Below are 57,439 nucleotides of genomic sequence, written 5' to 3'. Positions count from 1 at the left end.
TTCTTGTTAATTTGTATTGATTGATTAACTAGGGTTTCTGATCCATGTACCTTCAATTATGTATTTTCAAAGGAGCATTGACATTTCTAAGTGTAGAAACATGAAATAATAATTGGTGGCATGATTTTGATTGCTTGAGTGAACAGGTAATCTGATGGAAACATCTTCACATGCACATGGGACGACTCTATCTAAACAAAAAAAGAAAAAGAAAAATAGGTCTCCTTCTTCTTCTTATGGTAGTTGTCCACATCTAAATACACATCAAGCTACATATATATACACACACACATATATCTACTTATGTATATAAGTATAGTAACATTACATCTTGTTTGAGCATTTTTCTCAAATGTCACAAAAGTGAGTCCTTCCAAGGAGACTCTTTTAACTTGCACATTTCATACTCTCTAGATTCTAACTCTCAAGCTCTACTTGGAGTGAAAATTGAAGAGTTAATGTAGGGAGAGGGACTAGCTTTACTCACGCTTACTTGAATAGAAGATAAAGTTAATGAGATTTAAGTGATAAGAGTTACAAAAATATCTTTATAAAAGTTGGAACGAGTGAATTTTTTTTTTTGGATTATTTAAGAAATAATGAACAAACTTTTCACTCTGCGAACAAACTCTCCAAATTGGGGTTTAGAAAATGTTGAGTTGGAGTTGGAGAGTTAATGATGGAGAACTTCCACTCTCCTTCACCCCACTTAATTCCCCCTCATACAATCCAAACAAGATGAAATTACTCATTCCTTAGTATAATTTTTCACACTTAACTCTCTAAAAATCAATCCAAACAGACGCAGATTGGACAAGATGACAATTGGGGGTCACCATCTCTTAAGGTCACCAACTAATGGGCTCAGCTTCTATGGCCCAGTCGGTTGGACTCAAGACATCTAAGTTTTGGTCCCACCACCTTTCATATCATAGTTGGGCCCCAGCCCATCCTGTAACCAATTAAGATTTTGTCAATTACCCCAACATGAGCTAATGATCTTATTTAGTTTCACTGCTTAATGTTTTTCTAAACAGAGAATGTTTGGTGTCATTATTTGTGGTGATTGAGAAAGTGTGATATTGTTTTCGTATGCTTCGTTTAAAAGAAATGCTGTGGCCTACAAAGACTCCAAGAGCCGCTTCCACAAGTTATTGGTTCGACCACTTTTGAGATTCTGTTATGAACATAGTTCTACATCGGTTGGGACTCCATCAACCAAGTGGTTTGTATGGGCGAAACTCACTCTTAACATGTAACAACAAGACATTTCTTAACCCAAGTGAGTTGGACTATGACTCAGGCTTCGACCTATAGTAGTTGGACTAAGGAGGAATGTTGGTGCAAATTCGCAAGTATACGAAATTGCGCAAGTAATAAAGAGAGAGTAGAGTATCATCCCACAAAGATTTTGACAATTTAATTCAATATCCATCAAAGCTACAATTATGCTAAAATGGAGAAGCGAATTGGTTTGGATTTGGTTTGTTCTAAACTAAAGCAAGTATTAAAAAGTGATTAACAACTAAATTAAGCGAGTAAGTAAGAACAAGATTGAACTCAAGAATGAAAAGTATTAAAGTACCTAATTTCACCGTCCCTTATCCGATTCAACTCCATTGGCTCCTTAATTTCCCAAATAACTACCTTATTGTTGACAATCGGTTTCTCTATCCTATCCGATGCTCCATTCCTGGCTACACCAAAAGTGCCTCTATCGCTAACCCTTGTTATTCCTAACAATTGGGTTCAAGAGACAAAGACACATTAAGATTTGTAGATTAACAATGTAGCGATTGCATAGGTCATGCCCCTATATTCCTATGGTTCATGCAACCTATGATGTCCATGGTAAGAGGCAAATCCTAGATGTCTCCTTTCGGTCTCAATCTAGGCAAGGAATCAATTGAATGATGGCCAAACATTTAAAATTATTAAGTACACCCATAAACAATCAACAATAGATAGAAATCAAAACCAAGTTTATTGAATCATCAAAGTTAGGTTACATTAGGTCTCTAGCAAGAGAATCTAGCCACTCATGTACTCATGATACATCATCAAGCAATGAAAATCAACCATAAAAGCAAGATAAAAGAGGAGAGAAGAAAGCCCCTTGTGACTCCTCTTCTTCTCCAAGCTCCAATGGTAGCCTCCAAGGTAGAGAATGAATCCCAACTCCAAGAATACCCCCAAAACCCTATTTTATGTCCTTTTATATTTCTCCAAACTCTTATGTCGTTTCTCTCATAAGTTGGAGTTGTTTTGGCTCAAAAACAAATGAATTCAGAACTTTTTCGCCGAACTGCGAGTGCTGTGAATAATAACTTAGATTGATCGGAACTATTCCCGATTGATCGAAATTATTCCCGATCGATCGGAAATTACTTTTGTCTCCACGAATTCAATGGTATTTTGGTAGGTCCGATCGATCGGGGGTCTTTTTAGATCGATCGAAAATCGCTTCTGGAATCCAAATCTTCATTTTGCACTATTTTCCTCCATTTCTTGCCGTGGCACCTACAATATACAAATATAGCTTTCTTAGGCAATATCAACTCTTAATCAACTCAAAATGAGATGAACTTATGTGTAAAAGATGCATAAATGTATGTATACATTTGGCACATCAAGGAACAAAGCTGTATGGGTATGATGTATTATCGGGAACCGGATAACTCAAAGCAAACAATATTATTGAAATGTATAGGGGTGTGGATTTGTCACTAATTCAATTATTTTATCCCATAAATATTCTTTTCAAAATAATATTATCTGATGAACCACCTTACATGAACAAAATGTTTGTTAGTTAAAACTATAAGCTGGAGATAGACTGATAATGGTTGTCTGGTTGATGAATTAGTGTGACATAACTTATAAGGCCATGTTTTGTGAAGAAAATATCAGTTTGGAATTGAAGACCAGATCTCGGGATTGTATCTTCCATTCAACACTTCAAAGAGGAAAACAACAAAAACATCACTTGCTTCAGTTGTAGTCATTGAGGACCCTTTTTGTTTGGTAACCGAGAACAACACTATATAAGTTTGCCCTTTGGACATCCGATATGGATCTAAACTCATGCCATCACGCCGTGTGCACAGAAAAAAGACATCCGCTATGGACCTAAACTCGAAATGTCATACCCGCATACATAGAAGTTTCACACTTGACGACATGGTAAATTATGTCAAAATCCAACGCATGACCACAAACGTATTACTCTCAATGGGAATCGAACTTATATGGAGGACCCAATGGTGACAGCATACACACAAGCATGCACATGCACATGCACAAGCATACAAGCATATAGTGTTAGATGTACATCACCCTAAAATTAGCCACTATACTAATACTACATAAATATCAAGCAGAAGAATATCTACCAATTCCGACCTTTCTTTGTTTATTTTGAAATTTATGATACAACCAAGTCTAAATCAAAGTGGTCCTATACCCAATCACTCTCAATTTAATCATTCATCCAAATTCAATAGCCATCACTCATCACCACCACCACCTTGATTATAACATGAGGGGAGGTTCAATGAGCAGCAGCAGCAGTATCAACGCAAATTGCTGATATAAATATCTACCTCAGACAAACAAAAAAAAGGCCAAAAAGAAATGTAGAATTCGCCAACTCTTACGGGGCATTTGGTTCATAATTATGTGAGATGAGCATGAGGTGAGTGTGAGGCGAGTGTGAGTTGAGCATGGTCATGTTTGGTTTAAAATAAAGAGTGAGTATGAGTGTGAGAATACTAATAGTATAATTTTCATATTCCCCTTTTTTTTCTTTTTAGAAAATAAAATAATATTTTATGATAAGGGTAAAAGAGTTTTTTACACATCAAAGGGAAAATAGAGGGTGGAATGAGTTTGGGATTCCACCATTCAAAACTCAACCAAACAAAAGAATATCTAAACTCGCATTCATCTCACCCTTATTCCCCCTCAAAACACCAACCAAACACCCCGTTATGTCCCATGTCATCCCATTTTCCCCGCTAGAGTTAAGATGCGAGTTATTCCCTTCGCAACAAGGCATCAACGTTTCAAGCATCATTGGCAGTGCCAGCCTTGTTGCCCCAAGTCATAATTGATTTCACCCATGTCATATTCACAAGCCGTTTTGCTCATGACTGGCGTTTCATCATAGTATCATTGCACGCACTCAACGGATGATTTGGAGGCTCCACAATTCCCTAAATTCTACAATTCATATCTAATGAGGAGAAGAAGTCAACAAATTTTGAAAATGGAAAAAAAAGAAAAAAAAAAGTGGTGTGATGTGGCATATCTCCAAAATCATTGGATTCAAATGATAGACTCTAAAATTTTAAACGAATGACGGAGTCCCCAAATCCCACAACGGGAAGGCAGACAACTTATTTTCACCAAAATGTCTCCAATCTCCATCGTCTTGGAGACTCACGGGCCTCCTCATGAAGTCTGGGCTCACTTAGTTGGGCTTACTAATTTCGACATACTTGGGCTGCGCTAATTAATTCTAGACATCAGCTGGGCTTCTACTTAAATCAATACATCAGCCCATTATATCTTTTATATATCAAATGTATTATTTAACTAGTTTTTTTTTTTTTTTTGGTCTTGTCAACAATACAACCGTTAACAATAATTCAAATATGTACAAATACTAGTTTAGCCGTTGGCTGACATACTTTTCTGAATGAATGATATCTAAGTGTGGGGATTTTTTCCGCTCCTATGGAGTCCACATCACACCTAAAGAATTGTCAGTTCCATATATCAATTGGATGACTAACTAGTAACCTTGAAGGTTTTTCGCTTTTTTTTTGCAATGACTTCTCCAAGAACCAAAGAGGAAGATGCCCCTCTTTTGATTCAACCCTCTCTCATGCTTGCAGCCGTTGGATCCATCTCACAATATGATCTGAGCCCTCCAATTGCAGCTGATTATCTTGGCCATTGGATTAACACTTCAATAAATCTGAGCCGTAGAGATCCTAACCGTTGCTCATGAGTTGTCCTTTTCAAAGTATTTCTTGCAAATATTGTGCTGTCACAAGCACGACCTTTGGATGACATTTAGACTTTAATCATGTCCCTTCTAGTGCACCTAAAAAATCAGCCGTAGGATGAAACTAACTCTTTGAATCTTGGCCCTTGATGAGATAACCGTCGGCTATGAAATATCTTCAAAGGATGTCCTAGGCGCAAGGCCTGTTTGGGACAGCAGCTAAGGTCTTTTCTCAAACTCAAACAAACTCTCTTAAGCAGCCAAACACGGCACATACCACTTCTGGTAAACAGCCAAAGGACCAGCCAGCCAGTTTATTGGTGGCAGCTTCACAGCCAAGCAATTTAAACTCCATGCCTCTCTCTTTACTGCAATCTTCAACTCAATTCTGTCCATAACAAGTAGTCCTAAGGCTGAATGCAATCAACACAATAATTTTCCCTTAATGGCAAGTTGGTGAAACCATAGGTTTTCCTAGCACCCTAGAGCTCCAAACTCATGACCAAATGTCATCGTAGGTTCAAACAATGTCCAAAACTGATTCATAATCTTTTTATGATGTTCACATGAATTTATAACTTACAAAGAAATAGGAGATGAAACCCCCCAATTTGGACATAAGCTCAAAAAGAGCTTCATTTAAGTGCACTTATGTTAATCATACGCAAAAACATATTCAATAAATTATAAATCATAGACAAAAATGTTAGGGATCCCAATAAATGAGATCTCAGTCATCAATTATGACAATTGATTGCTGTAAGTGTAAGGGCTCACAAAACCTGATGTATATCAATCAAGGGACATAATTTATTACTGGGATTCCAATCTCTTCTGAATCATATATGATAGATCAATTTAGGTCATGTATAGTATCCATGTCAATTTTCAGATCAAGATTCGCACATATGATTACTCAATTTAGTAAGGAAAGCTCACATATCATAGACTTCGATCTGCACGGGTGCAACAACTTTATACACATATAGAAATTAGAAATAGGTTAAGCACTCCGAATATGAAATGTTCCTTAGTGTCTTAACCAAATTTTAGTTCAAGAATCACATCAATCCTTCAATCGGAATTAAGACAAGTGAGATATATCATTTGGAACTAGGTGTGCGCAAATTGAGTACCCGAAAATGAATAAATCCAGAATAACTTGATTGATTTAAAACATGATTACACATAATTGAAAAATATAGATATAATGATGTTCAAATTAATTTTCGTGATCATTTAAGTCATTTCACATTCACCTTAACACACAGGCAAATTCATTACATAATCAAATAACATATGATAGACAATCATGAAAATCATACATGTACGTACTTTGAAACACATTTGTTTCATATGCTGTTTCATCAACACTGTAACCCTTCTTACCTAACTGTATTATGAGGTAAACTATCCTAATCAGAGGGATTGTTACTGAAATTGCTTAGAAAGAAGCTCCATAATGGGAAACCATAACTGCAAGTAGTTGGTTGAAATGAAGGGACACCAACCATGATAGAAACAATTCATGCATACTTGATTAGGGCTTTTTTTACATATAATGATAAAAATTAAAAGTTGTATTCGAACAAGGAGAAACTAAAAAAAATTTAGATAAAAAAGGAGATAAAACCTACAAACTTACCAAAATGTCTATGTGTATATTAGAAACATGTTGTTTTTCTTCCTCCTCATTTTCTCTATCTACTTCTTCCTTAACGCCGACGAACGAAAGTTTGTCATTCAATCATCGTTTTTGACGAACTAACCATCGAAATGAAGCCTAGTCATCATCGATTGTCGACTATCAATTGAGTGGCCAGAAAAGCTTCGAGAAATCACGACAATCATTTGAAAAAAGAGCTCGATCCGGTCAATATGACCAACACTTGCAACCATTAATGGAATGGGATTGGGGGTATTATTGTTTAATTTGCTTTTTGACCAAATAGGAGATGCACATAATTGTGTTGAATCCCATCAAGTAAGCATTATAAATACTGTGAACTAACTGACCAGCCGCCTAATGGATCCATCCATTGTTGCAGGTTTGATAGATTGCCAAAACAAAAAAACATGCCTTGTTTGCTTGCTCTTTTGTAATCTTCCAAAGGAAAGAATGAAATGTGACCGGATGAGACTCCAAGATTTTATCGCGATACGATACGATACGATACATTGTCGGCATAACGAGAACGAATTAAATGCCACAAATCTAGCGGCCAGTTAAACAACAAGGGCAGTGGGATCCGTTTAGGCCCGTCTAGAACAGCCGCGTGTTGACGCCTAAACCGCCTGATCTCTGCCACGTGGTAGTCCTTAAATTCAGTGGGACCAACCCGTAGCGCCGTTTAGCTGGCGAGCATTTATTGGCTGAATTTTCATCGTTAATGGGTCTCCACAATAAGAAGAAACTACGCGTGATCAAACGGTGCGCACTGCACTGCACGGCACGGCACGGCACGGCACAACCACATCCCTGGCCTTCGTCGTCGTCGTAGCAGCCGCTCGTTCTCTTTGTCGCTCTATATTTTTTTCTTGCAATCGCATTACCATCATGGCCGGCGTGTTCCTCCGGTACTAATCGATGAGATCATATTCGAAATTGCATCTCATTTGATTTGAATTGGTGTTATTCAACTAAGTTGTATAGTTGCTGGATTCGAGATCGGCGGTCTCCTTTTGCCGGATTTGAGATCGGCTGTCTCCAAAAAAAACCGATTTCTTCTTGTTCTTCGATAATTGCTGGGTAGTTTCTCTATACTGTTTTTGTACATCTTCTTCATGGGCCAATTAGACAACCCTAAAAACCAATCCATCTCACTACACTAGGCCCAAACCTATCAGGTGAGACCCGAGTCAAACCTGCCTATCAACCAACTGGGTTGGTGACAATTAGCGAATTGGAGAAGGGGTTGTTCTGGTTGAAAGTTCCAGTTGTTGAGGTGTTTTCGATGGGATTTGGCAAATGTTTGGGATATTTCTGTTTCGATTATAGGTTTCTATTTGTGGCAATTTCGGATCTCTATCAGTCTTGAGCTTAACAAGGAAAGTAGCTTTTGTGCTAATATTCCTGGTGTTTTCTTTCCTTTAATTATCAAATCTAGAGTTTCGTTGTTTGCGTCCGAGATACTTTTTTCGCCTGCATTGGCGAAATTGAATTGGGAAACAAATTGTGGTGTTTGTTTGTTTTGGTTGGTGTGATGAGGAGGGATGTGCGGGGTAGAGAGGGGTGGTGAAAGGAATTGTGAGGTTATTCTCAAAAAAAAAAAATGAAAGGAGAGAGCAGAAGAGTGGTGGCGGAGAAGGTGAAGAGCGGTTCGAGGTCAAAAATGAAGCTTTGGATGATACGTGCCACCACGTCGGTGGTGCTGTGGACTTGCGTGGTACAGTTGACGACGTTGGGGGAGATGTGGGGGCCTAGGGTTTTGAAGGGATGGCCATCTTGCTTCTTGCAGGATTCTGCCGCCGTGTTAGAGGATAAGGTTCCTATCTTGGCCGCCCCGGTTCTGCCACCCAAGCGTTAGTCACTTCCCTCTCTCTATTGTTCTTTGGATCTTTGATGCAAAACCCTAAATGCTTTAATAATCTCATCATGTGCTGTAATTTAGTTGGTAGAGTGATTTTGAAGAATTTTAGCGCTTGGATGACTTAGGAGTTTAAATTTTACCTGCTTATTCCTTCTCTCTGATGCACGCAACTACTTTCTTTTGATGTGAGGTCTTTGCGTGGTTGATTATATTGTTTGTGAGAAGTTGATTTATGATCAAATCATTTTGAAATTAACACTTACCATTGATGATTGGAGGAGGAGAGAGCAAACAAAATGATAGATATTCAGAACTCCTAGGCTTTCGCATTGTTTTAATGTTTTCCATGTTTTGTTTATTTTTCATTTTTTGTGTGTGGCCTTGCTTCTGGTCCTTTGCTAATCAATGGTGCTTTCTTGACTTGGATAACATTGCATTGCATCTGAAGTTAGAGATTCATAGTGCCGACTGTAGGCATACAGAATGTCTTGTTGCAACTAATGGCAAGGCTCATTACTTTTTTAAAGTTATTCCTGAATTGGAACATTTTGAGCTGGTGTACATTTTGTCTTTTGTGCCCTTGATGAGTTATTTTGAATCTAAATCTGATATTTGTTGTGTTGGTGTATAGGGGTTTATAAGAACAATGGATATCTTATGGTTTCATGCAATGGAGGTCTCAATCAGATGAGAGCAGCGGTGAGTGCTTACCTAGCAATTCTGGGCTGTAATGTAGCCTTGCTGTCTTGAGTTCCACATGTTCTGCTAGCATGGGCCTCTCTTAGTTATTTATCGTTGTTGGTTTGGCATGCTTTTCAGATATGCGACATGGTTGCTATTGCAAGGTATTTAAATGTCACACTTATTGTTCCTGAGCTGGATAAGACATCCTTTTGGGCTGATCCCAGGTATGTCAATATTTATTTTTTTTGGCTTGTTCATGATTGTTTTTCATTATTATAGAGCAATCCTAATATGGGTGAACCATTGGCCTATCCTAATATGGGTGAACCATTGGCCTAGTGATAAACTTGTTTTACTGCAATCTAGAGTTCATGGGTTCAACTCCTGTAAGCAGCCTGTCCTTTATGCGGAGTAATGCTGGGTACATCTTGCCCGTCGGCGACCTAGCCTCCATTGCAGTAGTCTTGTGCACAGGAGTTGTATTTATGGAGCAATACTAATATTTTACTCTTCCTTGTCCGTAATTGGATTATACATCTTCGCTTTGAATGTGTGATGTATGACCTGGCAGTGAGTTCCAAGACATATTTGATGTGGATCATTTCATTACATCGTTGAGAGATGAAGTTCGAATATTGAAAGAATTGCCTCCCAGGCTTAAGAGGAGAATGGAACTAGGAGTGATTCGTACAATGCCACCAGTTAGTTGGTCTGATATATCTTACTATCGTAACCAGGTTTGTCTATTTACTGTTTGTTTATTTATTCAATTTTGTATGGGTAATGGCTGTCACGTACTTGAAACATTTGCAGTATTAATTTATCATAGCCAACTCATTTTTCCATTTACATGCCTTAATGATATTGATGACTCTGTTGAAGATCATAGACTCCACAAGTTCCAATCATTTTTTTTATGGTGCTTGTGCTACTCATTTCCTCTCTGTAAGATTCCTCTGAAATCAGTTGGTACTGTTCCTTTTTGTTGCACACAGGTCCTTCCTCTTATACAAAAGTACAAAGTTGTGCATCTTAATAGAACTGATACTCGACTTGCCAATAATGGTCAACCTTTGGAGCTTCAGAAGTTGCGCTGCCGTGTAAATTTTAGTGCTCTGAGATTCACTTTGCAGATAGAGGAATTAGGCAAAAGGGTTGTCAAGCTTTTGAGGCAGAATGGCCCTTTCCTGGTACTCCATCTTAGATATGAAATGGACATGTTGGCATTTTCGGGCTGCACACAAGGTTGCAACCATGAGGAGGTAGAAGAGTTGACAAGAATGAGGTGAGCGTCACCTTTTTCCTTTCATTTCACCAATTAGTGCAAGTTGGTTTCATCAAAAATAGAACATTATCATTAGTACATAACATAATTTTTCTACCTTGTAATTATGTTACTTTCATTTTTATGTGCGGTATCAACAGGAAAGGATATAGTTATCAATTATCATTAGTATCGTAACATAATTTTTTTTTTTCGGATTGCTGGTAGATATGCTTATCCATGGTGGAAAGAGAAAATTATAAATTCTGACTTGAAAAGGAAAGATGGTTTGTGCCCCTTGACGCCTGAAGAAACTACTCTAACGTTGAGGGCATTGGACATCGATCCGGATATCCAGATCTATATTGCAGCTGGTGAAATTTATGGTGGAGAAAGGAGAATGGCTACTCTTGCCTCGGCATATCCTAAATTGGTTTGTATGTCAAAGCTGAATGCTTCTTGCTCTCTCTCTCAACTTTTGGTCGCTTGGTATAACCTTTATTATTTTGTTCTCTGGCTTGTCAAACAGGTCAGAAAGGAAGTACTGTTGGAACCATCAGATCTTAGGTTTTTCGAGAATCACTCATCTCAGATGGCTGCTCTGGATTATATTGTTTCTTTAGAAAGTGACATTTTTGTTCCTACATATGATGGAAACATGGCTAAAGTTGTCGAAGGACATCGGAGGTACATATTTTATTTTAGAGCAGTTCCATTTTGATTAGATTGTAAGTTATTTTGTAATTGGGTAGTAATTTAGTGGTTTTGGCTGACTTTAGTTGAATCATTTTGGAAACCCCACCAGTTTTTACATTTCAATTTTGTCATCAGAAGACTAATTTTGCGTGTGCCATACAACTAGACAGTTTTTTAAAGAGCTCTTGTGGCCTAATGGTGGCTACTAGTTCTATACAGTTGCACAAAGTGTAAGGCTCATTTCCCCCCTCCTCCAAAAAATAAAGAATAAATCCCCATGATTTATAAAAATAAAAAATAAAATAAAAAAAATAAAACTAGATGGTGTTATTTTTTCTGGCTATGGAGTGATTGCCAAACTTTGTCTTTATTCAGCTTAAATGCATATGTTTTTAATTAGTAATATACTAATATGCTATCTATAGTAAATGAAAATGGGTTCTTGATTTGTTTTTGAACTGCGTTCCTGTTAGTTAATTTCATCTTATTTAACCTGGTTATCCATGTTTTTGATAGAGTTTCCATCTTGAATGTGATATCTAATTGTCTATTATGCCCATTTTCTGATTCCAGGTTCCTGGGTTTCAAAAAAACGATTTTGTTAGAGAGACGGTTTTTGGTTGATCTGATAGATTGTTACAATATGGGATCACTGAGTTGGGATGAGTTCTCATCAGCTGTAAAAGAAGCTCATGCAGATCACATGGGGACTCCAAGGAAACGGCTGGTTATTCCTGACCGACCTAAAGAAGAGGACTACTTCTATTCCAACCCAGAAGAGTGTTTAGAACCATCACATGATCTGTTGAGTAGTACGTGATTTTTACATGAGAAGATAATTATATTTATCTGTGTCATTTGAATTGGAGTACCTATTTCAAAACAGATCCGAGGACAGTTCTCTACAAAGAGGTATAGTAATTCTGAAGGTTTTGTCCTTGAAACTTGAAAGCAGATGGAGAGGATAAATAGGGATGGTATATTGTGCCTGATGACTGATGGGCCACACAAGGAAGCTACTGGAAGGGTGTTGTCAACTTTGATAAAGACAATTGTGCAATGCATGTATTGAAGGTACCCTGCCATTATTGGGGTTATGAAGATTAAAGACTTGGAAGTTGGAACATTGAAGTACAAGCTTGGTTTAGCGGACTGGACCCGTAAAAGGTTAATCCCTCGACCTACATGTATTTTGTTGTTGATTGGATTGACTCCAGCTTGTGATTTTATTTTTTTTTTTGCATATATTACCTTCGTAAAAGTTTAGGCATTCAGAAAATTGAGGTAGAAATCATTGTTCTTCCTTATTTCCCCCTCTTCCCAGTGTACTCAACTATTACTGGAAATGATACCAAGTCTAGACTGCATATTCTCTGCAGGAATCCCGTCTGGATGATTAGATTTGTAGGAGAAATGTTAATGAGAGGTTGTTTGTGTACTAATGTTATAATGGCTCTTTCCCAAGCGTCTCCCGGTTTTCTTAAGCAGGAGTACATATAATCAACACCCACAAGCAAATTCTGTATGTCCAAATGCTGCTCACACAAAGATAATATCCTAAAATCAAGTGAATCTAAGAACTCACCCTTGTGAGTACACAGTAGAGATGCTACTTGTACCCCCCTTCAATGGCCAGTTCCTCTTCTTTCAGCTCATCACTAATTCCAGTGCCCGCGGGTGCTTGATCTAGTATGGAAGGATTGGGCAGGCTGTGTTGCCATGTTCTCTGCATCAGATGCCATTCTAGATGGAAGTTGAGAAGCTGCGGTATCATTCCCTACAGGAGTCGAAAAGTGTGTGGCTGCGTGAACATAGGAAATGGTATAGCCTTATCTGCTGCTATGGAATGGTGATCTATTGCCTTTCGTTGCTGTAGCATAGCTCAAGTCAGAATCCACTTTCTTGTGTGCACTTCCAGGAATGGTTTGGAACTGAATGCTGCAAAGGAAGAAATCTACTCCAAAACACATGCAAGTACCTCCAATAAGAGGGATTAGCATTTGGAATCTGCATGATAACTTTCAATATTGAATAAAAAGGATGGTGCTGGCAGAAAACTGAATACAATCAAACATTTTAATGGGCTTGATCTTGCGCTTGGTTCTGTATCTTGGATTGAATGGGCTAAGGTTCACCATGTACAACACATAGGCCACCACATTTTCTGATCATAGTTGGTCTTCTCATTTCTCGGATTACCCCTTTGACTGTTCCAGCTGATTTATGTGAGGTGATTCAGAAGTGGGTAGTCAAGCATAAACAGGAGCAAAATCATAAGTCCCAGCGATTATGTCAAAAACTATCAGAGTTGAATCGAGTGGAAGGTGCCCATAATCAAGAAGAGATAGCAGAGGTTAGAACATCCATTGATAAAATTCGGGAGGAGGAGGAAGCTCTGTTATTTCAACGGGCTAAGTGTTGTTGAGGTTTTTGTTCGCTCCAAGAACGCCTCCGTGGTTCATACCTTTGACCTAGTTGGTGTGGGGAGAACCACTACTACTACACCAGCTAGGTCAAGGGTACGAACACAATAATTCAAATATCTGACCATCTCACCATCTCCGTTATACTAAATTCAGTTGGTTGTTAACTTTCAATTCACTCATACTTTTTGAAGATCAAGTCCCCTAATTCATGTAGTAATCATGACGTCTAACTTACTACTTTTATATGCAACTATCTATGGTGTCTAGATTAGTTTAACAAACATGATGCATTCAAATCAAAGATAACCTTTATCACGATCACATAAATCCTAGAAAATAACGTTTATGTCTAAATAGTTATGATGTTGAATTGCAAGAAGCTAATCTTAAATTGAGCATGAGATCTACTACAATTTGCATCAAAATAATCAAATCCTAATGATGATCAGTCATCGAGATTCAAATATCATTCAAGTATAGCAACCAACACTCAACGAAGAATGAATAAATTGACAATCCAACCAAAACTCATTGAGCATAAAAGAGTGGCTACATCATTCCCCTGACAAGAGGATTACATTCTCCTAGAAAGAGGATTAGTTCTTCACGCTAGATTCAAACAAACAAATAAAAGTTCCATAAGGGTTAAGAAGAGCCAATACAATTGCAAAAAAATTTGATCCCAATTCTCTTTCTTTCCCTCTCCTCTTTGCACTATTTTCTTCCTTGGCCCAAAAACTCTCCTCCCCATTTTCCCGTCCCCCTCACCTCTTCTCCGGCCTCTTTTAGGTCAATAGAAATTGCTGAGGAAATGACAGTGCTGCCCTTGTAATGGGCTGGGCTGATTGGCCTAAATGGAGCTCTAAAAGAATAAAACAAGGATTTGGGCCCAAATAATCTACACAATTCCAGCCAGCTGTACCAACTTTGTAACTCCATAACTTCGTCAATTGTAATCCGAATTCGACAAACTTGATATCAAAGTGAAGCTTAAAAAATTTATTCTTCAAATGACACTGAAAATTCTGGATTCAGAGCTCCGTAGAGGAAATTCTGGGCATCCGAACATCAAGCTGTCAATTGTCATCTTTTGAGCCCATATTGAAAATAATTGCTCTCGAACCTGAAAAAACACAAATAGCCCAAAATCATAGAGAGAGATTCCAAATAATCATATAAAAATCCATATGAAAACACAATTATATCTATATATTATTGGATTTATCAACAACATCACGTATTTACGAAATATTTAAATGTCCGGACACTAACTTCGATTGGATTTCGGAGGTACTTAATTGACAACACTCGGATTGGTCTAAATCCATACAAATAAATCGGACAATAACTTAATCTGGGTTAGGGTCCGTACCACTAAACTGGACAAGATTTATGTGTTTGGACTCGGACTGATTTTAAATCAAATAAAAATTTTATATTTCGATCCATATTTCAGACATATAACTTTTGTCCGAATTTGATTAATATGAATGGAACAAATTCCATCATTCGGACAAGAGAGGGTTTTGTGACCCGTAGGCATGACCGCATGAGTAGTGTAGAAGTAGCGAAAAAACTACTTTTGAAGATAACCTGGGACCTACTATTTTACCAACAAAACCCTTAAAATCGGGGTAGCCACAAATTGGACTAAGCGAGCCGTTCGACTCAGTTTTGTATGGAAGGATCGGCTCGATCCGCTGAAGTTGAGCTCACGCCGCCACGCCGACCCGAAAATCCAAGAAAAAAAATAAAAAGAAAAAAAATTGTTTTACGCTTTCAAGTTCCTCGCGAAGGGAGATTTGGCAAATGTCTCCTCACCGTCACCACCATACACTTTGGGACACCGACGACGATCTCCACCAAAACTTCTAGTGCCCTCCGGTATCCGACGACCTTATCTCCCAATCCACCACCCTTAATATCGACGAAGACGACGTCGTCTCTGACTTAGATTTATTGGGCCGTGAGAATCAGGTTTCGTTTCTAATGGATCTCTTCCACCAGCGCGTAGAGCAGTCTCAGGTCATGGGTTATCCTGATTTTCATCACGATTCTTTTACAGATTCTGATTTCGGCGTTGTTGGAGGGAACTGTGAGGTTGTTATTGATAATTTGGTGCTCGATTTCGGGTTAGGGTTAGGAATCGATCTGGAGATTCACGATGATTGTGTGGGTTTTGAAGATATCATCGGGTATGATCAATATGAGCCTGAGAGTAATACACTTGATGATGGTTACTTTGGGGATAGGGGAATCTCTGAGTTGGAATTCGGTGATGCTGTGTCGACTGTGAGCGTGGAAATTGAAAACTTTGGGGGTGATAACGTTGGAGTCGCCAGGTTCTTTTCAGATTCAGACTCAGACCTTAACGATTTAGCACTTGGTATCGATCTGCATTCGGTCGAAGCGGACGACTACGGTTTTGATCACGATGATGATATTGCAAGCGTTCCTCTCTGTTTGGGACCTCTCATGCTGGATGATCGCGGAGAGCCTGAAGAGGAGGTTGATTTTGGTTGGGAGGAAGTTGATGGCGGTGTCGATGAGAGGGAGTTTCTGGGCATGGTGTTAGACCCGGCTGACGATGAGGATGATGTATCCGTCTCGATTTCAGACCCAGAACAGCCCGAGGATTTGGTGAGCGTGGAGAGGACAGGAGTCGTGGGTAATCTGGAATGGCAGGTCTTATTGAACGCCCATAATTTCGAGGTAAATCCTGAAGAACATATGCATAACGTTGAGCCTTTTTTTGGCGATACTGTTGAGTATGACATGCTGTTTGGGCAATTTGCGGAGAATGAGAGTGCCCCATTGGGTCGGCCCCCTGCTTCAAAATATGTTGTGGAGAATCTGCCTGAAGTTGTCGTAAATGCAGAGGATGTGGAGAACAACAATGCACTTTGTGCTGTTTGCAAAGACGAAATTAATGTTGGTAAGAAAGCCAAGCAGCTTCCATGTGAGCACAAGTACCATGGGGACTGCATTCTGCCATGGCTGGGGATTAGGAATACTTGTCCTGTGTGTCGGCATGAATTGCCCACAGATGATGTAGAATACGAAAGAAGGAAGGCACAGAGTGCTGGCCATGGTCTATGAAGTTCATGGTAATATATTGTTCATGGATTATTTTGGAGTTTTGTTTGTTTGAACCTCAGGTTATTAACAATGTAGACATTTAATTTTTCCTGTTCTTGTGAGAATAACGAGATCCTTTGTTGGTTATCATGCTTTATGTGAAGAATGTGAGTATTGGAACTTCTCTGTATTGAGCTTTTTGCTATAGTATTTTCCATGAGTTTTGCATTGGTGATTTGATCACTTTTGTTTATTGGTTTGAATGTAAGACTTTCACAATTTACTTGCAGTCTGAAAACCTTTTGAAGGGGTTCAATTGGGTAATTTTGGCTTAAGTTGGCAGGAGATGTTTGGAAAACATTGCATATGTTCTCTGTGAATCCTAGGAGTTTAGAGATTAAATACCAGAAAATTATCATTGGAGAACAGTTTATCCCTGATTTATTTTCTTATGAGTGCTTAGTTGATGAGTTTTGTGTGCATGGTAATTCTAGAAGTTTCCAATTACTAGACTTAGTTGGAAACCTGCACTGCTCAGCGCAGTAGAGAAAAAAAGGAAAAACTTTGGACCAGCAATATACTCTTGAGTCTTGAGTTCCAATCCAACTTGGCAACTTTGGATTTAATTGATAATTACTGGATTGTGCGTGATTACTGGTAATGCAAGGGAGAATTCTCTGTGGCCCTGCCTTAGAGAGGTTCCCTGTCATCGTCATCGAAATGATTTGATGGTGATGTCTAAATGTGAATAGTTGTTTCTCTGGGGAAGGCATTGCCAAGCTGTCAGTAGAATTTTTTTGAATCTCCAATCAACACATGGATGTTTGAGGGAAAGTTTTGAAGATATTAGAGTTGGGCTTCATGGTTTTTTGTTACAGGAACTTTGATTACCTTTATCTTTGGGCTTTTTGGTTTTTGGAGGGAATGGTCATATAAAATTCCCATATCAATTACTTCTTTGTATGTTGTACTCTCAGCACTACATGTCAATGTTTTTTTATCAGGATTCTTCTTACATGTTGACCTTCATTTTATATTTTACTTAGTTATACTGATATGCTTGGGCTAGCGAAATGAATATTTTATGTGATGCTGAAATGAATGCTTTGGTATAAGTATAATTAGTCTCTCTGAAAGCTTTATTTCTGGGCAATGTTGCCTGATGATTCCTCTGATGACATGGTGGAATATAGCTCAAGTTAATTGCCCTGTAAGGATGACTGGATATGTTGAATGAATCAGATCAAGCTATTAGGCAAGTCCCTGTTGATTGGTCAGGTAGAATGATAGATTATGAGAAATGTTTGCCCTTTTCAACCAATGTGGATGATCTATAATAAACTCCCTGCTTATCATTGCTTGAATTCACAAACAAATATATTTATATGCTTGTGTTTGGCAAATTGTCATCAGGCTAACTTAAAGATTCCTAACTTGTTTTCTTCATTGGGACACATCTCTATTTTCTGAGGTTCCTGCAACCTAGGCTTCCATCTCCCAGTGGACCCTCTTGCATGAATATTGCATCTTTAATTGTGTCAGTAAAATCCAGAATCCTTTGAGAATGTGATTTGATTGTTTAGCGTGGAGGAATTTCTAGCGGCTTTCATTTTCCTATGTAAATGGCTAGCTGGTAATGGAATCTCTGGTAACAGTGGAAACATCTGTCTTTTGGCTTTTGGGGCTTACAGTTATATAAGCTCAAATGAAGATTCATTGGTTTTATTTATTTGTTTGTTTTTAGTGTCCTCTCACATTCTTTTGGCCTTTTCATGTCTTTAGCGATCAGAGAATAATTTTCTTCTACTTGTATAAGACGCCATGAATTCGGAACCATTTGTTGGAATCTGTCACTGATGCCTGAATGCTATTGATGTAATAAATAGTTTTTCAAACCATGCAAACATACCTGAAAATCCATATTTCCACTCCACATAAGTTCCTTCACCAGATTCTTACCCACCTCTCAAATCCATGTCCCGTTCCTTGTTTTCTCTCCGATCAACTGGATCACTCGGCCCTGATCCCGCAACTTCAGATGAAGCAAGAGAACACCAACATAGCAGCAATGTTGACGACAGGAAGCTGAAGAGAATGAATACCAAACAAAGAATCTGCTTGAAGATCACAAATGCGGAAGACGAAACAGATTGAGGAGATCCTCCAAGAGAATGCTTAACTCAAAGAAAATTTACCTTCCCTACAAGTCATTCTCTCTGACCTGCTAGCACTAAGTGGTGCGGAAAGGATCGGTACTAGTAATACAATCAAACAGTAGAGCTGAAGCTTTAAAAGACATTCCTCCACTTAGCTCAAGCGATTTGCCGAGTGAAGAATCAATTTTCTAGCAAAGTTGAAAGAGGTATAAATTAAACCCTAAAAATGACTAATTGAGGAGTTGAAATATCTCTACTATGTAAGGTGATCACAGATCATAAGGAACCATTGATCATACTTACAGCCACCTGCTCTTGCTTTACTACTTTAGAACATGTGGGACTCTTAACTTATCCTGAATAAGAAAAACAGTAAAATTTTTCATGAAAAATGTTGAATGTCTGCACTGACCAGTTCGATGATCTAATTCACTAGCTTCATTACTAGATATTGGGTTGTAGCTAGCTTTAACTATGGATTGTAATTCAATCTAAGATGTAAAAAAAAGAAAACCAGGCTTAGAAGTCCGCGGGCCGGTCCTGACAGGCAAAAAGTCGATAGCACAAAACCTGCCACAGAAAGATTTTCTTTACATAGGAACTGCTCACTGCTGGTTCATATTTTATTCAAGCTTCTCGAATCTAATGTCAGTCTCTCTCATAAATGGACTAAAAGATGCCAAAATCATAATCAGATATATTTTATATTCTGATTTTGTAACAGTAGACAAAACGCACAAATAGCTTCAAATATGGAGCGCATAGCTAATTTTGCAGTATCAGATTCTCTCCCTCCGATAAGTCACAACCAATTGTGATGTTCACTACTACAATTCAACTGGCAATATGGCCAAAAGCAGGTAGGAGAACTTAAAATGGTCTTCATTGCATCCGATCTTTAAATTTTCATGAAATTAACCAGAGAAGCTCTATAACAACAATTACAGACAAATAATGAAACTTCATTAATTCACTAACCGAAGTACGTTGTTCATATCCAAAGACAGATAAATATTTGTAAGAAAAGAAAACTTCTACGCTAGCAATTGTTTCTCACTCTCTCCATCCATCAAATATTTTGGGTGCAGCAGCAGTATCATACCTGGTAAGGAATGATGATCAGCAGTTGCTCTATCTTCGACCGGAAATGCATAGGTCTCCGTTGCAAACATTGGAAGATTTTCATTGTTTTCTTCTCTCTTTTTTGATGCCATTTTTCACCATTCATCGCCCCTTTTGGAAAAGGAGTTGATAAGAGTTTGGATCAATAGCAATAGTTTAGATAGCCACGAATTTTTTTCAAAAAAATAATGAAACATTCACTATACTCCCTAAAGCTTGCAAAACAGATGCAACAGTAACTGCAAAGTTTCGGTTCTTTATTTTTTTTATTTTTTTTTCTTGTCCAGAAAGAATAGTTCAAATCCAATTTGTGAGAAGAATCCGTGCTAGATATTCCTGCGGTAATATATTTATTTATTTATGGACAGCAGTATATTTTCTAGAGTACCAACAATTAATTTATTTATTTTATCAGCTGCTTCTGAATATGCTTTCCATTTGAAAGACTTGCCAGGGTTTTAGAAGGAGAAGTTGAATCACTGCTGCTCTGCTCCTCAAAACTCTGCACAGGGTCTGCAAACGATCGAGTACCTGACCACCTAGTCAAAGATGACAAACCCAGCTTTTTGCAGATTAGCATAAGAAATTTCCCCTTTAGTGCTCAGTTAGCACAAGAAAATTAATATCTCATAACATATGAATCTTGTAAAATATTATGTTACCTGCTTGACGATATAGCCTCATCGTCTATTGTCATTTTTTCCTCAAATATGTTTCCTAAAACAACACATTATTGCAGAAGCACCACATTAGTAGATGTTTGATGAACATCTGTATAAAAATTAGCAGGAGGCTTTAGACGGAGCAACGAACAATAACAGCAGTCATGTTTTACCTCCATAAAGATTCTTCTCAGAGAAGTATTTTGCCATCAGCCGGCGAGTGTAGTCTGATTCATATTTGCTATATTTCTCAATGTAGTTCTCACCATCTAGGAATCTAATTACAAAGTTACACCCTGTTAGGGCACTAACATGGAAGTGTTGAACTTTTGATTCTTATTAGTAATTTTCATGAACACACCCCTATATAATTCAATGTCATATCTAGGTGTAAACAGCAATTTGATCAAGGAACTGCCAAGGGAGCAGCTAAAAATATCAGCATGTGATAAGAGCTTAATGGCCCTTCAAGCAGCAATAAATTTTGAGAACTCTGAAAGTGAAAATCAAACATTTGCTTCACAGAAAACTCAACAAAAGTTATAATTCAACAACTCCAGAACTGTTGTCCAAACAAAAGTTCTCTATGATAGATCATCCAAGCCAGCGCTGCCATCCAACAAAGGACATACTTTTAAGGTTGGGCAATTACTGGCTACAAGCAGCAGCACCCTCCACAGCCAACTCAATTTATCTGCCTCTTCAAGTCTCAATATTTAAAGGAAGTATTCTCTTTACTCGCATCCTCTAATCAAAGTTTTCATCAAAAATGGAAAAGCAGAAAATTAAAGGTCAGATGCCCAAATCTTTTTGCATTCAAAACTGCTGGGAATTTATTGAGGACTTTCAAAATAACTTGCCTAATCATATCAAGGCTGCAAACAACACCAACAGCCTTTTGTAGGGCATTCAGACATTTGAGTCTCCCATTGGAATAGTGGACAGAAGGAGGAGGTGGGATGGAAGAGAAGGCTCATGTCGTAGCGGAGGACAATTTGATTGACAGGGAGGCGTGTCTTACAGCAAAAGAAGGGAGTTGCGAGAAAAAAAGGTTAAGACTAAACACGTGGCACAAGACTCCAACAATGGAGCGCAAGAAGAAAAGGAAAAGAAATGTTTGTGTTTGTTTGAGTTGTGCCCTCATCGGATTGATCTTGCAGAAGCTGTATGGAATCTTGAATGAGATTAACAGTTCAGATTTAAGAATTCAAGACTCTACGGTTACAAGGGAATCATATGGTACGTCAATCCATATTTCTAAAGCAAAGGGAGCAGAAACAAAAGAAAATGTATGAAAAGGTTGTACATAACTACACATTGAGCTTTATAAAAAAAACCAGATCAAAAACTTGGTCAGGAGATTGGGCCTGGATTAAACATCAATGACTTCGGCTAGAGAGATTACATACTTGGTCATAAGAGCAAAAACTCTTTAAATTTGAACTGAAACTTGATAGAAATTCATATATCTGAGAGTTGTGAAAAAACAAAACAAATTTCTTCGAAGGAGAGGACTGTCGGAAAATGGTCCTTTTGGTTGAACTCCTCTGTTAATAATTTGGACAACAGTTTAATACGCTATAGAAACAATTGGAGGAAATAAGTAATTTGATTTCTTCAATCATCACTAACAAGAAACCTATGTTGACATGGCCAGGAGCTGGATTAATGTAACATTAATAATAACAATAATAATAACGAGAAACCGTAGCACTTGCCGCTACGGCATGCTGGCTCGCTTGGGGTCTCGTGGACTTCAAGGGTCCATTGTCCACCAAATTTTAACGGCCGCTATGGTGGTATCCTTTTATGAAAAAAAAAATGCCGGGAAGTTAGTCAACCTCTCTGGCCGAGAGTGGGCTTCTACCTAAACTTCATCTTCAACCTTAGAAAACCCTAGTTTTGCAGAATTTATGAAACAGAAAAAACAGTTTTTCGGGTAATGTTTGAGACCCCACGTATTATGTACCGTTTTAAAGCTTCAACTACGAACTTTAAGTATACACTCTGTTTGCAACAAAATTCTTTCTTTAGAGAAATATCAGACCTCAAAAGTCACTGTTCGACAATTTTTGCCAAAGAAAAAATTTTCAACTAAACTTGAAATTTTTTGGTTTCTAATCCCTCAAACTCGTTTCTAATCACCTAGAAAACATTATAAGACTACAATACAGAGTTCAACCTGGCTCCGATATCAATGAAGGATGTCATCACATACATATATTCATGAAAAAAAAATTTCCATGGCTAAGATCATAGTATTGAATCTATTGATGGTCTAAAGCATACCTTACTTCCACTAGTTGTTTGATCGTCCTTGAGAGAGAGAAAGCCTTTCAAAGAGATTTATTGTTGAAAATTTTCGTTCTTTGCACTTGTGAGACCACAAATTGTCTCTTGGGGGTTGTAACTCCCCCTCCCCTTTGGTTCAAAGTCCCAACTGCCATGGCAGTTAGGAACCCCTTTGGTCCAAGTGCACCATGGCTAGCACCAAGCTAGCCATGCCAACAAATTGCTTTTGCAAAGCAATGTCAGCTACACATGGATTCCCAAAATTGTACATAATTTGCGGGAAAATTAAAAAAAAAATCATTTTGTAGCAGTAGCATGCAGGATTGAAAATACAAGCAAATCATCTCAAAAGGTTTGCTTCTACATCCCAGTAAATCTGGTCTAGAAAATCCCCATATTAGTAGCATATCGAATCAAAGAAACCATATTTACTCAGCAATATTTCCAATTTCCTTCTACATGATGCAATCATTAACTGATACTGTCAATCCAGTTCAAGTTCTCCTATTAATTGCAAAAGATCGAAAACATAGATAACAGGAAGAAGAAAAAAAATTAAATTTCGATTATTATTGGAGCAGAAATTTCGTTTCAACATAGGAGTTGCGAGGAAAGGATAATACCAAATCATCTGTATTGAAATAAATCGATAAGAACTCACTCAAAATGCTGAGCTGTTTCAGGCTTCTTGTCAACCGCTCTAGCCACTCCATTCCCGGAGGCAACATCAACCTTCACGTTCCCCAAAACTGCCAAACTTCACCACAGTGACATAAATAAATGTATTTGCATATACACATGTAAGAGAGAGATAGGGAAGCGAGGGGGGACCTGAGGTGGAGTCGGGAGGGTGGGCTGAGTGGCGGAGTTCTCGAGATTGGAGGCGGTGGGAGGCGGCTGTGGTGGTGGTGAAGACTGCGGCGTCGCCATTGCTTGCTTGGAGTGCGAGAGTTTTCTAGTTGTTTTTTTCCTGAGGCAGGCAGTACTTCGTTCACGCCGAGACTTTTTAGATTGACACCGTGAAACATCAAATTGCGATCTCCATTAGACAATTGGGCCTTCTTTACTAGATCATGGTCCAATTAGTCCATTTCTTTTCCTTTTACCTAAATTGGGCCGAATTTAACTATCCTCATGGGCCTTGTAAATTTCAAAATGGAGCTGTTAACCGCAATTTAGAAACACTTGGGCCTTCTTTACTCTCTTTTTCTTATAAATCTAGGATACTTTAATTGTCTCATTCTCCTCGAGTGCTTGATTAAGTCGTAGGGTATTATATAAAGAGTTAAACTTAGGTCATCCAATTGGAATAATTCATCGCCAGCAAACTCGGTCACTCCTAGATGATTTAAGCCCTCTTTACTTCGTAAAAGTCGAATTAGTTCATTTGTTTAGGATAACGTGGGCCGAATGTAGCACTTTTGGTGGCCTCTGTGTAGCCGCAATCTTAATATCCGAACAAATCATAGAAACAACTTTATGAAGGGAAAAAAAAACAAAAAACAAAACCGCCTGTAATTCTTTTTGTCTCCCTATAATTTCAATTATTAATCAGTCGTTAAATTTCAAAAAAGTATACACTCCATAGTCCACAAATCCATCTATTAATTTATTTATTTACTTACACTTTTTTTGAGTTGGTGATTAATAATAATAATAATAATTTCAAACGTGGATGACAGTTGGGGTGTTTTGGATGACTTGGGTTGGTCGATGTTGGAATGAAAGCAACATTGTCACTCTTGAAGAGATGGTTGATGAAGTATGTCCCTTATATGTCAAGACTAATACGTAAGTAAAGTTGTTGCGTCTCACACAAATATGTGTTTTATAAATTTAAGAACCAATAACAACGCCTTATTTCATGAAAGAACAAATCCGTATGAGCTCTTGACTCAGAACGGATGTGTTTGAGCTCGGTTTTTGAACGGGTTAATACAATTTGTGGCCATTGAAAGATGATCAGTGTTCCAATTTGGTCACCGAGCTTTCAATTGTTCCAAATTAATCATCGATAGTTTAATTTGTACCAATTAAGTCATCCGAGCAGAATTGATCAATTTCGATCAATCAACCTGCTGAAGTGACAGGTTGATCATTAAAACAATTATTTCATGTGGAAAATCATATCCAAGTGGACAATACTAAATTTTTGTTTGAAAATTTTTATAAGTGGTCCAATAATTATAATACACTTGTAAGGGACAAAGTCACAACCCATCACTTAAAATTTTAAAATTAAAAGTTAAAATAATGAAATACTTTCAAGCACTTCAACTCCTAGCCAAGCGCGCATTAGTCCGTATGCAAATCCAATGGCATAGTTTCAGACGTACCCAAGGACTTGGCTTGGCTTGCTCGAAGGAGCCGTTTCTTATACCGACATCGCATCAAGCTCTTGATCTGCGACAAACGGTTTGAAGCAATCATGCAACCCATTTCAAAACAAACCCAAATCTGCTACAAAGTAAGGAAGAAGAGACCTCCCCTAGATCTACGACAAACCCATCTTGGCTCTCCAAGCCTTCTTTCTTGATTATGATATCAGTCCAGACCTATCCCTGCTCTCCAAGCCTTCTTCCCGGATCTGCGATAGACCCATTTTCTAAGTGGATTGAGTGAGTCCAGTTCGGGGGGTCTAACTCAGGTGAGATCGGACTGTGTTGATTGACTAAGGGACTGAGTGGGTCAAGTTCAGTGGTTGAAGAATAGGGGGAGTCGATGGCTCTTGTGGTGGATGATGCTTATGGTGAATTAGGGTTTTCAGGTAGAGGTGGTTGAAGAAGACTGGATTTTGTTAGAAAAGGGTTGAGATTATGTGTATTACAATTATTTGACCACCTTAAAATTTTTTGAACAAAAATTTAGTAATATCCACATTGGATATGATTTTCCACTTGGCAACAATGGTTTAACGGTCAACATGCCACCTCAACAGGTTGACTGACCGAAATTCATCAATTCTGCCCGAATGGCTTAATTGACACAAATTAAACTGTCAGGGATCAATTTGGAGCAATTGAAAACTCGATGACCAAATTGAAATACTGATCATCTTTCAGTGACCACAAGTTATATTAACCCGTTTTCGAACCCTATAAAAGAGAATTGTGGGGTCTAGGTCATGAAAGTGAAACATATACACATGACCTGTTTTATTTACTTCTTCTGCATGTATATATATGACAAGTCCATGGAATCATACACCATTAATTGATCATTAAACTTCTGTTGCTCCAGAATCCAGATGATCCTCCAGTAGCGGTCATGTCACCCTCTCCTCTATATATGTATTTTTACATCTGTATGTAATATGTATGTTTGTCTCTGTGTGTTAATTAATTGAATATTTCTCGATATGGGGGCCTGGAAAAAAAAAACTGCAAGTCGTGTAATTGTGACATTATTGTGTGTTAAATACATGATGTTAATTTGGGACAGCTTGCATGCATTTGGTCAGCGTGAGTAATGGACCTGTATCTTCAGATTGCACGTGAACCAAAATTGAGATTAGTTGGAGCCTACTAAGTCATTAATTATTGGATATTGATAATTAAAGGACACTTATTAAGCATTCACTATTAAGAGGGTTGACGTAGTGACAAGCCTCCATGAATTCTAAAAGAACAAGGGAGAGGACAACCCTTCGTGTTCCGAGGGTACTCCGACACCCAAGTCAATAATCTTTTTCATAGAATCAAAGTGAAAATGAAAGTGAGTTGGCGCATTGTCTAGCGTCCCTTGGCATATCCCTAGTCTCCTTTATATTAGAGTTGGTGGGATGATCTTGATAGGAGTGTTTGATATAGATAATCATGGATGGTAGGTAGGATCAAATCTTTCCTGATTCTTGATCTCCTTTGCATTTGAACATTTGTTAGCTTGAGGAAGATATCTTAACTTGAGATATTATTCCCTGAGAGTTGTACTCTCCATGATTTTATTCTTAGTACGACGTTGCCTTTCTGGAAGCTGTTGCAATACGTTCTTGTGACACCTGACATGCTAACAAGGCATGACTTAATTTTCTCATCCACAACTATAACAAACCACGATATGTCATGTGTGATAAATACTCTCTCACATTTTTCATCCTTATCTAGTGCTCTAAGGGCACATATAATCATATTATCATTTTCCTTATATATTAGCCACTAACTAAAACCAGAAAAATGTAAACGAGTGTTCTTGGGGCACTTGATAAGGATGAAAAAATACTTTGGAATTTGAAAAAGACATGTATTTTAAGTTTAAAAAAATATGTGAGTGAGTGTTCATCACTCATAACATATTGTGATATGTTGTAGTCAATCATTAACAAATGCTCTTAGGGCACTCGTTGACACTACCCTTAAAATCGTCTTTACCACTAGGACAAAACCCTTATGGCTATGTGTTAGACCCAACTTATTATGTCGTTATGTGAAAAACTTATTTGTTCGCAAGTCTGATGGCTCAATTTTAAGCTCATATCAAATATATGAGTGCATACTTGTATGGTGTCATTATTGGTTAAAAAAATAAAATTAAAAGCATCTTTAGCTCGCTAACAAAAAAACTAAAAGCATCTTTAGATATAGATTTATACCTTGAATTGTTAACTAATTTGACTTGACTACTTAATTTTTTTAGATGATATGTTTGAACCTTTTACTATAGATTTTTTTTTCTTCATAATTTTGATTGATTACTACAAAATCAAACCCTAATTAACTATACTGAATAATAGAGGATATTCTTAAAAGTATATCCACCAACATTAATTGTTTTTGACCATAATATTATAAACCAAAGAAGTAACACCCATACCAAAAACATTGATGCTAATGAGTCCATATCTTCTTTCATTATATGTCTTATGTGTCTCACTGTCCACATACAATAATTGAGGTATTCATAGTGTCCTCCTCTCTCAAACCAGACACTTTGCAACCAAAATTCTTGTCTCTATATTTATGTCACTATATGCTATTTGAGGGAGAAAAATATAATCCAAATCACACATTACTTAGTATAAGCAACAAGTTTAGGAATGGCCCATGAACTTCATTTAGAATCATTTTAACCTCTCAACTTCCAAGATTGTAGTCCGTTAGCTTTTGCGTAAAATTTTCATCTATTTTTGCAAAATTTCCGTATATCAGTTAAAATAGACGAAAACTTGACTAAAGGGCTAACCGACTACCGTCTTAGAAGTTAAGGGACTAAATTGATCATAATGAAATTCAGGGGTAAATTGATCCATTCAAGTATTCATGAAAGTTAAAGAGGCCATTTCAAAATTTTTCTCTTAGTATAATCATAATCATAACTTTTCCCTTGGTATAATCATAATCATACTCATAATCTTTTCTTTTTCTTGACTGACTATTAGCTGGTGCTTATGTGAGAAAGAGAACTAAACACTAAATATATAATCTATCACCCTAAACAAATGGACCAAAAGGAATAACAAGGGTAGTAACCTCAAATAGAAATAATGTTAAAAAGTACTCTTTAGCATATAGAGGATCCAAAATACATGAACAATAGTAATATTATAGCTAACAAAATGACTATTTCACCATAGATTTACATGTTGAGCTCAAGCCTACCATATCCAAAACCAAACACTAACTAAGAACCAGAAGTCTATTTTGTTCTGCCCTTCCAGAACTTGTTGCTTACCTTGGAACCAGTTTTGGAAGAAGTAGTAGTAGTAGTATCATCAGTTCTTGTTGAGTTCACAAATCCCACTTCTTTCTTCTTCTTCTTCTTCTTCTCCAATATTGGTTTCTTTATACCAACTTTCTTCTTGCTCAACCCATTATTATTTTGCTCTTCCTCATCCTCCACAACTGCTCTGCTTATTCCTTGATAACTAGGACCAGAAGAAGCATCAGAAGCCAATGAATCATCACTATCTTGCTCATCTTCTTCATTGTGAATGGAGGAGGCAATATACATTGTCCACCCAGATTCACTCCTTTGTTGACACTCCTCTGAGTCTAACCCTCCATAGATTTGGGAAGAATCCATTAATATATATAATCAGAATGAAAAAACAGAGTTGAGAGAATTTTTTTTGTTCTTCTTGAAGGAAGAGGAGGTGATATATAAATTGGTTATATATATATATATATATATAACCAATTTAATTCTCTGACTTTGAATTAATAGTAAAAGACAGCTAGCTAGCCTAATAGAGCTGTCAAAAGGATTAAAAGTTGACAAAAGAAAATCAAATCTTATAACAAAAAGAAGAAGACATGTATACAAAACAAACCATGTTTTTACTTCTTTCCTCCTTTGTACTACCACTTGTGTTATTAATTGTAAAGTTTAAATGCAAAGACAGAATTTGGTCAGTCAGTCTGCACAAATACCATCAATCATAGAGATATATAATTATATATAACACCTGCCTTTGAACTTTTTTCACAACTTTAATTAGCTTTTATTATTAGGGATTTGGTCATTGAAAAGAAGAAGAAAAAAGATGTTACCTTTCTGTATCTCATGTTCTGTCTTCCATTTTGCATTTGCTGGTGCCTGTATCACTCAGAAAGCTAAGTAATGTCCTTTGCTTTCTGTATATACTTTTCTTTTAGAAAAGAATTTTGAAAAAAGAAAAAGAAAAAGAAAGAAAAAAAGAAGTTTGTCTTGTGTGTACATGGTCCATGGCAGTAAGAGTGAATCAATAATGTATATAGGAGGAGAAATATTAATTGTAGTGATAGACAGGTAACCCCCAGAATTTACTTCTTTTTGTGTGTATTCAGTTCACTACTACTGATATGATGATTTGATTTCAATTTTGAGGTGACGTTTGTATTAACTTTTGGAGATTATTCACTTGCATGCGCCTTTTATTTGATCTTGACAGATTCAATGCTTACTTCATGTTCATTCATAGATATTCTAGGTGGTTACTTGGTCTAAATAATTTCGTACGAGATCGGGAATTAGATTTTCAACAAACGTCGTTATTTTCAAATGATTTGCATTAGATTTTGATTCAACTAACCTATATAATGGATTTGCGCATACTTAACCTAACCCGAGTTTGATCATAGTGAACCGTCCAAAATAGTCATGTCGGCTGAGTTCTTATCGGTTACCTAAAAAAGTGTCTAGCAATAGCAGTGGTAGATTGTTTTTAGGCTTTTGACGTTGAACACATGTTACCCAATATAAACATGCATGCACATAGGTACAGTATTACATGTGGTAAAGTAACTGAGTAACTGTTTAAGACAAGAAAATCCAGCCAGAGATTTTTTCAATATCTGTAATTATAATTTTGATTATTATTATTATTATTATTATTTGTTTGCATGAATTGGCAGTGATAATTGACTATTCGGGTGGTGGATGGGGCCTCCATGTTTGGAAGACAGGAGAACAAAAGGAACTTAAAGGGGTTCAAATCGAGCAGGGTTTGGGGGGACTCTATGTCTCCACACAAATAAGCATGGTTTTGGATGTTACACACAAACACAAACGCATATCAATTGTATAATTGTAGACTCATCATATGGAATTACCAGACAGGGCCTGGCCCATGTTTTATTCTTGCTGTTTGTCCTTTCTCATGTCATGCACCTTCACTTGCCCTTCTCTATGGCTCCACACGTGAGGATTGGTGTCATATATGTATGTAAACCTATAATGTAAACTTGGCTAGCTGGGTGTACACGATTCTTTTGAAAATGACTTGCTTTTTAGGCTGTGGCCTCGGGCTCAGTTCATCACATGATAGAGTATATATGGTTAAGTTAGTTGTTTGATAGTTGAGTCAGTTATTTGAATATCGTAGTGCATGTATATGAGAAGTCGTAAGTTCTAACATCCACTTTGACGCGATTTGATGTTATTTTCTCAATGGTTTTCGGCCCAGAACTTAATCAACCCATGCGATTTGTGGATATTACATGTGGAGTTAATTGTTTGATAGTTGAGTTAGTTGTTTGAACCTCTTAGCGCATGTACATTAGAGGTCGTAAGTTCTAACACCCATTTTGGTGTTATTTCTCCGCAACAGGCTTCGGCCCAAAACTTAATACCGTGTAACAAGCAGCATAGGAAGAGGGAGAATGCATGGGATGTCTAACTCAATATCGTGTTCAATCAGCTATGTAAACTCTCTCCACTGTGCCTGGATTTCAAAGTAATCTTGCTTTTGCTCTCATTTGCCTTCAAACAAGATTTCCAAAGCTTTTGAGATTCCATCATATCATAGTAAAAAAATTTCTCTTCTGATACCAACACATGAAAATTGACAAATATGGAGGCAATTGACAAATTTCCCTTTCGTTTATTCAGTGAACGAGGGATCTGAAGGTCATAAATAGTAATAAAAACAATACGAGGGCTGGGAGACCAATTCACAACTGCCAAAACTACTGCAATCACCTATGTATAACACGGACCTGCTATTTCTTTCACTCCCAGTATCACAAGCATAATAGACAAGTGCAGCAACGGATGTGTCTAAGCCAATATGTCGAAGTTTGCGCTGCTGACAATTGCATCCTAATGAACAATCTCATTTCGATATTACCTCACTGAGAATACTTCGCGATCAACTTGTCAACATGAATGATGATGTCATCTATGCGAGGGCGAACTGTGCCCTGTGGCTGGAGCATCCATGTCACAAACTGGTGAAGAGCTTCAGGATAAGGAGGTTTAGGTCCTGTTGCTGGCCACTTAATCTGTGCATTCACAATGGCCAACTGCAGACTTCCACCAGATTCTCCTAGTGCATACTCAAACGGAGACATCCCATACCTGTAAAATATAGACATAGCGAATGTGGAAGCTGGCTATATAGTAAAGCAGTCTATTGAGATTTTTATTGGGTTTTACAAACCAATTTCTAATTGTGACAATCAGGGATGCATTTTACCCATGTATAAGATGTTGGGACCAAGATGTATACGGGAGGAATAAAAATCAGAGTTAAAAGATTAACGAGTTATGGTTCATCCCAGAGCTTATAAACTATTTTCTAGTTAGGTTTAGGTCTTCTTGAATGTTTCTTTGAGTTAGTATTATTCTCGGGTCAATACATTAGGGTTTTATTTAAGTTTTAGAAGCAAGACCATGGTTGTAATTAATAATAAAGACTTTTCCATGGGTTTAAACCCTAGAGACTCCTTTGAGTCGATTATTATCTTTCCTGTTCTAATCTACATGTTCCTATTCCCTATTTCGCTATTTCTTATTGCTGTCCATCATTTTTTCTGCATCAGGCCACCAGTCCCTCACTAACAATGCACAGAACAACATTGAACATTTTCCTTGAGAAAGAGAGAGAGAAAGAGGGTCTTATGGTTAAAAGAGGGGTTTCATATTCTCTCATTCAGTTTCCAAAAAAACTCCGCTACCATATTAATTGAGTTCTTCCGGCATTACAGATCATGTGTATAACTAATAGCCAATCAGTATCACTATCAAAGAATTCCACAAGGATATACAAGCAAAGAGATTTTTTGAACAAATAACAAGAAGCATTAGTATGGTGAATGTTAAAAGGCATGCAATACAGTAAGTGAAGACGAGAAAAAAGAAAAAAATAACAGGAAAAGTGGAGAAGAATTATTTCTCACAGTATCGCGTATAAAGTGCAGCCTAGGGACCAAACATCAGTTCGCTCATCAATATCAGCATGGCTTGGGCAATCCCACAACTCTGGAGCTCGGAAGGGTGCAGAACAATGCTCAGATGCCCATTCCTACACAACCAGCCAAAACACAACCATGAACACCCAACATATAATGAACATTGAATAGACCAGTGATAATAACTAAATCAAAATATAATAATAGTGACAGACGATCATTGATGTCGTAACAAGAGTACGCAGTGCACAGGATTTGGAATCAATTTGTTATTTTTTAATGGAAAAAAAGATTTATTGAAGCACCAAGTTGGTGCAGACAGGTAGGTTCAGTATAATGGATGGTTCTTCACTTATTGTATTTAAGACATCCTGTTGCAAGTAAATAAAAAAAAAAGAAAAAAAAAAAAGAGAAGTAAAGTGGCAAGTACCTGCAACTGTAGTGCCTCCGAACGAGAGCGAACTTGCCTCCTTGCAGTTCGAGCGCTCCCAAAATCCATCAGAATTGCAAGAGGTGGCTGTCCTTTTCTATGCGTTAAAAGAACATTACCAGGTTTGACATCATTATGTGCATATGGAGGATCAAGACTGTGCATATGCTTAAGTCCTGCACAAAGCTGTGAAAGGATTCTCTAACCAGAAGTACTTAAAAAACATCACAGCATATCCTATATACAACCTACAAGACTAAAATTACTCTCAAGGTTACTTTAGATAACATCACAGCATATACTATATACAACCTACAAGTCTAAAATTACTCTCAAGGTTACTCCAAAGAACAAAAGAAGGAGAAGGTAAATCACAAATGTTCATCTGATTGATTCTAAAAGAACAATGGACTACATTTAAATGCCACATCTTTTTTGAATTGTGAAAGAGGGCAAATAGAGAACTGCGTATTGCGAGTAACGCGCCCAGGTAAGCACCCAAAGATAATCACAGACGAAGCAAGCCCAGGTTTGAGCAGAGAGAAGAAAAAATGCAACTGAAAGAAAAGGAAAATGTAATTTTTATTCACCTGACGAAATATTTGAAGAACATCCAAGGTAGAAAAAAACTCCTTCTTAGCTTTCATTGCATTGGAATTGTCCATTAATGTTCCATCCAAATGAACTGGAAATAACAAATATGCTTCATGCTTCCAAGATCCCTCTTGTGTGGCCTAGCCAACAAAATAATACCTTTTAGGTATATAAATGTGTAGTAGGAAGGAAGTTTCATCCATTTTGAAAACAAAAAGGCCCAACAGAAGCATAAGAAACACAAAAATTCAGGTCAAATTTGGCTTTGCAATTTTCTATGAATACAAAGCACAACAAGACAATAAAGCATGAATAAAGGATAAACATTCAGGTGAAATACGAATTAAGCTAAAAGGTTATGTCACTGATAACATATTATTCATGGAATTTGTATAATCTTTCGATTTAAAGTTTTAAACAAATATTCTTGCATATGAACAATATATTTTACTTGGGAAACTGGCAATCATTCAATTTTTTTTCAAGATGTATTGCCCATTTATTCATCAGTGAATACCGAAAAATAACTATTGTATTGGTATCTTTAGAATATTGTTCCTTGCTGTATGAATTACTAAATACTAACCCTTCCATCAAAGGTTAACACAGGTAGATTTGTTCTCTTATTTAAGTCTATCAATTCTGCCAATTCTCATAGTACATTCTCAGGATAGGAGTTCTTTTTTATTTTAAGTCTGCAAACTTTATATCATCTCCTCAGGCGTCAATCACATATCCTTATGGGTTAGTCAGGAACGAGTAACCATGCTTTTCTGAATGCAGACAGAGTACCTAAGTTGGGAAGAGGGTCAAGGAAGGATCTAAAGTAAATTGCATAAAGGAGTGGCCTGAAGGTTTGGAATGGTATACAGAGCAGAAAATAAAATTGGGAAGGACTGTAAAGAGCTCATGAGCATCAACAATGGACTACATCAATTCATAATTTACAGACCACAGCATTTTTAGCAGCATCTATCCCTATGTAACCAAAAAGCTAGAGCCTGAAGACCATTTAATAATCCAAAATGATATGTGTCCATAATTTTGGTGTCCATAATTGTCCATAATCTAGGTGGCATGAGGAGAAGTGTGGGGGACCATTTAATACAAAATGGTCCCCCACACTTCTCCTCATGCCACCTAGATTATAGACAATTATGGACATCAAAATTATGAACATGTAGTGCTTCTGTTTAATAATAGTCTCTCCCCTCAACCTCAATTGAAATTTGAAAGCCACACAATACTCATCGCATGTCATGTTCAAGTAACATATTCTTATGATAGTTTCCAAATTCCAATTTCCATTAGGCATATTCCTATCAATTGGGTGGTGGGGGAAGCGTAGCAACACAAATAGCTCATCACCTCTCACTTGTTAAGAACTAAGAACTACTAGAATTGGAAAAGTTTATTGCGAAACTAAAGGAAAGTTACCTCTACCTCCCTGAAGATGGCTTTGCTCTAGCTTCAAACTGCCTTCTTTCTTTGATATTTCATCATTCATTTAAGACACCTAATTATCTTGCAAAATGCCCCAAACAGAAAAAGTAGACCCAAGCATCTTGAGGAACCACCCCCTCGGACGGCATGAAGCTTAATGGAGAATTGATGCACTAGTACTTTGATGTGGGGATAAGTTATGTGCGACAGTGTAACCTCTGTCCCCAGGTCTCTTTAAGGAAGACTCCAACTTAATATACAGTTGAGATGCAACTCAAGTTTTTTTTGCTTGGTTGGTGTTATTCAGTCGGCAATGTCCCAGTTTTGTTCTGGGTCGTTTTAGGGGTATTGAACATATGCCTTTAGGAGTAACCTATTTAGTTCTGATTCCTTACTCCAGGAACAATTCTTAGTATGTGTTTGAATCCACACATTTACTGCTCCATGCTGAGATGCTACCTAAGCATGATTTGTCACTCAACATTCAAAGTTTTCCTCTATTATTAAGTTACTCAGACTTTCCACTTTCTACAGAGGGAGTGAAGTCTGAGGGAAATAGAAGATTACTTTTGTAGCCAAAGCAACAATATTTTACCCCATATCAATGAACGAATTACTAATTTTCCTTCATGAAGAAGTACATCAGTTCATATGTAATGATTGTATGAGAAAAAAACCTATTTGTAGTCATTACCTTAACAGCAATTATTGCATGATCCAGAAGTGGGAGAAGATTGGGGTGACTAAAGAGTGATGAGACACGAATTTCTTCCCGTACCAACTCTAATTGCTCATTGGTCTGAATGAGAACTTTCTTCATTGCATAAGTGCCATCATCTGCATTGTAATCAAAGTCAGAACAAGTGTTCCAATTGTCAATAAAAATAAAAAGCATCTCCTTTTTTCCCTTTCTTTTAAGGTAACAGAAATTAATGAATTCTAGTGAGAAATGGGAATATAAGATATACTCCTTTAAAACATTCATGACCATGTGGATTCTTCGATAGAAAGCTTGACAGACATTTCTAATGGAAAAAAATGTAACAATACACTCCCATTTCCAACTTAAAATCATAGAGGTTAGTGAATCTCTCAGTTCACTAAGAAATAAATAGAACAAGAAGTTCGCTACTACAAAGGTAGATCAATAACGCATTTACACAAAGAAGTAACTTAAACAGAAAAGTCATTTCGAGGATGCAAGACTAACGCAAAATGCCAAAGCCACTACATCAGGGGAACTAAGATTATCAGTTTAATTCATACCAAGGATTCAACGGTTCCTATGCACCAAATTCAAGATTCAAATTAGGACAAAGCTCAATAGAATACATGCATTCAGATAGAAACAGAGATTTGGGATGGGGGTGACGATTCAATTCAAGCTAAAGGGTTGATGGACTTCCCTTCAAATGATAAGGCAATCACCAAAGGGAACAAGAAGACAAGCTGGATATCAATTCAGCAGAGATGCCATAGTTTCTACACATATAACTTAATATTACTGCAATCCATATCCACCACTAAGCTCCTAAAAACCAAATACAACAAATTCAGATCCAGAAATAAAAGTAGAGCTCTTGCCATCCCAAAATTGTTATGATGAAATTATGCTCTACCCAATGCAATCAAACAACAAAAACAATAATTTCATCATTGCAACCAGACATCCCAATCTAACATCAACTCACAAAATCACACCCATTTAAATTTCATAGCTTGTACTCCAATTTACAACCCTAATTTGAGAAGTTACAGAAAGGCAAAGATCCAGATCACATTAACACCTATAAACAGAGAAACCAAAACAACCAAATACAGAGTGATAGACCAACGAACCAGAGAGATGAGATGGGTCCTTGACTTTCTTGGCTAGACCACCAGAACCGGCACCAACACCTGATTCGGAGGAGATCTCCTTGACTAGGAACACGTAAGCGAAGCCACCTTCACCAAGCTGCCTCACTACCCTGAACCTGTTTTCGTTGATCCATACATCACCTCCACCATTCACGGCGTCGTATAGAGCATTCAGGCCTGAAAACGTGCACCCCATCTCTTTCTCTCCCTGTAGAGATCTCTGTCTCTGTGTGTCTGGGTCTCTCTCCCTTTAATTGGATCTGTGATTCTTCATCTCTCCCTATATGGCATCGAAGCAACTAAAATTTGGTACTTTTTTAGAGTCAACGAATTTTTATTTTATTTAATTTCTATTGGTCCCTCGTTTTCCTTACAAATTTCACTCCCAAGCTCCTTAACGTGTCAATTGTCCAACTAAGGTTCGATCTATTCACTCCATTTTTTTTCGCATTTGCTGTGAATATTGAATTAGGGCTCTCAACAAAATTCAATAAAACCGAACTAGCCGACCGAACCAACCATTTGGTAGGTTTCATTATTTTTCTTTCGAAATCCCATCGATTTTTTGCACATAAAAAACTGAAATCATGGATCGCTTTTGAATATTTTTTAGAAAAATCGATCGGTTGAAAGTTAAAACCGACCGATCGACATAATAAACATGATAATTTTTTATCTAGATATAATATGCTAAATTTTTTGACAGGTCATTTTTTAGGCTCTTCCCATTCTGAATAGAGTTTATGAATCTGTGATTACTATTCGAATAGGTTCTAACAGTAGGTACACGTCTAGTGATGTTTCGTGTATCATAACATGCCTTTGTGTTTACTATTTTTACAAGCGTGTGTAATGTTCTGTGTTGGGTCCAAATTTATAAGGGCATTATGGGAAGCTAGTTTTTTCTAAAATCATATTTGAAATACTTTGTTATCTGTGTGATAGAAACATGGCATCGTAAAAAAGGTCCCGTCCAAAACTGAATAACTAATCAACCCGATCATAATCGAACGGACAGTCTATCTATAACTTGGGCATCCAAGTTCAAATTCTCTCAACCCTTAGAGCATGTCCAACCCAATATATCATTTTGGGGGACATCATCTCCTCTATTTTAATCAAAAATCTATTTTAAGGGATCTCTATTTTAATATCACTCCAACCACATCCCTCATTCCAATATCACATCAAATATTTTATTATTTTTTTAACATAATTACCTTTAACTACCTTCAATTCTAACATATTATTACAGATACAATAATATTGTTTTAATACAATAATTCAGACTTATCATCATTAGTACGATGTTTATATTAGAATTATTCAACTATTAATGTCTTTTTATTTTAATAGATAAATCTTAAAAATTAAATAAATAAATAAAGATAAATCCAAAGGTCAAAACCCAAAACCCATTTCACTAGCACTATGGAAAACCCATTTCCCTACAGAGAACCCTTGCATTGTCGAGATTCACAATCTCAAGTTTCTTTCACTGCCAAAAACCCATTTTCTTGTTCTCTCCGCCACCGCTACCAGTAACAATCAGCTTTGTTGCCGGAGTTGTGGAGGTGGGCGACACTTAGAAGAGACTTGGCAGTGATTCCGATCTAAGTGGTGGTGTCGATCTGCTCAAGATGGTCATGTCGTCTGTGGGATTAAGCTCTGGGAGAGAGAACGATTCGCGCGAAATTGAGGGTAGAGTGGAAAGAGAAAATAAAATAATAATTTTATTGTGTTTAGGGGATGCAGAGGTCTCTCCAACTTTGGGGAGAGATTTGAGGAAAAGCCATTTTGAGGAGTTTTTGTTGGAAAATAATGATATTAAATATCATTAAGTGTAGTTGAATGAAATATACTTCATTCCAAAGATACATTTTTCACTCATGTGTAATTCTCATATACATTGGTGCATAATATGATCAATTCAAAGTTAGTTAAGGTCCTCCCACAAATTTTTTGGTTTGTTTATGGTCAATGATTAGTGAAGATAATTTCACCATGAAAATGGGTCAATAATGAGTCCTAAAAATCAGTCCATATTGTTGATTTTGTGGACCATTTTGTTGAAATGCTCTACTATAAATAGAGAGCTTAGTTGTAGAGTTGAGAGACTACAAAAACCGTTATTCTCCTCTTATTCTTTTGTTCACAAATCTGAGAGTACATTCATTTTCTTGGTTCAAAAGTGTTGTGTGGTATTGAAGTGTCACTTACCTACACAAAAAGAGCGTTGTATCTTGGGAGGTGTTTGTCCGGAAGTGTTGACACCAAGTGGCTGGGGCAAATTCACCTTAAGGAGATTCGATGCACACCGTACCTCACTCTTCCTTGCTGTTCTCCTATCAATTGTCTTGACGTTTTGGTTTGGTATTCTTTAATATAAACAATTGCATTTATGTTACTGTTTTGTTAATGTATGTTACTGTTTGTGTAACTTGGTCATTGTTTATGCAATTATTACTATATTGACTTATGCATGCTATATATATATCCAACAGTTTTATGGGGTATCGATTGGAGCAGGTGTTTTCAAAAAATGGTCCCTCAAAATAGCTTTTCCTCTATTTTGAGGGACTCTTTGGATATGTTCTTAGCCTTGTAAAAAGAACAGAGTTAGTACATGGAAATTCTGTTTAAGTGTGGCGTTTATGAACATTTAATTAAGCAATGCTAGAGTGACTGGCTGAACGACACCAAATAGCGTGTGGATTTATTTCAAATAGTCAAGTGTGTAAGATAGTCGACAAGTAATAAAATCGGTGAGATGATCTTTGCAAAAGACAACAAGAAGAAGATCAAAGGAGACTGTTGGATTTGTGAAAAACTGGGTCATCATGCCAAAGACTGTTGGTTTTTCGTTATTTTATTTGTTTATCAGCTTTATCATCTTTGGTCTCACCATCGTCTTCTTTTGGAGCTTGTCAATTGTCGGTGGAACGACACAAATGTAGTAAATGCGCAAATTTTCAATTGTGACTTCTTCACACCTTTGCATAATATCCAGTACTCACAAAAATCTTGTAGCAAAGCACTGATTACACCATAGTAACAAATATATTCCTCCTTTGAATTGATCGTATTTGGAAATTATGACATTCAAAACTATCTTTGATCATGATGACGTATCAAGCGGTACGATTGACGTCAGATGTTATCCACGGTACTGATGACGATGGCCTACCCGGGAGAACATAGAAGCTAAGGGGACCTTGAGGGTGTGCTGGAGACCTTTTTGACGCTCAAGTTAGTAAGCTATTAATTGAGAGTGCTTGGTGTTCATAGCTCTCTCTCATAGCTAGAAAAGTGCAGGAGTGCAAAAGTGAGGATCATTTATCTGTAGCGGAGGTCTCCTTATGAGAATTTGTAAGAAGATGAATCATATCCTAATTCATTTCCTAAGTAGAGTCGGTCTCCTCTTAGACTATTGATTTCCCTGTGGTGTTTGGACACCATGAGCTACTTGAGAGCTATGCTCGGGATTACTCTCGATCCTGTCGCGATGCTCTCTCCTTGGTTAATGTGCCTTATGTTGACTCCTCGGTCCGGTCCTCGATTTTACCTTAGTCGGTGACTGATGGTAACAATATTTATCAAAATACCGTACCATTAATGAGCAAGACAATGAGGTATACCGTTAACAATTCTTCTGAAATATATTTTTACTACTAACATCGGTAACGATTCTGAAAAATTCGATACTGTTGGTTTTACCGATTATCGACATGTATGTTTCATATATGTTAATATTATTTTTTGTTTAATTATGACTGTTAGATCTCTTGGAAAATAGATCAAAGCCCATTGATCTTTTATAGCTTATTTGGTTATTTCACCATCTGAACTACCTTATTCTATACTGATAAATTTAACAATTACCGACTAATCGGTTTACCAATCGACGTAAACAATCAATCGATAATAGTGGAAAGTAATCAGTATGATAACGATTTTCCGTGTATGATAATATAACCGTTATCATAATGCACCTACTTTCCCGGGTGATGGGAACTCGATTTTATGTGTCGCATGTAGATATCTCAATAGAGGTCATTTACTCATTTTGATACCATCAGAAATAATATCCATACATAGAGAAATAAAAAAAAGAAATTAATTAAAAAATCTTCTTCTCCATGTAAGATATTATATATGGATAACTTAAAATTGATAGACAAGCCTTTTGTTTTCTCGAATCGTATTGATCCGTTCTTAGTCTGCCAACCTTCGCCAAATCAGTACCCTTGTTCCGCTGTTCGTATATGTAAACCAATATCCTCCATCTACGTGTACTCTCTACTTCGCTTCTCTTCTTTGTAAAAATCACAAAAATTTTGTACTGTCTCTCTTGAACTGCAGAAATTCTCTGCAGCGGAAAAGAAATAGGGAGGAAACAGAACATCAAGAAATAAGGTATTCGTATTGGGGTTTCTTGTGATCAAATCATCGTCTTGTCATCTTTACAAAATTAGGCATATGTGCCCTTTCTTTCTCAGTTATGTTCTTGAGAATTCGTACTATGGGAACTGGGTTTTGGTTGTATAGCTTTGATATTATTGATTTGTTGCTGTGGAAAATGAATTGGCTGTTTCTGAGAGAGTTATGACTGATAATATGTGATTTGTATTGCTCCACATTTATACCCTCGATGTTTTCTCTAGCTTATTAACTCTATTGTAAATTTGTAATCAAGATGGACCTTTTTCTTGGTTATGTTTTTCTGTCATAAAGATCGTGTCTTGATTGAATGTGAGTAGGACAAGATATTTTCTCTGTTCTTGGTTTTTGAATTCCCCTGGGAATCTGATAACTTCATGCTCCACCAAGAAGATTGTTCTGTTTAATTTATTGGAGCTCAAGTGTTAATCCATAGAGTAAATTTCTCTAATTTGGTAGTTGGAAACAATTATATCAGTCTGGAGGGTTTTATCATAGAAGATATATGTTCTTTGAATTAATGTGGTCATTTTGGGACGTTGGTGAAGTATGCTTTGATATGTCAATAGATCATCTCTTCTATTGAATGTTCCAATGAATTGTACTTGTGAGATACCTTGTTAAGGTCATACACTTTTGCTTGTGAAATGGTCTTGGAGAGATTGTTTTTCTTTCTTTTGATGGTTTTTAAAAATGGATAAATAAAATAATGCAGCATGCATTTTCTGTAGAGAACACATTGGTAACTATGTTTACCACGACCCTTGCTTGTGTTTTCTTTGACATGGGCAATTTCTTTGAACCTTGACTATTTATTTCTCTGCTCCTCCCTCCTCTTTTTGATAAACCTACTTTTCTTGGACCTGTTTGCTCAATTACAATGCCATTTTGATGTCATTACATCATTGTAGTTATCTGATTTCTTGAAAAACTTTCTTGGTATTGTTACTGCCAAGGGGCAATCATGAAAAGGAAATGGCAACATGTCCGGAAAATAATACTGGGGTGATTCCTCTACTGAAATGATTGCTGCAGTAATGAAATGGAACAAAGAGGGTTGACTTTGCTTAACCTAGCGGTTTCATGTACCATGAAATGTTCTTTAATGCGAGGACTGACAGGAAGTGTTAGCCATGATTTGTAAAACACCATTTCTCTTGAATTTTGAGCAGATGAATACTTGAGATGTGGTTTTACTTTTCCTGATCCATGGTATCTTATGATCATGCTGGTCTTCGGTTTAAAAGGCTTCTTCAGTTTAACATTTTGACGTGTCCTGCCTTGTTTACCACCTTGTAGCTTTCATCATTTATTGAAAAAGACACTGAAATTCCTCCTGAAAGTTATTGACAAATTTTTACATAATCAGTTACCCTAATGATCTTCAGTGATATTGTTTTCTTTTCATTTTCCTCCTTAATTTGCATATAAGATAGTTATGTGCCGTGTTATGGCTAAACACTGCAAATGTGTTACTCTTTGATTGCCATCTTGTAGGGCTTGCTTCGGCAGATAGAGCAACTGTACTTCAATTTAAATGGCTCAGGACAATACTACTGGTATTGTTTCACCTCGGAGACGTTCTGGACTCTTGCGAGACCAGGTCCAGCTAGTTAAAAGAAAGGACTCTGATCGCTATGAGATTGTTCCAATTGAAGATCAACTGTCATTTGAGAAAGGTTTCTTCATAGTGATTCGTGCATGCCAGTTGCTGGCTCAAAAGAATGATGGTTTAATATTAGTTGGTGTAGCGGGTCCATCTGGAGCTGGAAAGACTGTGTTCACTGATAAGGTGCTCAACTTTATGCCCAGCGTTGCGGTCATAGCAATGGACAACTACAATGATTCTAGTCGTATTGTTGATGGCAACTTTGATGGTAAAATCTCAAGTTCATTTCCTCTTAACTAGGATTCTATTTAGCTCTCCAATTGGTCACTGAAAATTTTCCTCCCGATAATTTTTAACAGTTTTCCTCTCTAAAACTTTTTTATGAATTGTTGGTATTATGAAGTTTATACGGCTCATTTGTTCCTCTCCAAAATAAAGAGCAATTATTACTAATGTACGAAAAAAGAGGAAAATGTTTGTCAGTATTCTAATTGTTATCTGCTTTGAACAGACCCACGGCTGACTGATTATGACACGCTGCTTGAAAATATACATGGCTTAAAATCAGGAGAAACTGTTCAGGTTCCGATATATGATTTCAAGACCAGCTCTCGGACAGGTTACAGGTTATATTTCTCTCTTGTCTATTATGTCATGAATGGTCTTTTCCTTGGGCCTCTTATTCCATTTGCATGTAGGTGCTTGATAGAAAAATTAGAGCACCAAAATTTTCATTTTAGTGCTTATTGATAAAAAAATGTAACCTGTAAAGGAGGAAGGTTGTGGTAGGTCGGCAATTAGCGTAAAATTTTGCCAAACCTATGAACATAAGTCAACATGAAATATTCGTTGGGGACGTTCCCTGCGCATGACGCATTGCATTGGAACCCGGATGCAGCGATAAATGAGCGAGGGTTGGGACAGACGTACCTTAATAGCAAAACACTGCTTAGGACCCCTGGTGTTGTGATAAATGAGCAAAGGCATGCTAGGGCATCCTCTGCAAGCGACGTGCTGCATTGGCGCCCAAATGCGATAATTATTATGATAGGCACTTGGAACATAGGGTTACTTATAGTCAATTAAGCGAAGAAAAAGATTTAAAAAGACATGACTTGAAGTAGTAAGAAAGGATTTGAACTCAATAGAAGTCGATGAAAGTATGATCCTAATAGAAATGAATGGTGGAAATGAATACACATAGTGGATTCACGTTGATTTTCTCATAGACTCATGTAGCTGATCCCAAACTTTTGGAATAAAGGCTCGGATGATGATGATGGCTGCTTATTGATAAACAATTGTGATTATAAAAGCAAGACATGCTTCTAGTTCAGTTATTTTTCTATGCTAGTGGGGTTTTCTGAATCTGATTGTGCAAGACTAATGCATTTTCTTTTTGTTCACCATCTTTTTGATTTCCTGTTTGGATTTTTCTTTCTATTATGTCTTCCTCTTTATTTTGATTGAAAACTCTTGATAAAGTTGGAAACTTAAGGTTACACAAGATTTAAATGGTTTATTTGCAGAAAACCTCAAGATTTAATATTTGGATATTGATGATCTGCTCATTATATGGGAGTTGGGCTAAGTCATGATGCAATCATAAAAACAACCCTATCTTGGTTGGCAGACATAATGTTTTTAGCCCATTTTACTGTGGTAGGATGCTCAAAGTACTGTACTAACTAGTAACTACTGTCCACTACAGCACATTGAATATTGTTTTCCTTTCCTTTTTGTGGGTCACATTAGTATTGATTACGTATGTCCCTTTAGGGTTTTTTTTTTTGGGAAATTTCTTCCATTTAGTTTGGTGATAGGGTGTCTCCGTTTGAGAATTCTTGTTACTAGGATTGAGCCATTTGAGTACCTACTTACGGAGTTTCCTTCAAACTAATGATGTATTCTCTGGAATTTTGGTTATTATAAACTTCTGATATTTCATCCTAGTTGTATGCCAAGACCCTGCTAGCTTGAGGCTTATAATTTATGATTCAGTTTGTCTAGCCATTTGGTGCTATCTGTTTATCCAAATTCTCCAAATCTTAACCCTGAATTAAATCCTTAAATATCTTCCCTTGCCATACATGAAAATAGCAATTTGAATCATGCTTCTTACAGAACCATCGAAGTTCCCAGCTCTCGCATTGTGATTATTGAAGGGATCTATGCCCTAAGCGAAAGATTGCGGCCTTTGCTAGACCTTCGTGTATCTGTGACTGGTGGAGTTCATTTTGACCTTGTCAAAAGAGTTCTACGAGACATTCAACGAGCTGGACAGGAGCCTGAAGAAATTATCCATCAAATCTCTGAAACGGTTTTTGTGCTTATCCCATTTTAGATTTTTTTTCTACAGGTTTTCTGATTGAGTTGCCTAATTAGGCATTCCTCATTGTATTTCCTAACGCAGGTGTACCCGATGTACAAGGCTTTCATTGAGCCCGATCTCAAGACAGCACATATCAAAATCATCAACAAGTTTAATCCCTTCAGTGGATTTCAGAACCCAACTTATATTTTAAAGGTAGACTTCCTTTATTCATTTTATATTAAGGTTTATGATGGCTTGTGTATTATGATGCTGACTGCTGAGTGCTTGATATAATTTTAGTCATCAAGACCAGTGACGGCAGACCAAATTAAGGCCGTTATATCCAAAGAACATGGAGAAAGGACAGAGGAAACGTACGACATATTTCTTCTTCCACCTGGTGAAGACCCTGAAGCTTGTCAATCATATCTGAGGATGAGGAACAGGGATGGCAAATACAGTCTAATGTTTGAGGTTAGAGAGCATAAGCCTCTTCAACTAATCCCTGTTCTTATAAAGCCAAATTTGATCTCTACAAGAATTATTAGCGGTATTTAGTATTTTTGTTATGTCTTTCATGTCGTATAAAGTTTGCAGCAATGTTTGTCATTTATATGCTTTTACCAATTAAAAGAAAAAGACTCTCAGTTTCTTTTTGCTTTACATTCAGTTGCTCATTCTAAGGAGAAAATCTTTACCATTTATATGTCTCTTTTTCTTTTTTCCCTCCTAAATGTTAGTTTTAATGTTATGAATTATTCAACAGCTACAGGTTATTTCTTTAATCAGTTGGATTTCATCTCTCTTTCTCCTTTCTTGGGTTAACATCAGCGATCATGTGTTCATCATATTGACAAACTGTGTTGGTTTAATTGAAGTGATTTAGGTTTACTTTGGTCTTTGATATCAAAATGGAAGATGCTGCCAATTTTGGTCATAAAAATGACAAAATTTCTTATTATGAATAATCAGTGCTTTACTCTAGATCATAGACATCTGGAACCAAAAGTCTTTAGCCACGTCAATGTTCAAGAAGAGAGAGAATTGGTTTTGGTCTAAAATATATATATTCTCTTTATAAAATATATTACATCCACACACATATGAAGAATGAAAAAAATTGTAACGAGGTTGATGACATTTACATGCTTTTTAGTTCGTTGGTGCGTTGTGACTTCATGAGTTTAGAGTTCTGCTGAGTAACCTGTGGCAGTGAAGGTGTATGGTATTTGATACCCTGACCAATTGTGCTTTTAATCTTAGGAGTGGGTTACAGATAGTCCATTTATAATATCACCAAGGATAACTTTTGAAGTTAGTGTGCGCCTTCTTGGAGGACTGATGGCTTTAGGGTATGCAATTGCAAGTATCCTGAAAAGAAGGAGTCATATCTTCACTGATGACCGGGTGTGTGTGAAAACTGATTGGTTAGAACAACTAAATCGCCAATATGTTCAGGTATGTAGCGCTTGCTTCATTTATGAGATTGTTTGGAGTTGATTACGGAAAATTTTGTTTATTTTTATTTTTATCTCGTTTTGTTACATTCTCATAATCTCTTGGTAGTTTGTGTCTCATTATTGAATGCTTCTATTTTGAAAGAGTCATTGGGGCGTCTTGACTATTGAAGTAGTTTCTCTATCAGGCTATGCATTTACACAGTTGTGTCTTAGAACCATTATCTATGAAGGATCAGATACATCTTTTTTGATTATTATTTATAACCATCGATTCTTTTGTGTTTTCCCTAGTTGGAAATTACTGTAAATGCTACTTCCTATGCTAGGCTCTTTCTCCTCTTAAGAAATTTCTAGATTGATCGAGGGCGGTACACCATATACTTCTCCCAAATATGAGATGGGTTGAAGCTAACCTTGATGAACTTTGCCAGAAGTGCTGTTTTTCAGACACCATCTAATTGATAGTTGTGATGCTACTGCGCTGCTGGTTAGTGTAAGCTCATCTGAACATGTGCAAAAGTGTTCTGATACCAGAATCAGCTAGATGAATTTGTTTTGAGAACTATCATTGGTTATGTATGCTAATAAACATTTGGGAGATTTAAAGCTATTGTTTGGTGGCTTTCTAATTTTGAGTAACCTTTTTGAAACTTTGTAGCTGCCTCTAAACTTTTGCTTGTGTGATGACTTCTAGTTACTTCTTTTACGTTGCTGAAAAATCCCCATCTTGTCCATTTCTTCTGCACTCGGATGTGGAAATTCCTTTACCTTCAAATTATTGTCTAGAAAAGCACTGCTGATGTTCTTACTGCCAGCCTTTTTTCGTTGAATTTCATTAATACACTTTCACAACACCAATTCACAACAGAATTGCATTTGCAATCGGTTAGATTTGCTAAATGCTTAATAGTTTTTTTGGTTCAAAAAGTTGCTGGGCTCCCTTCAAACATGTTCTTTCTATTTGGTGCCTTCCCAAGTTAAACAAGTTTTTCGGCTTGCATTGGTATGATATACATATATCTTTACATTATTAAGTAACAAGTGCCATCTTCTCGTACAAAAAGTACCTTGTCCCATCATACTTAGAAAACTTGCAAAGCCTTTACACAAGTTGATCTTTTCTAATTTTGAATGTAGGTGCAAGGGAAAGAGCGTTTGGATGTTAAACATGTAGCTGAGCAGCTGGGTCTTGATGGTTCATATGTTCCTCGCACTTACATAGAACAAATACAGCTCGAGAAGCTTGTCAATGATGTTATGGTAATCATTTTTAACTCAGAACAACTCAATTACCTGAGTTGTACGTTGCCCTGATACACTAAATCCACAGGCATTGCCAGATGATTTGAAGACAAAGCTTAGTATTGATGATGATATGGTTTCAAGCCCCAAAGAAGCCCTTTCTCGTGCCTCCGCAGATAGGAGAAATAAGTATCTGAGCCGGTACTCTCTATTTCTAGTTCTTTACTTTTCAATACCTTTTCATCTTATGGGACTTTTTATGGTCAGAAGAACAAGAAGAAAGAAACTAATGGAGTAAAAAGTTTCTGTTACAACCCACACCACAGGTTTTAAACTACAAATTAGCCTCACCTCAGTTACTATCTCCAAACTCTGTTATGGTGATGGCCTCATGCTCTAGGCTGAATTTTTTAATCAGGCTAGTTGAATGATTTTCATCATTCTCTAATTGATGCATTTATTTTCAGTAAATTTTCTAAGGATTGGGAGACGAGTTTGGATGTTACATCAAATAATTGGTTCCTTATACAATGTTGTGTTTATATTGGACAGTAGCATATCACTTTTAAATCGACGAGAGAAGGATCTTTCAAAGCTCGCAAGACTTGCAGTTAATAATCGAAGGTTTGACGGAAGAGCACCTGAATCTCCTGCCCCACTTGCAAACCAGGTGAGGGTATTGTATAAGTCAGTGCACTACATTGACATCTAAATTCTGCACATGATTGCTTTCTAGCAGTGTATGCTGTGCTTCGTGCATCAAATGGTCAGCTGTAAGCATAGTACCCTCATCCCAGACAGGCTGATAATCAAGAAAATGAAGAGAATATATATTTGTTTGTTTGTGTGTGTATGTATGCATTTGTGTATGTATCTACTGTAGGTTGTTCCTTTGTTCTCTCAGTCCCTTATTGGTATAATATTGGAGTGGCGGTTTTCAGTTTTCACCCTTGTGAGTTTTGGAATTATTTCAGGGAGCCATTACTCAACTCTCTGAACAACTTACCACATTGAGCGAGAGGATGGATGAGTTCACATCACGCATCGAAGAGATAACTTCCAAGGTTTCTGCCAGGGAAGTTTCAGCTAGCCAGCAAAACTTAGCTTTGCCGTCTGAAGCCTGTAATGGATCAGGACCGACTACTCTTTTCATGGCTGGCTTGAACAATGGTTCTATAATGCCCCACTCTACTTCCTCTTCGCAACTGGCAAGGGAAGCTCCTGTGATGGAAGAGGTACCACAATAATTTTGTCTCCATTGATTAATCTAGTTATCTACAGGATTTTCATTGTTGAAGATAGATTCTGTTTATTCTGCACTCAAATACATATCTGATTCACTGAAACCATATTTTTTTTGGGAGCAGATTCTCATGATTAGTCGGGGACAACGGCAAATCATGCATCAACTAGATACCTTCAGTAATCTGTTGCATGAATATGTGGGAGAAAGGACTCGCCAAGACAGAACAAATGAGACAGAAAGAGCCGTTTCCATCAGCATCCCACTGCCAATTGTTGTTCTCACTGTTGCAATTGGTGGTTTAGGAATTCTATTGTTTCGGGGTTTCATGTCCCCAAAATGATCATCAATCACCCTGATCGGCACCTTGGCTTCCATACATATAGTTCATAGTAAAATCCTTCATCATAGTTATTCATAAAAAGAAATCCTTGTTCTTAATTGTTGTTAAAAAGCGGAGGTAAGAGTATCATAAATCAGAATTAATGAGTTTTGAGAATTGGAGGTCAGAGCTTGTACAAGTCTGGAATATCTTCCAAGTTCATGATAATATGATATTACTACTGTTGATGGCATCTGCCTGTTCAGAATGTTGTAAAGACAAAGAACATGGGGCATAAAAGGGGCCTAAATGAAGTGGCTTTGAGGCAGTACAAGGACTTGGTTACTTTCCATCAGAAAAGAGAGGAAGCAAGTTCATTCACATCTGATGCCACCTGGTCGTAGTCTGCCTTTAATTTTTCTTGCTCCTCCTGGCCAAGTTCTCCCTTTGTAGGCTTGGTCATCACCAGTACACAGCATGTTGGTCTCTTGGTGGCTCCAGCGTTTGCAAGGTCCTGAAAAATGGCAGATAACGAGCCAATGAGACAAATCTGAAAACTGTATGTGCTACCATGTGAGCCTGTGTGGTAAAGATCAAAAGCTACCAAACTGAATACTAATAACTAATGTGCTTGCAATATCATCTTTTAGCATTAAGATCAATACAGTACCCATAGACAATGCATCTACTGCACCATGAGGAATTTAATATTTCTAGAAAAATGGATCGTAAGAAAACAAATTAATCGATTCAGTCGGTGATGCCAGTGTAGCAGTTTCACAGGGCTAATTTAATATGTCAATAAAACAGTTCTATAATTTCAGTATATCGTGAATGCAGACTACAACAAAAATGAGATCCACTTTGCTTTCATCATGCATGGTAAATCCATGTTCATGTTGAAGCAGGCTGTACTGTAGTAGAAAACATATGCATCGCAGAAAAGTTCTATGATATGAAATAATTTGATCTTTGATGGAATAATTATTATGGACGAGGGAAAAAGCTTATTGATTGGCATGATATTTCCTCATGTTTTAGTAGCAATTCTCAAAAATGTCACAGAAGATACAATCATGAGTATTGAGAACCTTCTTTTATAGGTATACACACAATAAATGCAATGGAGATGGAGCTAAACTGAATGTCATTAGCACTTAAGGTTCTTCAGATTTTGATGACAGAATATGGGCAGTTCCCTCAATTAAAACATGAAAGAGAACATGTAAAACTTTGAGGCTGCCCCTTGAAAAATCTAGGGCCTGGTGAAATTGAGATCTCACAATTGACTGTTGAGAACCCATTGGAATGACCTTAGCACAAAATCTTTTTAATTCAGATAAGGGGTACAAAGCTTCTAGACTATAATCAACAGAAGGACCATCATTATAATATAAACTAGATATGGGAACACTAGTACATTAACGGCTAGAGATGGTCAGACAAAACATTATCATGTGATACAAACTCAGGATGCAAAAAGTTTCAAGTTGGCGTTGCACCCTTGAGTTTCTTGGATAGACTGCTTAAGATGTAGAAAAGAATGCAAATCATGTTTCGTTATCATTTTTTTTATATTAACTTTTAATTTGAGGAAAGGCACAAACAACCTCGACCATTGAAACCCCAGCTCCCAAAAAAATAAGAATTTCCAGAGTTGAATATAAGAAAAACCTTGTAAAACATAGGGCAGAAAAAATAACTGAAGAAATTGATGCTCAACAAATAAAAATAAGAAAAGTAGTCTAAAACAATAAAAGAAATCAAAAGTTTAGGCGCTTACTTCTTTCGAGGGGACGTATATGTATGGGATATCAGCCTCTTCACATAATATTGGTACATGCGTGATAACGTCAATAGGAGATATGTTGCCAGCAATAACACATATTCTACACCAATGGTGGGAATAGAAAATCAGTCAACAATTCCCCCACAACTAAATATCCATCAGCTCAAACAAAATTTCAAGATTTGTCTGGGCTTAGGCAGTTGAAGAACACAAGAAAGACTCTCATCACAGCAACGTGATAAAACTATACCCTTCAAAAAAATATAGGTCAAATTCCTTCCTAATAAAGTAACATTTGCAGCTGCATAAAGAAAATCTCAGAGCTTAAATTACATATAAAAAGAAAGAACACAGGGCACCATTAGAACATTTATTTCATGTTATGACAAAAAGCTTCACTTCCGAACGAACACCGATCAGTAACATGCAAGCATCATCGCCACCAACATAGTCACAACATCCATATGGGCGAACTAATCATTGCATGATATATGAGATGAACTCTTCCACAACTACAATGAAACACCAGACATGGAGAATGTTGTGATAAAGGTTTAAATAACCTTGTATATTGAATAAGAGACCACAAACATTATTCTATCTCTGCCTCTCTGGAATGCATTTAATTTGATATGCAGACTACTTTCATCCCCTTCTTCAAAATTTTTAAAATAGTACAAAGACACTACGTTTCACTAGAAGAGCTAACCAAGATGGGAACAAACAATGAACAAATTCAGAAGGGCAAAAGTAGAAGAAACTGACCCTTTATTGCCCCGTCGTATACTTTTGACCACTTCCTTAACTCCTCTCTTCACGCATTTCTGTTCAGCGGCTGCTTGACCAAGAATAACACCAAATAATTACAAGAAACAGTATATCACAACACAAAACCATTAATTAATAACTAAATTCCATTACTTCATTAGGCGAATCAAATACATCCAAAACAATCATTGAAGCATCAACCACTGTGCAGAACACATGCTCGAAAATTTCCGAATTGCAAAACCCAGAAATACAAAGAGGAAACCAAAACCTTGTCAATAATTTTTAAAAATGCCCAAGGAAATACCTTTGCGGACAAGCTTAAGAGTCCTCTTACAGAGCTTCTTCCCAGCAAGGGGTTTGGCGATCGGAGCCAAAGCCACTACCTTCTTCCTGTCCTTCTCTTGCTTCTGTGACTTCTCTGCTTCGCTATCGCTTCCCATCTCTCTCTCACTCTCTACGCTCGCGTATTAGTGTGTGTTGTCTGAAGTCAGAAGCAGAAGCAGAAGCAGAAGCAGAGTGAAGGGTAGAGGGTGATGGCAGAGTTTATTAGGGTTTGGTTTGCTTCAAGGGTTTAAAGAGCACACAGACGCACAGTTCCGAAAGTGGTCTCACACGTGCGGAGTGCTGCCTGAAGTCTTAGGTAGAGAGTTCGGCCTGAAGGCCCCGAACAGCAGGTCAGGCACGCCCAAGGCCCAATACTCTGGGCTCAAAAGCGCTCATATGTGATATCATAACCCATTACAAAAGAGAGTTCATATTCAATTATTCATGAGTATGAAATGTCTTTCGCCATAATTAAAGGGGATTAAAATTATTCGATGATGAATAAATACCAAATTAACAAATTTGAACCAGAAAAAATATTTTTGCATTTTATGAATAAAAATATTATGGAGCCACAATTGGGGAAAAAAAATATAATAAGAGATAATTAATTGTTATGAACATAGTGTTGTATATCGATTGAGACTCCACCAACCAAATGGTTTATATGGACAAAATCCATCCTTAACATGCAATAAGACCTTTTACTAACTCATGTGAACTGCGCTTTGACCCTACGAGTTAGGCTTCGGCCTAGAGTAGCCGAGTTAAAGAGAAATAAAGTCGTGCGGGTCCGATGTATCCACGGAAACCATATAACCCAAAGTGGACAATATTGTTGACATGTATGGGGGTGTTGATTTTTGATATGGTATCGGAGTAATTCGGTCGGTTCAGTTGGACGTAGCTCTTCTACTCCACTTGTTGAGTTTGGCATAACCCAACCCACAAGTATGGTGGGGTGTTTATGAACATATATAGTGTCCCACATCGATTGAGACTCTACCAAACAAGTGGTTTGTATGGACAAAACTCACCCTTAACATGCAACAAGATATTTTCCTAACCCAAGTGAGTTGAACTTTGACCCATAGTAGCTGCACTGTGACCCAGTGAGTTAGACTTTGGCCTGTAGTAGTTGTGTTAAGGAGAAACAAAGTCATATGGGCCCAATGTATTCACGGGCAACCAAGTGGTTTGTATGGACAAAACTCACCCTTAACAAGGCCTTTTCCTAACCCAAGTGAGTTGAACTTTGACCAATAATAGCTGCGTTGTGATCCAGTGAGTTAGACTTCGGCCTGTAGTAGCTGTGCTAAGGAGAAACAAAGTCATGTGGACTCAATATATTTACGGAAATCGGATAACCCAAAACTGACTATATTATTGACATGTATGGGGACGTGGATTTCTTACATAAATTGGTACAGAAAAGTTTACATAATCTATTCGAAGACCAGCTAGAGACCACAGTAAAAATCTTAATTAATAAAGTCAACCATTTTAGAGTGGTTAAGTTACTTAAAAATGAATTCTTATGATCAGAAGACTCAAGTTTGACTCACTATATTGACACTTTGTTACTTAACCAACATTGATAAGTAGCAGATGGTAATGTGATGAGTGCATTTGAATCTTCAAACTTCAAAATTTATTTGGTCGTTCGATGCTAAACATGGCTAATTTTCCCCTATAAACCGGGTCAGCGAAGATCGATCGAACCTGAGAGAACTATATATATTACAGCTTACATATATATGTAAACAACAAACCCTTCTTCTTCGTTGTTCATTCTCACTTTTTATTTACAAAAATCACGAGAATCCATTTTTAGGGTAACAACAACATACAAATACTTATACAGAGAGAACCATTACAGCTTACATTGGTAAACAAAAACCCTTCTTCTTCGTTGTTCATTCTCACTTTTTTAATTTACAAATCGGGAGAGAAGCCATTTTTAGGGTGAAATTATACCAATAAATCAAACCTAACCCTAACTCTCACAAAACCCAGAATTTCTCATTTTCTTCTGCATGAAACCAACCTTCAAAACATGGCGCCTAGGTTGAGCAACACATTGGTTGCAACCCTAAACTTTTTCTCATTGTTATTAGGCATCGTGTTGATCATTTTGAGTACTTACTTTCACGCCCACCGCCATACCTCGTGCCAGAGATCGCTCGACACCCCGTTATTGATAATGGGTTTCTCATTGTTGGTGGTTTCTCTTCTGGGTTTCATTGGTTCATGTTGCAGGGAAAATTTGGTGCTTGATTTGTATATGTTCTTTTTGTGCTTGTTGATTGCCGGGCTAGTGGTTTTTACCATATTTGTGTTGGTGGTGACAAATAAGAGCGCCGGTAGGGCGGTTTCGGGTTTAGGGTTTGAGGGGGCGTATCGGGTTGGTGATTCTACGCATTGGTTGCAGAAACATTTTGTGGATGGGAAGAGATGGGAGGAGTTTAGGAGATGTATGGCTGAGGCTCAGATTTGTAAGAGTGTTAGTTATGATGTTGATTTTTTCAAGAAACGGTTGTCTCCAATACAGGTTAGTTATTATTCTTATATATTTGTTGATTAAGATACACCATGTGATTGTTGAAAACTCTATTTTCCTCCATTTTCATTGAAGATTGTTTTTGAGTTCAATATTATATATGTAATTGCAATTCAATATTTATAATGTTTTAAGCATGAAATTTACTTGACGCGACAATTTTCTAAGTGGTGTACCTAAGTCTTCGGGAGTCTAGGTGAACTCTAAAAAAGGAGCCTTCTTAATTTTTTTTTTTTCCTTTATCGGCTTTTAAGTTGAGAAGGGTTGGAAGTTAATTGGGCTAATTTTTTCTCCATTTTCATTGAAGATTCTTTTTTTAGTTCAATGCTATATATGTAATTGCAATTCAATATTTATAATGTTTTAAGCAAGAAATTTACTTGACACGACAATTCTCTATATATAGTGGTGTATGTGAGTCTTCGGGAGTCTGGGTGAACTCTAAAAAGGAGCCTTCTTAATTTAATTTTTTTTTCTTTATTGGCTTTTAAGTTGAGATGGGTTGGAAGTTAATTGGGCTAATTTTTTCCGAATATGGCTTAAATGAGTTTGGGGTTACAACTGATATTTTTTCAAAGAAACGGGCTTTGAGAATTAGGAGGCCCTAGACAATGGTCCGGTTGCCCCACCCCAGGATCGCCCATGATTCTCTATTTGCTATAAGATGTTTATGGAACGATATGGGTTTTCGAGTTAGTTAGCAATAAATCCTTTGAGTGAGAGAATCAAGTTTGATTATTGCATTGACATGGCGTGAATTGTGAAGGAAGAAATTTATGAAGCATGAGACAATATATACATATTATGTTGCATGCAATATCTGTTTCAGTCTGGTTGCTGCAAGCCTCCAACTTACTGTGGATTCAAGGCCGAGAATGCAACACTGTGGAGAGTGCCCAAAGCAGGTCCTGCAGTGCCAGACAGTGACTGCAGAACATGGAGTAATAGGCAGGACGAGCTGTGCTACAAATGCAAATCATGCAAAGCTGGTGTTCTGGCAAACATTAGATTGGAGTGGAGACTTCTTGGTATATGCAATGCTGGCCTCATTGTCTTTGTTATGATCATATTCTCCATTGCTTTGTGCGCAAGGGAGAACAATGTACATGATTTAAAAGATGGTAGATGCAGAAGCCATTTTTGATCTCTTTCAATTACTTTTCTTTTCTTTTCTCTTTTGGTTTTAGGAATATATATAATGATCGCATTCGAATAATAAAATACAATTCGATGATAATAAAGATAATAATTATCATTCAACACATTGTTGATCCATGGAAGTTTCGAACTTATTCAAAGTTGGTGATCAAACTATAACTTGTAACAAATCGTAGGATGTTGGTGTGAGAAATGGAACATAGGTGTCGAAAGAATTCATGCTCAACCAATTATAGGGGCTGCTATGCTTGTGGCATTGTAGCTTATGGCCGAATTTGGGTATTCAAGCCTTTTAAGATCTTGTTGTTGGTGCAGGAATACAAAAATAATAGTAAAAATACAGAAATTAAAGCTCGACCGTAGTGGACTGAGGCACGGGTGTCTCGCTCTCTTCAAGGAGATATTCGAGCCCTCTGCAGTTATTCTTTCCTTCGGAACCGGTGCACCAGAATGCTCCTGGCTCGACCCCTCTAAGATACAACAATCTGACTCGGTCGTGTAGCTAACTCGGACCCACAAGAACACCTTTTGATCTCTGCTCAGAGAATATTTTTGATCCATGGAAGTTCGGACTAATTCAAATTTCAAAGTTGACAATCAAACTATAACTTATGACAAATCATGGGATATTGATGTGAGAAATTCCTCAACTTTCTGATAAGGAAGTTATGTATGTCACTTCATGTCATGATCAGGAAGAGACTTGAATCACTTCTTATAGATTGTAGTGTTAGCCAGTATTATTAAAACCGGACCGTGTCGGGTAATCGGACTATAAAATTAGTGAACCAATCATCAAACCGGCACGGTTCTTGTAAAATACCAATCACACAATATATCCTCATAAAACCTATAAAGTTTTGGTTTTTCACAAAAATCGTTGAACCATGCAAGTAAAACCGGATGGTTTTTCAAAATATTTATTGAATTTTGAATTATTTATTATATATTATTAATTTATGATGTGAATTTCTATATGTATTGGGTGTATTGTTCTCCATTAGATATGCTAATGTGATGTGAATTTAATTTCCTAATTTCTTAGTTTTATTGGATAATCATATGATATTATTATGATATTTACTTTTAACATTATTTAATATATATTTTTATTTTTTAATCAAACCTAGAGTTTCACCAATGACCCAATCCTCGCTCGGATTGATGTTCGACACGATTGTTATAACATTAGTACTGTTAGCAAAGTTGGTTGGAGATCTAGCAATTGGCCCAATTGTTCTTCAAGATTTTCCTCTCAGCCTTTCGCATAATGGATTAAAACCATTCTATTCCTCTGACGGGTGTTAAAATTTCTCAAGAAGAGGCTCATGATTTTCAACTTCAAGTTGATGTT

The 57,439-nt window shown here is 37.1% G+C and overlaps 6 protein-coding genes across 7 annotated transcripts; 3 read left to right on the top strand and 3 right to left on the bottom strand.

Moving 5' to 3' along the window:
• The first annotated feature begins 7,434 nt into the window (after positions 1–7,434).
• On the top strand, positions 7,435–12,627 carry LOC119981016 (rhamnogalacturonan I rhamnosyltransferase 1-like). The gene is made up of 8 exons (XM_038823952.1): positions 7,435–8,533; positions 9,173–9,240; positions 9,361–9,449; positions 9,797–9,962; positions 10,221–10,510; positions 10,718–10,922; positions 11,019–11,176; positions 11,759–12,627. Exons 1-8 carry the CDS (start codon positions 8,284–8,286, stop codon positions 12,003–12,005), a joined length of 1,473 nt encoding a protein of 490 aa, XP_038679880.1. The 5' UTR covers positions 7,435–8,283; the 3' UTR covers positions 12,006–12,627.
• A 2,765-nt stretch (positions 12,628–15,392) lies between these two features.
• LOC119981026 (E3 ubiquitin ligase BIG BROTHER-related-like) lies at positions 15,393–16,927 on the top strand. Its single transcript, XM_038823977.1, has one exon. It carries the CDS (start codon positions 15,601–15,603, stop codon positions 16,708–16,710), a length of 1,110 nt encoding a protein of 369 aa, XP_038679905.1. The 5' UTR covers positions 15,393–15,600; the 3' UTR covers positions 16,711–16,927.
• A 2,859-nt stretch (positions 16,928–19,786) lies between these two features.
• LOC119981027 lies at positions 19,787–23,934 on the bottom strand. The gene is made up of 6 exons (XM_038823978.1): positions 23,753–23,934; positions 23,583–23,653; positions 20,803–20,906; positions 20,630–20,684; positions 20,419–20,506; positions 19,787–20,078 (listed from the first exon to the last, which is right to left on the bottom strand). The coding sequence occupies exons 1-6, from the start codon at positions 23,849–23,851 to the stop codon at positions 20,070–20,072; spliced, it is 426 nt and encodes a 141-aa protein (XP_038679906.1). The 5' UTR covers positions 23,852–23,934; the 3' UTR covers positions 19,787–20,069.
• Positions 23,935–31,139: 7,205 nt separating this feature from the next.
• On the bottom strand, positions 31,140–37,153 carry LOC119981454 (serine/threonine-protein kinase 16-like). Its single transcript, XM_038824573.1, has 6 exons — positions 36,833–37,153; positions 35,688–35,830; positions 33,547–33,690; positions 32,957–33,142; positions 32,515–32,639; positions 31,140–31,693 (listed from the first exon to the last, which is right to left on the bottom strand). Exons 1-6 carry the CDS (start codon positions 37,047–37,049, stop codon positions 31,465–31,467), a joined length of 1,044 nt encoding a protein of 347 aa, XP_038680501.1. The 5' UTR covers positions 37,050–37,153; the 3' UTR covers positions 31,140–31,464.
• A 3,886-nt stretch (positions 37,154–41,039) lies between these two features.
• LOC119981266 (inorganic pyrophosphatase TTM1-like) lies at positions 41,040–49,670 on the top strand. 2 transcript variants are annotated; one of them, XM_038824323.1, is made up of 12 exons: positions 41,040–41,269; positions 42,791–43,170; positions 43,414–43,528; positions 45,027–45,222; positions 45,316–45,429; positions 45,517–45,690; positions 46,480–46,674; positions 47,814–47,936; positions 48,007–48,119; positions 48,474–48,588; positions 48,893–49,153; positions 49,286–49,670. In XM_038824323.1, exons 2-12 carry the CDS (start codon positions 42,831–42,833, stop codon positions 49,502–49,504), a joined length of 1,965 nt encoding a protein of 654 aa, XP_038680251.1. In that variant the 5' UTR covers positions 41,040–41,269; positions 42,791–42,830; the 3' UTR covers positions 49,505–49,670. The 2 variants fall into 2 exon arrangements, with proteins under 2 accessions (XP_038680251.1, XP_038680250.1); XM_038824322.1 differs by having other exon boundaries at positions 48,471–48,588.
• LOC119981267 (H/ACA ribonucleoprotein complex subunit 2-like protein) lies at positions 49,636–52,568 on the bottom strand. Its single transcript, XM_038824324.1, has 4 exons — positions 52,348–52,568; positions 52,038–52,107; positions 51,267–51,372; positions 49,636–49,997 (listed from the first exon to the last, which is right to left on the bottom strand). Exons 1-4 carry the CDS (start codon positions 52,481–52,483, stop codon positions 49,836–49,838), a joined length of 474 nt encoding a protein of 157 aa, XP_038680252.1. The 5' UTR covers positions 52,484–52,568; the 3' UTR covers positions 49,636–49,835.
• Between the last annotated feature and the right edge of the window lie 4,871 nt (positions 52,569–57,439).

This window comes from Tripterygium wilfordii, chromosome 16, assembly GCF_013401445.1.
Source record: "Tripterygium wilfordii isolate XIE 37 chromosome 16, ASM1340144v1, whole genome shotgun sequence".
NCBI classification, from domain to species: Eukaryota; Viridiplantae; Streptophyta; class Magnoliopsida; order Celastrales; family Celastraceae; genus Tripterygium; species Tripterygium wilfordii.
The sequence above is the reverse complement of the archived record's forward strand: the minus strand, read 5'-3'. Positions and strand labels throughout refer to the sequence as shown.

What these genes read in the sequence shown, in the direction of transcription:
- LOC119981016 (XM_038823952.1), top strand. Translation starts at nt 8,284, where the DNA reads ATGAAAGGAGAGAGCAGAAGAGTGGTGGCGGAGAAGGTGAAGAGCGGT. An exon ending in TCAATCAGATGAGAGCAGCG is followed by an intron (nt 9,241 to 9,360) that starts GTGAGTGCTTAC and finishes CATGCTTTTCAG; the next exon opens with ATATGCGACATGGTTGCTAT. An exon ending in CCTCGGCATATCCTAAATTG is followed by an intron (nt 10,923 to 11,018) that starts GTTTGTATGTCA and finishes CTTGTCAAACAG; the next exon opens with GTCAGAAAGGAAGTACTGTT.
- LOC119981026 (XM_038823977.1), top strand. Translation starts at nt 15,601, where the DNA reads ATGGATCTCTTCCACCAGCGCGTAGAGCAGTCTCAGGTCATGGGTTAT.
- LOC119981027 (XM_038823978.1), bottom strand. Translation starts at nt 23,851, where the DNA reads ATGGCGACGCCGCAGTCTTCACCACCACCACAGCCGCCTCCCACCGCC. An exon ending in CCCTCCCGACTCCACCTCAG is followed by an intron (nt 23,654 to 23,752) that starts GTCCCCCCTCGC and finishes GGGAACGTGAAG; the next exon opens with GTTGATGTTGCCTCCGGGAA. An exon ending in TGAGAAGAATCTTTATGGAG is followed by an intron (nt 20,685 to 20,802) that starts GTAAAACATGAC and finishes GTGTTGTTTTAG; the next exon opens with GAAACATATTTGAGGAAAAA.
- LOC119981454 (XM_038824573.1), bottom strand. Translation starts at nt 37,049, where the DNA reads ATGGGGTGCACGTTTTCAGGCCTGAATGCTCTATACGACGCCGTGAAT. An exon ending in GGACCCATCTCATCTCTCTG is followed by an intron (nt 35,831 to 36,832) that starts GTTCGTTGGTCT and finishes ATTACAATGCAG; the next exon opens with ATGATGGCACTTATGCAATG. An exon ending in TGCACTTTATACGCGATACT is followed by an intron (nt 31,694 to 32,514) that starts GTGAGAAATAAT and finishes TATATTTTACAG; the next exon opens with GTATGGGATGTCTCCGTTTG.
- LOC119981266 (XM_038824322.1), top strand. Translation starts at nt 42,831, where the DNA reads ATGGCTCAGGACAATACTACTGGTATTGTTTCACCTCGGAGACGTTCT. An exon ending in TGTTGATGGCAACTTTGATG is followed by an intron (nt 43,171 to 43,413) that starts GTAAAATCTCAA and finishes TGCTTTGAACAG; the next exon opens with ACCCACGGCTGACTGATTAT. An exon ending in TCCATCAAATCTCTGAAACG is followed by an intron (nt 45,223 to 45,315) that starts GTTTTTGTGCTT and finishes TTCCTAACGCAG; the next exon opens with GTGTACCCGATGTACAAGGC.
- LOC119981267 (XM_038824324.1), bottom strand. Translation starts at nt 52,483, where the DNA reads ATGGGAAGCGATAGCGAAGCAGAGAAGTCACAGAAGCAAGAGAAGGAC. An exon ending in ATACGACGGGGCAATAAAGG is followed by an intron (nt 51,373 to 52,037) that starts GTCAGTTTCTTC and finishes CCATTGGTGTAG; the next exon opens with AATATGTGTTATTGCTGGCA. An exon ending in TATACGTCCCCTCGAAAGAA is followed by an intron (nt 49,998 to 51,266) that starts GTAAGCGCCTAA and finishes GCCATTTTTCAG; the next exon opens with GACCTTGCAAACGCTGGAGC.